Source organism: Eleutherodactylus coqui, chromosome 8, assembly GCF_035609145.1.
Source record: "Eleutherodactylus coqui strain aEleCoq1 chromosome 8, aEleCoq1.hap1, whole genome shotgun sequence".
NCBI lineage: Eukaryota > Metazoa > Chordata > Amphibia > Anura > Eleutherodactylidae > Eleutherodactylus > Eleutherodactylus coqui.
Window position 1 is genome coordinate 8,659,793 of NC_089844.1, and position 72,089 is coordinate 8,731,881.

General features: G+C 48.0%; 1 protein-coding gene across 1 annotated transcript; it reads left to right on the forward strand.

Moving 5' to 3' along the window:
• The first annotated feature begins 19,915 nt into the window (after window positions 1-19,915).
• On the forward strand, window positions 19,916-50,623 carry SPOPL (speckle type BTB/POZ protein like). The gene is made up of 10 exons (XM_066575166.1): window positions 19,916-20,256; window positions 28,625-28,746; window positions 28,825-28,976; window positions 30,090-30,217; window positions 35,176-35,353; window positions 35,431-35,486; window positions 38,812-38,934; window positions 47,025-47,167; window positions 48,384-48,437; window positions 50,024-50,623. The coding sequence occupies exons 1-10, from the start codon at window positions 20,179-20,181 to the stop codon at window positions 50,166-50,168; spliced, it is 1,179 nt and encodes a 392-aa protein (XP_066431263.1). The 5' UTR covers window positions 19,916-20,178; the 3' UTR covers window positions 50,169-50,623.
• The last annotated feature ends 21,466 nt before the right edge of the window (window positions 50,624-72,089 follow it).

Below are 72,089 nucleotides of genomic sequence, written 5' to 3' on the forward strand. Positions count from 1 at the left end.
GTTTACATGAATGCTGTTAACACTTGTGTATTAGCGCTAATTGCCTCTCTTCTTTCAAGTGCAGCCAAGCAAATGTTGGGAAAGCGTAAACGCTAGCGACAGTCTTTAGCGCTTCTCTAATAGCAGCCTGAGAGCACGGTTGTTGAGGTAGAGGTTAATTAAGGCATTAGTAATTATTAGGACATTATAGCCCCAGTATTTCTGGTGGTGCATCACACACAGTAGCTTGATTACCACACAAGACAAACAGCTTGGCTCCTCCCACAGCAGTGACATTACCACAGGTCCTTCAGCCCATTGGATCTCTGTGGTGGAGGTAGGTCAGTGTGTTCTGTCAGGACCGCTGAGTTGTGACTGACATAATAGCAGTTTAGTTGTATTCTCATTTTTTTTCTCCCCTTTTCAAGAGCCTCAACTGTATTGTTTTTCTGTCAGTCAGACTGTGCTTTATATATATTGTAGGTCCTTCGATGACAGCACCACGGGGCAAAGCGATGACATCACCAGAGGTGGAGCATAAGAATCACACACACATACATACTTACAGACAATTGCTCGTTAGTAGTTTGATTAGGCTACTCACACACGGACAATATTTTTGTCTTATCAGACAGACAAATTAGTGTGAAAATCAGACAGGAATAGTGCCCAATAATTTGAGCGGGTGTGTGCACGTGTTTTTTTGAGACGTATGTCATGTTTCTGTCTAATTCTTGGAAGAAAATCACACAAGTACTTGCATGGGGTTCCGTACATCAAACAGCAAACAGAGAGGATGAAAGTATGCTGTCCGATCCAAGTTATGCTCAAGAATCTTGGGCGCAACTTTTTTGACGCACTTGTACAAGTAGCTTTAGGGCTCCTTCAAATGAGCGTATGTGCAAGAACGCTCACCTCAGCTCAATGTGTTTGCACTATGAGGCCTTAGTCACACGGGCGTTTTTTGCTGCGATTTGCGGATCGCATGACGAATGCGCATCCGCAAATCGCGTGACTGGGTCCGAAAAAAATCGCCGGAAAAAACTGCTCCTAGCCGTGTTTCAATAGAAACGGGCCGGAGCTGTCCAATGCATTGAATTCAATGGAGCCGGCAATACAGCCGGCTCTATTGAAAGCAATGCGCTGCGGGCAATCTCACGATGAATTGTTGGGAAGGGCTTAAATATATAAGCCCTTCCCTGCAATTCATCCAGAAATGTGTAAAAATAAAAAATAAAAATATACTCACCTTGTCCCGGCAGACGGAGTTCAGCGCGGCCGGCCGGCAGTGGGTGTGAGTGGGTGTGAGTGAAAGCTGCCCCTGATTGGTCCCTGCGCTGAGCCAATCAGAGGCAGCACTCACTCACACCCATTCATGAATTCATGAATGGGTGTGAGTGAGAGCTGCCCGATTGGTCCCTGCGCTGAGCCAATCAGAGGCAGCTCTCACTCACACCCATTCATGAATTCATGAATAAGTGTGAGTGAGAGCTGCCTCTGATTGGTGAGGCTGTGACCAATCAGAGGCAGCTCATTCAGCAGGCGGGGATTTTAAATCCCCGGCTGCTGAATACTACAGAGAGCAGTTCAGAGACCTGCCGCCGGCCGCGCTGAACTCCGTCTGCTGGGACAAGGTGAGTATATATATTTTTTTATTTTTACACATTTCTGGATGAATTGCAGGGAAGGGCTTATATATTTAAGCCCTTCCCAAAAATTCATCCCGCGATCGCCGGCAGCACATTGCTTTCAATGGAGCGGCTGTATTGCCGGCTCCATTGAATTCAATGGGCTAACATCGTTCTTCTCTGTCACAGCTGTTACAGCTGTGGCAGAGGAGAATGATTTGTCTTCTATATGTTCTCAATGGCGTCGGCGCTGCTGCCGCCGGCCCCATTGAGCGCATATAGAGAAGAGAACAGGAATCGCAGATAGGTGCGATCTGCGATTTCTGTTCTATAATTTATTGGACGAGCGCATAAAAAGCGCTCATGTGTCCGATACCATTGCAAAGCAATGGTTTTATAAAATCGTCGGACGCATGTGCATAGTACTGCACTTTTTGTGCATGCAAGGTAGGGTTATTTTGTGCATGGGACACAACCATGACATGATTTAAAAAGCTATTTAGCCTAATGAGTGTTCTTTTTCACAGAATTTGTGCACCTCCCAAAAATAGAGCGTGCTGCGTTATTTTCCATGCACACGAAATGCACATGCAAAAAGTGAAATGAGAACGAGCCCATTGATATCAATGGGTTCATCCACAGCTGCATATTTTACACTCGTCTTTTGGTTGTTTGAAAAAAACCTGCAGCATATCCTATCTTGGTGCGTGTTATGTACCGAAATGAATGGGCGTGCGTAGGTACAGAGGAAGCCTATATATTCACTACGTATTTGCGTACCAAAGGTCCCTGTAGAAGTTGATTTGGGGTGCGCAAATGCACACACAATACGCAAAGAAATGCGTGAAACACTGTACTGCTGCTGGAAAAAGAATACGTGAAACTAATTCGCCATTTCAATCTATGCGTCTTTTTTGCTGCACCCAAAGGAACATTCCTTGTGGACGCAAAAAGTACAGTAAAATGCACTGATGCACGCGCAAAAAACATTGTTCATTCCTCCGAAACGCCACGTTTAGGCGTGAATAAAAACTCGTACGCTTGTGTGAAGTCGTCCATAATGAAGTAGCAATTTGTGGCACGTGTAAAGCTGAGCTCTTGTATCAGTGAGTGCCGGTGACTCCATCACTATACATCACCTCCGCACTCAGAACACGCTTCATTAGCGCTGCTTGCTGGAAACGAGCGATTCCTTTACTCTTAAGCAAAGATCAATAATGGAATGGTCAATAACCTAATGGGACGTCTTCCACAGCGGAAACTGAACTGATTGCCACACCTAAGGGAGATGAGAGATAGAATGTACAGATATATGAAGAGCTCCGCCGAGCTCCCACTAATAGGAATGATGGAGAAGATGCAGTCACTCCAGGATGCAGAACAGTCCAGCTCTATACCAGAAGAGGAAATGTCTTCTTATAATATTTCCTTCTAGTCTGATAGACCCTGTAAACGGCATTGCTATGGGGACACTGTGGCTGGCCCTGCTATGGGGGCACAGTGGATGGCCCTGCTATGGGGGCACTGTGGCTGGCCCTGCTATGGGGGCACAGTGGCTGGCTGTAATATGCATGGAATGCTGTAGCTGGCCCAGTTTTAGGGACATTGATGATAACTGGGCTATGCGGGCATTATGGCTCAATTATTGAGGTCTTAGCGGGTTGTATATGGAGCCAGCTGTTTTACGGGGGCACTGTAGCTGTGATAATGAGGTTTACAGTGTTATGGAGGTACTAGAGCTGTGATAATGGGGGCTCCTGTGACCCCCTTGTGTGTGCGGCCGAGCATTATCCTGCTGCCTCTTGGAAGCCGCCATGAGAGGAACACATGTGGCTGCAGGATGTCCTGAACGTATCGCTGAGCTGTCATTGTCCATCGTTCCACTACTATGGGTGACTGACTGTCATATGCAATGGCCCCCTAAACCATCACACCAGCAGAGGGTAGGATTGAGGCGTTAACCCCAAGGTCTCCAGACATGAACACAGCCATCGACAGCACTCAAACTTAACCTGAATTCATTGCTGAAGACGACCTGGTTTCACTCCGTAGCGTCCAGTTTCAAATGCCCTTCAGCCAAGCACCTAGAAATGGTTCTGATAGACACAGGGTGTAACAATGGCGCCCCCTGTATCTGGATGATGGACAACGAAAGAGTTGGAGCTGCTGGTGCTTGTTGCACAGTCAGATGGTCCTCTCTACTTGTGGTCTGTCGGAGTGTCCTCAGCCTGGTTGCCTTGTGTGCCCCCACACATCTGCATTGAGCCAGAGGTAGCTCAAGTGGGTGGTGTTAGCTTACACTCTGACAGAACTAGCGACTCACGCAGCAAGCAGTTGGTAAGAGTCTCTGCATAGTTTTTGCATTGACTGCTGATGTTTGTATGTGACACCAATGCCTTTTTATGAGAAAAACCTTACTTATGGTAATGAAATAACAAGACCAGCCTACTTGGATGCCAGTAAACTGAGGGCATACAGTTTACTATGAAATGTCAGGTCATAGAGACAGTTCCACTCTTGTAGATTTAGGAGCAATGATAACAACAACAGTTTCACTTGTATCCACATAGTATCCTTGCTTCTCTCAGGGTGAAGGTTATTTGAATACAATAAAGATTTTTGTTTTTTCTTTTCTTTGAGGCTGTTGGTGACAGGCTGGAAGGGCTCATGCGGGGTATAATATGTCCCACTGTTAGTTAACTGCGCAAGGGGAGATAACACTCACTATTATGATGACTCTCTGGTATTATTGTATCTTGTCCCCACCGGAAGCTAGGGGTTTGACAGGGCTTCCATGGAGGGATGCCCTTGTCACACCTCTAGCTCCTGATTGGGTGAATAGTGGAAGGTCCTTGAAGGTGCTGGGAAGGATTTTTGCGACCCGTATGACGCTTCTCCCGGCTCCGTGTAAGTTGCATGTAGCACTCACTCACTGTCCCCCTGCGCGGTGGGCTCCCTGCTGTCCTCCCCCGCCGCACTGCCATCCCTGCTCTCCTCCTCCTTTAGTCTGCGGCCGACGGCTGTGAATGTGTGTCCCCGGCGCTGTAGCCTCCCTGCCGGCGAGCTCGCTGTACTCTTCGAGGAAGCCGTTTTACGGTGCTCTGGTGTCCCTGCTGCCGACCCTCTCTGCGGTGAAAGACAGAGCGGGGGGTGCCGCCTTCTGCGCCGGGGAATCCCCTTTCTGCTGTGGCCCAAAGGAATGGAGGGGCGAGAAGCCAGGAACAGCTTACAGGCTCTAGGGGACATTAGGTGAGATGGCCAGGAAACTCCTAGCAGCGTGCATTGCCTGTCATACACACGCTGCTAGGACCTTTAATAATTCCACCAATCAGGAGCTAGGGGTGTGACAGGGGTGTTCCTCCATGGAAGCCCTGTCAAACCCCTAGCTTCCGGTGGTGACAAGATACAATAATACTGACCTCTCTTTCTGACTGACTCCGATTTCCTTACTCTGGGTGGAGGAGAAATCCCACTACTCTTCATGCTTCCTTCCTCTATCTCTTCTGATGACACACTCGCTGTTTCACCACACTAGATCTCTCTCCTGCTCTTGTTTTTGCATTTGCCCTCTTCTGCTCTCAAACTCCAACTGACAATGTATGCACACTTATAATTGTTTTCCCATGCGGGCTCTGGTGTTGCTAAGCAACCAAAGCACCAATCACTAAGTTGTTGCTGGGGTAGATATCCCAGCAATAGAAGCATCTATCTCAGGTTGGACACCTGCTATGTCCCAGGAACTTATAACTCTTTTTGACAAATCCACAGGGCCTCCGGGTCACTACACATCCACTGATCCCCACACCTCCTAACAGTCTGGTCAGAATGACCCAAGTGGGGGAAAATTCATCGATATGACCATCCAGCTTCTCAAATCCCAATAATGCACCCCACTCAGACTCTGGTAATTGGATTAAATCTCTTTAATTGCATCACAAAGGCGTCTAGTGACCAGAAGTTGTTACTACATAAAAATGTATAGGGTTTGTAATATGGTAAAGTTTCCCTTTAAGAAAAACTCTAGACCATATTTGGTGATTGGAGAACCAAGAAGTTTAGACTCTCCAGAACCAGATTGTACTCTATGACTTGGCATCCTATGTTCCTGTCTGGCCCCTGAGGAATATGCTCATGGGAGGACCCAGAGTCCATAAATTGCCCCACCCAGTTCTGGAGACCAGAATATGATAGTTGTTGTTAGTCAGTGAAGAGATAGTGAATAGAACACCAAGTAGTGGTACAGCGGTGAAGGAGAGGTGGAGAAAGGAAAGGAACAGATTGTTTTCTCTAACTTCTACTGTTTCCCCTCATCGCGTGGATCAGGAACCACAACCACCATCATCTATAAACTTTGTAGCATGGCCGACTGGGAGTGGTGTAATGAACTATAACCACCATCATCCACCATAACTCTTTTAGGCTGGGTTCACACGAGGCATAAAGCCCGTGAAAATCTTGCAGAATGTCCGCAGCGGGACCGCACGGAATTTCCGTGAGATTTCTGCAGAGGAAAGACAGCTTCAAAGCCTGCACCGTTCGGCATGAGTTTGAAACAGCTTGTCTGCCTATATTCCACTGAATGGCTGGCCCCATTGCCAACAAGGTGAAACCCCTGCATGCTGTCACATCCAGAAGTTTCACATCCAAGGAAAACCCTGCTGCAACTGTCACAGCTGCAGCAGGGGTTAGCGAGCTGCTCCCATTGCTTTCAATGGGGTGGAAGTAGCGCTAGCCCCCTTGAAAGCAATGGAATGGCGTTAAGGTCCTTTACCACAGCTGTGGCAGGGAATTTTTTTTCATTCCCGCAGGAAGTCCCCTCATCACTGAACACTGTGACAGTGCTGTCACAGTGTTCAGTGATGGGGGGGGGGGGGACTCCCTCTGGGGAATCTTTATGCACAGCATGGATCTTCCCGGCGCACGGATGTCCTATCATTTGTAGGTGCGCGTATTTTGTGCCTATAAAATATGGACATGTGAACACATCATAGGAAACCAATGGTTCTATTAGATGTGCTTTCTTATCGCACATAGGCACGCGCCAAAAACGCCTATCTGACTTCGCCCTCAGGTTGTGAATGTACTTCTTGGCTGGGAAGCAGGTGCCACAACTGGACATACATTTAGATTCAATGGATCTACAGCGGGAGCTGTGACTGACAGCCAGCTTCCCACTGTAGCAGTGGAGAATGGTGAGAATGTACATGGTGACCCTGAAATGTAATGGCTTCACAGAGGGAGGACACCCCCTCTGTGACATCATCAGCCCTGCACCATGTAAACACCATGATGGGTTGCTATGGCCAGTGAGTGCTGTGATAAGAGATAATGCATTGCAGTACAGAAGTATTACAGTCCATTATCAAAACAATCAAAGCATCGCACACTTTCCCCTCTTTGTTTAAAAAAGGAAAAAAAAACTCATGCTTGATATTGCTGCACCCCTAATGACCTGTAGAGTAAACTGAACGTGCTTTTTATCCTGCAGGGCAAATGCTATTTGAAAAAAAAAGAAAAAAAAAGCTTTTTTTGTTAACTTTGCCTCCACAAAAACCACAACAATGATAAAAAAGCAGTATGTACCCTAAAATGGTAACAATAAATAGTACCACTTGTCGTGCAAAAAACAAGCCCTCACAGAGCTTCACCCATGAAATACAAAGAAAATATAGAAATCTTGGTATTATTGTAATTGTACAGCTGAAAAAAAAATGTATCATGTCATTTATGCTGCACAATTAAAGGCCCATTTACACGGAGCGATGTTCGCTCAAAAGCGATCTTTTGATCGTTGGTTTCAAGCCTGCTTAAAAATCATTGTGTGGTCTCATTACTGCACGCTGCGTTCTCCGCGGGTAGTGCTGATAGAGTTGTTTCAGCTATTTAACCTGCCGGAGAACAAAGGAGCTGAATGCAGATAAGAGCCCTCCGGCTATTAACTGCATTCAGCTTAAGGCTTCATCTGCACGCTAATAAGCTATTAAGTCGCTGAGTAGCTGCTTAATAGTTTATGCAAAATGATTGTTCAAAATTGTCACTTAAACTGTCATTTGAGCGATCATCGCTCCGTGTAAATGGGCCTTAAGGCTTAAAAAAAAAAAAAAAGGCTGCATTTGTTTTTTTTTTCTCCCTGCTCTACAAATAATATGAATAAACGTTTTACAATACATTACATCTACCCAAAAAAATAAAAGTAATAAAAGCTACAGCTTGCCACAAAAAACAAGCCCTCATACAGACATGTTGATGGGAAAACAAAAAATTATGGCTTCAGAGAAGTGGAGATGAAAATCCCCAAAATATGGTTGTGGCCCCAGGACTAAAATAGGCCGCGTCACTAAGGGGTTACTAAAAACAACACATCCAGGAAAGGCTCATCGTGCTCTTATATAACATGTCGGACAAAGCAAGACGCTCTTACACCCCGGTAACAGTTTATCTTTCAAGTTTAACATTTCAGCAACCAAAATGTAGAAGCGGCGACAGTTGATAAATGATTCCATCTGAGGGGCCGCTCCACCTCCGATTCTGGCCGGCGCTGCACAGAAGTGTAGAAATGGCTTTCTGACAAGGTCAACGCACCGTAGAACTGATGCGGTCAAAAGGAGAAATGAGAAAAGGTTCCCGGGAAAGGTTGTACTCAGAGCTTTTTATAAAGGTGCCGGAAATTTCGGTCAACTGATTTTTCAGTTCACGGTTGCTTCACACACAAAGCGGGTAGCATTTACCCACAGATGTACTTCTACAACCCGCTGCCCATGGTCCTCATAGCCATATAGCTCTCCAATTCAGATTTACACTGAATTACTAATTTACACCCGGAGGTTAAACTACGACTCCTAACTGACCCACTAAACACCAGGGGTATTATTCATTACACCACTAGTCACCAGGGATATTATTCATTATACTAAAACATACAGGGGTATCTATGTCAATAAATACCAGGGATATTACACCACATAAATATCAGGAACATCAGTTATTATGCCACTAGTCACCAGGGATATTATTTAAGGCCCATTTAGACAACAAATCTTGCTGAAAGTCATCTTTGGAGTAATAACCGTTGTGTCTTAATGCACGGACATCGTGCAGTTTTCGTGCCTGAGTCGTTCATCGTTCAATTCTAGTTTTCTAGAATTGAGCGATGAAGTCTTATCAGCGGTGCAGGCTGTTATCACAGTCGGCAGTGCTGATAAAATCCTTTCAGCTCGTGTCCCGCTGGTAGTTCCCAGTGGGACGCGAGCTGTAATCGCGGAGAACAATACAGCTGTTTGCTTATGCTGAACAGCTGTATTGTTCGCCGAGCAATAGCGCCGGTGTTCTGCTGCGCCTGCATCGCTCTTAAGTAGCTACTATAGACTATGCAAAGATGATCGCTCAAAACTGTTACTCAAACTATCGTTTGCGTGACTTTTGAGCAATCATCTGTCAGTGTAAATGGGGTCTAAGGAACCCTCCTTTTGCAGTATAAAAATTCTTGATTAAATTGGGAGCAGTGATATTTTGCAGAGGTGGCCATGATATTTCTTCTGGATCATATATCTTCCAATCCACCAAATAGAACAGTTTATCGCTTATCTTCTTGACTTGTAACATCCCTTTAACTTTGTATTCCTCTTCGGAAACAGCAGAAAGTGCAAAAAAATGAGGGAGATTGCACGTATCTGTTGAGAATCAAGGGCTTAGGGAGCGATATGTTAAACAAATTCAAGATTCTCCAGGAGAAAATCGCCGCGCCAAAGTGCTCCCCGGTGGTGGCTCCCACAGTCGAAATCCGCAGCGGGATATTGTTACGCCCGTGGCCAGGCAGCCTAAATGCGAGCATCGTGCACTTTAACTCTGCCTAAAATCCACCGCTCAGCCACTGAAAGACTGAGCAAATACATTCCATTTGAATGCATTTCACTGATCTTTCAAAAAACTGCAAGATACACAATGTACTCATTGTGTTTTGCTTTGCATACATAGAGAGTACACTGTGTACTCTGCCATGAGGAGAACAATTGAATCTGACGGCTGATGCTTGCTGAGCTGGGTATGTGTTTAAACACACATCCAGCAGAGTAAACAAACTCCAGGAGGAAAAATAAGGTGATTAAGGTTCGTTTACATGCAAATGAAGATGATTAAAGTGTAAATGGCCATTAAAGCCAGTAACACTTTATGCAAATATATAACTACATCTTTCAATCTTTGCAAGATTATTTTTGCATGTAAAAGGACCTCTCATGAAAGGGGAAGATGTATTGAATTGTAGGTTAGGAGAACATTCATCTCCACAGAGATTCAAGCTTCAGAGCTGGGAGTTCTGTAGAAACTGTTTGGGTAAGAATACAAGGAGAGAACAACAGAAAGGACACCATTGTAGGCATTTACTATAGGCCGCCTGGACAAGCAGAAGGTATGGAGGAACTCTTTCTACATCAGATGGCCAAGTTCTCAAGGAAGCCCAACATAGTGATCATGGGAGATTTTACCCATCAGACATTTGTTGGGAATCTCTCAGGTAAAAGTAATGGATCCAACAGATTCTTATCCGCTCTTGGTGACAACTTTATCTTCCAGAAGGTAGAATAGGAAACAAGGGGATCTGCTATCTTGGACCTAATTCTTACCAACTAGGAGGGAATGGTTGAGGAAGTAAGGGTGGCTGGGACCTTAGGAGGCAGGGATCATGATATCCTTGGATGTTGGATAACAAGGGGAGGAAGACCTGAGAAGACTCAGACCTCAAGGTTGGATTTCAGAATGGCCGGATGTTCTTAAAAGGGTTTTATCAGCAAAAAAAATAAAATAAATAAATAAAAAATTCTATACTCACTTGTACCTCACTGGGCCGTTCACCAGTCACCTCCTTGTCTGCCCATGTCCGTCCTGCAGGCTGTATAAGGCAGTGCAGAAGCTGGCAAAGTTCCAGCTTCCGCAACTGCCTCAACTACTGCTGGGCGGCAAGTACTTCCGCCCTGGTCAGTGGTCGGCACAAGATGCTGGGCGCATCACTCCTACGCCAGCCGCGTCTAACCGCCGGAATAGATGGCGAGTGCGTATGCGCGCCAGGAAGGGGGACGCATGTACCCTCACCATCAACTCCAGAGGTTAGACGTCGCAGGCGTGCATATATCTATATTACTCCCCAAATGCACACCATTCGCAACCTGATTGGTTGTTTGGATTTACTCATTCCCGATGATTGGTTATTTGAGTTGTCTGGTTCACGGTGATTGGTTATTTGGTTGTTTAGGTTGGCTCATGTAGAAGTGGGGAGTAAGAGGCTAATATGCGGCCCGACCACTGACCCGGGTGGAAGTACTTGCCGCCCGGCAGTGGCCGAGGCAGTTGCGAAGCTGGAGCTTTGCCAGCTTCTGCACTGCCTTATACAGCCTGCAGGACGGCCATGGGAAGACGAGGAGGTGTCTGGTGAACGGCCCAGTGAGGTACAGAGGAGTATAGAAATTTTTTTTTTTGCTGACAAAACCCCTTTCAGGAAAAAATAAAAATGTTCAAGAAGGTTGGGAAATATTACAAAATGAGAGTGATGTTAAGAAGGATGATCTTTTAAATTCCTATTTTGTATGTTTTCTCTCAGAAAGTAGATGTAACATCAGCTGATCTTCCCTGTGCTATTGGGGGAATAAAAGAATGCAGGCTATCTGTAAGCAGAGAGATGGTGAGGGAACACTTAGCTAACTTACATGAATCCAAGTCTCAAGGTCCAGATGAATTACATTCTAGGATACTAAAGGAAGCAGCGGAGGTAACTGATGAACCACTCGCCATAATTTTTAAAAAGTCCCAGAGAACAGGAGAAGTCCCAGAAGATTGGAGGAGGGCAAATGTCCCCATTTTCAAAAAAAGGAAGAAGGTGGATCTAGGAAACTACAGGCCTGTGAGCCTGACTTAATCAGGGTGAATGGTGAAGGCGGATTATTGTGGAAGTCAAGGTTGAGTACATTAAAGGCCTAATTGTCCTGTGCTGATTGTAATGTAAATGAGCCCGTCATCCTGCTCTGCTATTGTGCAGCCACTCATGTATAGCATCACACTGCCTGCGGGACCCTTCTACATGGAATGAGTAGCACTCCAAAAATTGTTTAAACGAATGAAAGTGAACACTAATCGTTCGGTGTGAACACGGCTGGCGGACATGACTTGCACACATTTCAAAAAGGAAGATAAACATGTTTATCAAATGGAAAGAGGGGAGGAATATCTAAAGAAGAATATAATGTGGTCTTCAGAAACTATAGGGCAAGTGTCAGAAAAGCTAAAGCTAATAATGAATCAATGCTTGCAACAGAGGCCAAAAGCAATAAAAAAAATAAAAGGATTTGGGGGTGGGAGGGGGTATGTCAAAAACAAAAGAAAAGTCCAAGATGCTATATGATGCTTACAGGATGAAGATGGTGAATTGGTTAAGAACGATGTTAAGGATTAACTTTTAAACATCCTTGGATACTAAAGGAAACAGCAGAGGTAATTCCAGAACCATTCGTTCCAATCTTTAAAAAATATCCTGGAGAACAGGAGAAGTCCCAGAAGATTGGATAAAGGCAAATAATGTACCCATCTTCAAAAAAAAGTGAAGATAGATAGATCCAGGAAACTACAGGCCTGTAAGCCTGACTTCTATACCGGGAAAGATCTTTGAACATATTATTAAACAGCATGTATGCAAGTACTTGGATGGGAATGGAGTAATTAACCAGAGCCAGCATGGGTTTGTAACAAACAAGTCATGCCAGACGGATCCATCTTCCTTTTATGACAGAATCAATGACTGGGTTGATCAGGGAAATGCGGTGGATATACTATATCTTGACTTTAGCAAAGCATTTGACAAAGTATCTCATACCATACTTATTGAAAAATAAATGACCAAATATGGGATTGACAAGACAACTGTTAGGTGGATTCACAAGTGGCTGAGTGATCGTACTCCAAGAGTGGTCATAAATGGCTGCACATCCAAGTGGAAGAATGTATCAAGTGGGGAATATTGTGTCCATTTCTAGGCACTTTAAAAAAAAAAAGACATAGAAATAAATGATGCAAGTACAGAGAAGAGCTACAGAGAAGGGCTGTAACAGTGCAGAGGGATCAGCCCTATTCTCATCTGCACAAGAAAAGACCAGAAGCAATGCGATGAAACTGAAAGGGAGGAGACACAGATTAGATATTAGAAGCAGAAACCAAAAATGGCAACAGCACGCAAAATAAATTTACTATCAGAGGTATACATACCTATAATCAATACTCTAACCACATTAAATAATGCAAGGTTCTTGGTATATAAGGGGATCAAATTACATTGGCCCATCTACCAACGTCCAGTTCACCAAGCTTAGATGGGTCCTACCGCTAATACCAGGTGGTAAATCTCAACCTGGGAAAGTTGGGTTCCTACCTCTCAGAATGCTCCTCTCTTGGGACTTAGCCTACAAATAAAACCAGGGAAGGTAGGATACCATTCATATGCTTTCCCAGGTTGCGATTTACCACCTGGCATTAGCGTTAGGACCCATCTGAGCTTGGGGAACTGGACGTTAGTAGATGGGCCAATGTAATTCGATCGAATTATATACCAAGAACCTTGCATTATTTAATGTGGTTAGAGTATTGATTATAGGTATGTATACCTCTGATAGTAATTTTATTTTGCGTGCTCTTGCCATTTTTGGTTTCTGCTTCTACTGTATGTTGCAGCGATGGTTTAATGTGCACCTATATATTTCTTTTGAGATGTATTTCCATTGGCTAATTTATCTTTTTTTGTACAAAATAGATATTAGACAGTGAGGGTGACCAATGAGTGGAACAGGTTGCCATGGGGGGGTGGCCAATTCTCCTTCAATGGAAGTCTTCAGAGGACGGACAGACATCTGTCTGGGATGCATTAGTGAATCTTGTATTGAGCAGGGGGTTAGACCAGATGACCCAGGAGGACCCTTCCAACTCTACCATTCTATGAAATTTAAATGAAGGCATCTTGAGGCATACGTTCCTAGAAGATAACCAGTGGTGACTTGAATTAAAAAATATAATTTTTATTTTGAACTTTTTAAAAATGCACATATAGGGGCACAACACATAAAACAACAAAAACAAAAAAAGTAAGTAAGGGGCGTGGTAAATACCATCCAACCACACCGTCACTAAAGATGGGCATCCAATTGTGCTGTGTGTGTGGGTGTTTGTGTGATCTGGTCACCGGCGACCACGAAGTTTTTTTGTCCTGCTTCAAGCCTGTAATGTATAAGGCAGGGGTATATTGGTACTTGGGGTTTGTAAGATTATCCCCAGTTGTTTTGGTCTTTTTTATTTATAAAGCCCACACACCGTAGATGGATGCAATTTTTAGTGATTTTTTTAATTCAAGTCACCACTGTGAAAGAGCTACTCAAGTTAAATTTGGAGACTTTTTGCTCTGCCTACTCTGTGAAATATAGAAGATAACCAGACTCCATCCCTTGGAGTATTTTTGAGGGGTTTTTTTTATCAGTAGCCTTCTTCATGAGGACAGTGGCATGTGACAAATAGCACTTAGTTTGGTGCCAAATGTTCAAACATTCCTGGTGACAGTGGCTCATAGTAAGAACATCTGTGGAAGAAGAGATGGTCACAGGCATACAGCAATGCTGAGTGCAGACTATGAATAACAGCAAAGACCTGAAGGGCTGGTTAATTACTACAAGAGACGTCGGCCCAAGGGAGAAGAGATGCCCAGTTCAGAAGACACAAGATGATGAAAATACGCTTCTAAAGATTGATTGATTCACTTCACCTGGCCATTAGACTGAGGATGAAAAGCAGAAGAGAAGTCTAACTTGACATCTATTAGTTGACATAACGCTCCCTAGAACTTGGAAATAAACTGTACTCCACAATCAGAGACATTATGGAGGGGAAGCCCATGTAACCGGAATTGCTACAAACAAATGTGCCAGACAAGATGCAGAGGGAAGACCAGGAAGAGTGGTAAAATGAGCCATTTTAGAAAATCTACCTATGACCATGCAGATTACTGAATTATTAGAGGAGTTAGGCAGTAATAAAGCCCATTGCAATGTGTGACCAGGGTGACTGCAGAATGGGCAGAGAGCAGAGTAGACTGGCAGGGCGTAGAAGTGATGGCTTGTTTCTGGTACAGACTTGGCAAGCAGAGACAAATCTCTTTTGTTTCTTTATCCATAGTATGCCACCAATAATGATGAGAAATAAGTTGAAGAGTTATGTTATGAGCTAGATGTTCAGCCAGTTTATAGTCATGCCCCCAGGAAAGAATGTGAGACCTCTGAGCAGCAGGAACAAAGGTTTTTCCTGGAAGAATGTCACGTAGACCTGTGGCATCAACAGAAACAATTTTTCCAGGTTCAATAAATTGAGGCTTAGGACTGTCATCAGATGCATCAAAGACCTGGAAAGGGCATCAGCTTTTGTCTTCTTTTCCACAGGATGGAAATGTAGAAGGAAGTTGAACGTGATGAAAAAACAGTGACCAAAGAGGCCTGACGAGAATTTAGGTACTGAGCAGACTGAATATAGGTCAAATTTTTTTGATCTGCATAGATGTGTAATGGATGAGAGGATCTTTCCAATAGGTGTCTCCAATCTTCTAATTTGATCTTGGTTGCCAGTAACTCCCGACCACCAATGGGGCGATTTTTCTCAGCTGAAGTAAAGAGTTGGGAATTCTTTTTATATGGAAGGGATACTGTCCCCATGGAAGAAGTCTTAACCTCCAGATAGAATGGTTTTGAGGTGTGAGGATGATAAAGAATAGAAGCACTGGCAAACATCTGTTTTAGTTTGGTATAGGCCTCTTCAGCCTCCGATGATTAATTTTTAGGGTTTGCATTGTGCAAATCCCAAAAATCCCTAGATAGCCTTCGGACTCTGAGGTGTAGGCCAATTGAGAAGAGCAGACAGTTTCTCTTTGTCCATAAGGAGGCCTTTGGCTGAAATGATATCCTCGATGAAGGGTAAACTGGACTGTCCAGATAGACGTTTCTCAAGCTTGGTATAAAGATGGTTCCGCTGTAAACTCTGTAAGACTGTTTTTACAAACTTGTGGTGCGAGGTAATATCACAAAAAATATAAAGAGGTCATCTAGTTGGATGATCACAGAGAAATACAGGAGGTCTCTTAAGACATCATTCACAAAATCTTGAAAAACAGCACAGACATTGCACAAACCAAAAGGCATGACAATATGGTTATTATGTCCATCTCTGGTGTTGATTGCGGTTTTCTACTCGTCACTCTCACGTACTCTGATGACAGTGTATGCCCCACGAAATAAAGCTTGGTAAAAATGGTAGCCCCTTCTACACTGTCAAGCAGTTCAGAGATTAAAGGTAATGGACATTTATTCTTTATGGTAACAGCATTTAGACCTCTGTAATCATTGCATTACAAAGAACCATCTTTCCTCTTTACGAAGAACCCTATGCTGGCTGGTGAAGATTTTCGGATTAAACCTCTCTAAAGATTCTCCTTGATGTATGCACACATGGCTTGCGTCTCAGGAAGAGACAATGGATACACTTGACCTCTAGGAGATCAATTGGACAATTATACGGTGTATACGGCTCTTATTGATAACATTTGCATACACAGCGTACTGAGGTAGACCTGGTTTAAGGACTGAAGCAATAGTATGCAGACAATGGGTATAAAAGCGTGTGCTAAAAGTAGAGTAATATGCCAGTCGATGAAGCTAAGGAAGTCCCAACAACACCAAGTTTTTGGCTCTGGGTAGATCCAGCAAATACATTTTCCCTTTGTGAAGAACTCCAATTTGCAAATCCAGTGCAAAAAAAAAAACAAAAGTGACACACCTGATGACATCAGGCACAAGCTCCAGACCAACAGAAGTGACAGATGTGGGCTTCATCAAGGGTAGTGCAGGTATCCTGTGCTTGACCACCAAGGTCTGGTGGATGAAGTTCCAGCAGCACCAGAGGCCAAGTATGTTTCCAAAGAGAACTGGGAATCACCACAAGTCAGGGACGCAGGTAGCAGAAACATTGGAAAGGACTCCGTTTCAGCTAGCGCAGCCAACCCTACTGTCCCTAGGAGGAAGAGTTTCCCAGCTTTACTGGGGAGGAGCTCAATAAATGTCCATCACTGCTGCAGTATATGCATACGTTTTGTGTTTGCCTTCTCACATGAAAGCTTGGTTCTTTCTACCTCAGTAGGTTCATCGGAAGACTGAAAAGGAGAAACATGAAGTATTCTAGAAAAACTGTGAGCCAGACAAACATTCTTTTACTCACAAGAAATTCATGCAGGCATTCTCTGAACCAGATATTAATTCTTGAGGCCAAAGGGATGAGGTTCTCCACAGATGAGGGGAGATCTCTGCCAGTCAACTTCATCTTTTATTCTGCCAGAAGGCCCTTTGCAGAATGCTGCCTGGACAGCCTGGTCATTCCATTCTAGTTCTGTGGCCAGAGTATGAAATTGTATGGCATATTCATGGACCCTTGATGTAGATGCAGGAGAGTGGACAAAATTCGACCAGGTTCCTCAAATACGGTACAAAATGTAGTTAGGAAAGTCTGAAGATCAGAAGTCATGGAACTCTTGTGCTCTCACAATGGTGTAGCCCAGGGTAGGGCATCGCAAGACAGTAAAAAGATAGTAAATTCAATCTTACTAGATCAGCAGAAAACTTTGTAGACTTGAGTTCAAAATGAATCTGGCACTAGATCAAAAATCCTCGGCAGGACTTGGGGGTCTCCATAATAACGTGATGGTAGCTGTGTCTCAATGTCAGGAGCAGAAGCAGCAGGCAGACCTATAGCCTGGCAGCTAGCTAAGTAGACACTTGATTAACAGTTGTGGCTTAAAGGGGTTGTCCCGCGAAACAAAGTGGGGTATACACTTCTGTATGGCCATATTAATGCACTTTGTAATGTACATCGTGCATTAATTATGAGCCATACAGAAGTTATTCACTTACCTGTTCCGTTGCTAGCGTCCTCGTCTCCATGGTGCCGTCTAATTTTCAGCGTCTAATCGCTCGATTAGACGCGCTTGCGCAGTCCGGTCTTCTCCGTGTTGAATGGGGCTGCTCGTGCTGGAGAGCTGCTCCTCGTAGCTCCGCCCCGTCACGTGTGCCGATTCCAGCCAATCAGGAGGCTGGAATCGGCAATGGACCGCACAGAAGACCTGTGGTTCACCGAGGGTGAAGATCCCGGCGGCCATCTTCGCAAGGTAAGTAAGAAGTCACCGGAGCGCGGGGATTCGGGTAAGTACTATCCGGTTTTTTTTTTCAACACATGCATCGGGTTTGTCTCGCGCCAAACGGGGGGGCTATTGAAAAAAAAAAAAAACCGTTTCGGCGCGGGACAACCCCTTTAAGAAGGAGTTGTGCAAACTGTGCTTTTTCCAACAAATCTAGTTGTGTTACAACATTCTGCAGAATCCACGACACTTGACTTTGAAATTCCCCAATCACGCGCAACTGGATATGTGTGGCACGCACTCACACACACGCACGCACTCTCACACACACACACACTCGCACGCACTCACTCACACATCTGTCAAACTATTTCCTTCTCCATCCCTCTTCCTGTAATCTCCACTCTCTAACCTTCTGTATATATGATCCCTGCCCTTATATATTTTAATGCAGTCCCCCATTCTATATTCTTCTCTTCATATAATTCTTCTTTCTGTATCCTTCCTGTAATCCCCAGTCTCTAACCTTCAGTATATATAGTTCTTGCCTCTATAATCCTTCGTCTATATGCTTCTTTAGTTTCTGTTCTCTACACTGAAGCCTTTCTTCTCTTTGTGTCAATCACTCTTCTGTTACATCCAGTCACTCCTGAGTACATTCTGTTATGTCATTCATCCTCATTAATTGGCGGAACTCGGAAGACATCTTGGAAACAACGAGCGGAACCCAAAAACAGACGCAACTTGGAAACGCCGGCCGACATAATACACGCGGCGGATCCGAGCATGGGGTCCTTGGGGGCCACGTGACGGACCCCGCTGTGATATTCCGCTGGTGCAGTCAGTCACGCCCGCGGGCAGGAGGCCCTTCGATCACTTGGATTTTCTGGAGTAAAGTGAACAATATAATGACTTTGGTTGGTTTTTAGGGCTTTCTATGTTTTCTGCGGTATGCTCAGTTTATCGCGCGGCGCCGGCCGCAGGGACAGCAGATGCAGGTTTTTTTAAAGGGAATGTTGCCTAAAGTTTTTTTAGCAGTATTTTCCTCCCTGCTGGGGCCTTGAACCGGCGATGCTATGATCGCTCCGATAAAACACTGCAGTCCTTCAGTACTGCGGTGCATTATCACTGCTGCTAGTGATCACGTCATGGCTGACCTGGACCCCGGGCAGCGTGCTCCCTGTTTATCCTCTACATGCCACGGTGAGCATCGAGTGCAGCATGTTAGGGGTTAACAGCGGGGATCAGAGTTCTGGTGGCCGGGATCGGTTGTGGTGGCCGTCAGTCACACCATGTAAGTTTATGTCCTGTTGTAGCAAGTGCCAGGCAGCCGGGACGTAAACTGGCATCATAGAGCATTAAGGGTTAACCACTAGAGCTGCGCCATTGGACCGCCGCGGGTTTATTCCGGCTGCGTCCAATCTCATCATATGTCAAGAGACGGAAGGATTGGAGCGAGGCGACGGAAGATCTGTGACCTTCCTGCCGAGAGACTTCAAAAACTGTGTGCAAGCGTCCCGAGAAGTCCCGATGGAGGTGAAGGGCGGCGCAGCGGATGCGATGGGTTACGTCCCTCTTGTTTGGTCACTTTGTAGACCGGTAACCATTAACCCTTCTGTCTCCGGTGGCGCGGCACACATACTTACCTCGCGGGTCAGTTACTGCCGACCGCGCCAACGGATCTCTATAGTGTCGTCACAGGAACATGCGCAGACATGAAGCTGCCACGACGCCTCCTGCTGGCGGGTTCCGTCAGTCGCAGCCTCAGAGCAGCTCTGGGAAGGCGGAAGCTTATAATGGCGCTAGATGATGGAAGGCGGTCGGCCGCTGATCGCTCGTGAGCTGCCAGGCTGACATTACTTGGGTACAACAAGCCCCTCACACACTGAACACCCACGCAGACGCCATAAGTCACGGGAGCGCCTCGCACGGCCGCTCTGCCCCTTTCCTTCGCTGACAGCACGCTACACAGAACATAGCAACAGCGCATGCGCTCTTTTATGCTCGCGAATGATCTTCTACGCATGCTCAGCTCTATTTGTGAAGCTGGCCGCTCCGAAGCTCATTGCGCCTGCGTGGATAAATCTCGCGGTATTAGCTGCTGCCGAGATTTGGTTGGGCATGCGCAGTGCGCGCTGTGAGTCCCTGATAGCTGCCAATACCGGCAGAATTGGGAACATCTATTTACATTGATAGAAGTGTGAGACGATGCGCCGGGCGATACCATGTGAGCTCCCGGGGGGCCGCCGCGGCTGAGGCTCTCCCGCCCATGGCGCCATGGAGTGACAGGCCGGCCTCGTCTATGTCTGCGAAAGTGACAAAAAGCCTAAAAGCCAAATCTTCATCTGTGGAGGCTGATTTTCCCCGGGAGGCAGCATGTCAGGAGGGCCGTCGCCCCCTCCCCCTGTAGAGGCGCCCAGTGGACCGGTGGCGGAGAGCTGGTGTTACACGCAGGTAAACAACATCTGGCATCTGTGAGGCTGCTGATACATTGTGACACCTGGTGACAGCAGAGCCGGGGACTACAAGTCCCAGCCAGGCCGAGTGTCCGCTAGGTGATGGTGGAGCGTGGCTGGACGCGCAGCGGCCTCACAACTAGCACAGAGAGCGGCCGCCGGTCTGCCGCTCTTCGTAGGGATGGATAGAGCGTCGGGGGCGGGTGTTCACTGGGGGGGCGCTTACCGGGGGCGGGTGTTCACTGGGGGGGCGCTTACCGGGGGCGGGCGTTTACCGGGGGATGGCGCTTACCGGGGGATGGCGCTTACCGGGGGCGGGCGTTTACCCAGGATGGCGTTGACCTGGGGGCGAGTGTTGGGTGTTTACTGGGATGGCGCTTACCCGCACATCTGCATGTTATCTTGTGAGAGACTTCTACGAACATAGAACAGGCGGCATTGTTTTCCCGTCTCCCAGCGGCGCGGCGTGAGGTCGCCGTATAAATATATTCGTGGCCAATAGCGGCTTGTATCTTCATGTGGCTCGTAACGCACAAAGCGCGGCTCCCCGTGAACGCTCCCGGCTCCCCCGTGAACGCTCCCGGCTCCCCCGTGAACGCTCCCGGCTCCCCCGTGAACGCTCCCGGCTCCCCCGTGAACGCTCCCGGCTCCCCCGTGAACGCTCCCGGCTCCCCCGTGAACGCTCCCGACACACGGATGTCGGTGCAGATGTTTCTGTGTCTTTGGGTGCGTCTTGCAGAAACCTTCCCCATGCACAGTCGGCAGCGCTGACTCCGCCTACAGAGTGACAGCCAGTAGAAGCTGCTCAGCTGACAGGCGAGTTATATATACAGGGGTCCGGTAACCTTCTACACATTGTGTCCCCCTCATTCTGCACTCAGACCCCTTAATGACAAAGTGACAACAAAACTGCAGAAAACTTTGTATTTTTTTTTTTTTTTTTTTTAATGCAAACCTCCCTTTTTGAGGTGACAGAAGTAGTCACACCCTCTGATGACACGTGACCCTCTGGGGTTCCATTTCTGGATCATCTGAGATGTCTCTACACCTTAATTGGAGTCACCTGGAGTAAATTCAGCTGATTGGACACAACCCCCCCCCCCCCCCCTATATAAGGTCTCACCGCTCACAATGCAGATCAGAGCCAAAACCAGTCCATGAGGAGGAGAGAACTGCCTGCAGAGCTCGGAGACTGGATTGTGTGGAGGCGCAGATCTGGGGGAGATAAAAAAAAAACTGCTGCCCTGAAAGTTCCTAAAAGCCCAGCGGCCCCCATAATACTTACATGGAAGAACAACCAGGACTCTTCCTAAAGCCGCCGACCCACCAAACTAAGGGGAGAAGGGTCTCAGTAAGAGAGGAGACCAAGAGCCCAGCGGCCCCTATAATACTTACATGGAAGAACAACCAGGACTCTTCCAGAGCTACCGACCTCCAAACTAAGGCGGAGAAGGGTCTTGTAAGAGAGGTGACCAGGAGCCCAGCGGCCCCCATAATACTTACATCGAAGAACAACCGAGACTCGTCCTAAAGCCGCCGACCCACCAAACTAAGGCGGAGAAGGATCTCAGTAAGAGAGGAGACCAAGAGCCCAGCGGCCCCCATAATACTTACATGGAGGAACAACCGGGACTCTTCCTAGAGCCGCCGACCCCCCCCCCCCCCCCCAAACTAGAAGGGTCTTGAAAGGGAAGTGACTAAGAACCCAATGGTCACTCTGGCTGAGCTCTAAAGATCCTGTGCAGATGGGAGAAACTTCCAGAGGCCGACCATCACTGCAGCCTCCACCAATCTGGGCTTTATGGTGGAGGGACTAGAAAGAAGCCTCCTCAGTAAGACACATGGAAGCCCCCTGGAGTTACCAAAAAGACCCTAAAGGACCCTCAGACTGCGACAAACAAGATTCTCTGCTCGGATGACAGAAAGATGGAATATTCTGGCCTCTAAGCTTTCTGTCTGGAGGAAACCAGGCGCTGCTCATCACCTGCCCAATACCATCCCTACAGTGAAGCCTGATGGTGGAGTATCATGTGGGGGAGGGGAGACCGGTCAGGGTGGATGGAAAGCTAAATGGAGTAAAGTACAGAGATAATGACCACCTGATTCAGAGCACAAGGGACCTCAGACCGGGCAGAAGGGTCATCTTCCAACAAGACAATGACCCTAAGACCCCAGCCAAGACCACCCAGGATTGGGGACAACTCTGTGAATGTCCTTGAGGGGCCGGCCAGAGCCCTGAACCCAATGGGACATCTGTGGGGAGACCTGACAATGGCTGTCCACAGACGGCCCCCAACCAACCTGACAGAAGACCCCTTTCAAATCCAGGGGTGCAAACCTTGTGGCATCATCCCCAAGAGGACTGGATACTGGGATCGCTGCCAAAGGGGCTCCAACTGAGTACAGGGGTGTGAAGACTTATGGCACTGCGGAATGGGGGGGGGGGGGGGGGGGGGTCATTTTTAACAATGTAGAAAGATTTCTCCCGTTTTGTCGTCACAAGGACAGAAAAAACATATAAGAAAGGGTGAGGGTCTGCAGGTGTTCTGGACCCCCTGTGTGTATAATTAAGTAAGTAATCTTTTTTTGTATCTTGTGTGGTTCCAGCATTGGGTGCTGGGGGAGCCTGAGCGCTGGGTGCTGGGGGAGCCTGAGCGCTGGGTGCTGGGGGAGCCTGGGTGCTGGGGGAGCCTGGGTGCTGGGGGAGCCTGGGCGCTGGGCGAGCCCCGGCTGTGTGCCGGTGTAATATGTTCCAATCTGCCAAAGTTATGTTACCCATTTCTGGCCCCTGTGGCGTTGCGCTGCCTGTCAGTTGGCACTCGCTGTTCTTGTTGAGCCCAAGGATCAGGTTGGCGGAGGTGTAATATTCTGATTGGTGGAGGTTGGACTGGATCCACACAAGGCGGAGCGTTCCCGGATCCAGGTGAAGCTGTGCATCAGGTTACCATGGAGTTATTATTTGTACCCCACGGGTCTGTAATCTGGGGGTCTGAGGCTTTGTTCCTGCAGTAGTTGACACATGGACATACAGTTGTCCGCCCGTCCGCCCCCAACCCACCCAACGCTAGTGTGAATGTAGCATGTCGGGTCTATCTGCTACATGTAGGCCGTGTTCTCGCAGGCGGATTGTCTTCTAGTTCCGCCCTTCATTAACTACAATGTAATTAAAAGAAGAAAACCCCAGAATGAAGATGGAAAAGGCAGAAATGGGCTGAAACTGAGGGATTTCCGCTTCAGTGCATTTTTCTTGACAGGAAAACGGAAACCTTTTCTTTGTTTTGCTTTTCCCACAACGGATCAGCAAAATGGAAATGGCGCGGCTGGTGTGAACGCTGCCTGCTGCAGCCTCGGCATCACCCCCTCCGTGACTGGCGTCTTCAGGCCTGTATATGGGGCAGGCTTGGCTTGCAACGTCTGCAGCTAGCGAGCCATAAACACGAGGGCATGGACGTCCAGTGATCTGCATTGTTGCAGGGCGCACTCTGACTTTTGGTGACAGTCGCCGCACCCTGAGGCGGAAGGTCTACAGCAGGTCTGCAATGGAAACGAAGCATCGGAATCGGCAGCGGTGCTACACAGGCGCTCTGACAGCCGTGCGGTACGGTTACATCCGCTGACTCACACGTCACGTCTTTTTGGTTGGAGTCGTCTTACTTTCCCTTTTCTTCTCCTCTGCCAAGATGACTCGTCTTTCCAGAGTTTGCTGCCCAGATGTGTTTGGCTCTTCCAGCAACCTCCTCACAAGCCGCTGTGTCTACGATAGTTCCCTAAGAAATAGCGGGAAACGCTGTAATAATGCCGCTTTCTGTGACTCACGCTGTAATACTGCCTTCTACAGGCGGTCCCTTTGCCCCCCCACATATTAATAGTGCCTGTTGTGCCACACAGACTTTCACAGTGCCCTCTTTGCATGGCATTCAGCAATGGTTCCCCCATAACAAAGATGCCTCCTGGGCCTGTCCACGGGCGAATTTTCATTGCATTCCCTGTGGCGATAATCCGGCCGTGGGGAACGCAGTGAACGCTTTCCGTAGCGTTGCTATGGAAAGCGCAACATCCCTGTCCACGCGATAACATTCGCTCGCGGGCAGCAAATCGCAGCATGCTGTGATTTGCCGCAATTCTCTGCAGCTGGATCTGTCAAATAGGCTCACCGCGGAGATCCGTCAGCTGGCTCCTGCTCCCTGCGGAGATCTGCCGCAGGATATCGCTACGCCCGTGGACAGGCAGCCTAACACTCTCCATACACAGAGAGCATGCTCTCGGTCCCCCCCCCACCCCCACTTGGTCTGATTGCTCCACCACCTTGTTCACCAGTATCTCCGCTTGAAAGTCACTCTCCAATAGATTGGGCAAATCCCACATGTGGTGCTGACTGTGCATCTGTCTGTACGGCAGGCTTCCCAGGACAGTGGGGTGGCCCCGCTGGATCTGGGGTGGTCCCACTGGATCTGGGGCAGTTGGAGTATACAGGAGATATCTGTAGTTGTGACTCGGTGCACCCAGAAGGGCGAAATGAAACCAATACAAATAGGCAAACATGAATTGGGTGGAAACCGCTTACCAGGAGTGTTCTCCTAAAATAGAGGGCGCCAGGGATGTAACGTCTTTGTGGGTGGGCTTATGCAAATATGGGAAGATGTTGGATGACTTCTGCGGGGGGAATGTTTGCTGCGGTCTCCATGTGAGGTGTGATGCTGCCACGTTGGGGTTCTTACTGAAGTAGAAATCTTGTGACCATTCCCGATCTCTTAGAAAGGATCTCCTTAAGCCGGTCACGGATGGCCTGAATTACTACATGCGCCATATTTTTGGTCTGACTCCTGTTTTAAGCGCTGGAGGTTCCTGTGTGACGCTGCTGGCGGCAGCTTGTTCACCCTCCAGTATTTCACAGCAGTTTCATTATAAAAGGCTTGTCTTAGATTGGGGGTTTCTGTCCTCCCATGAGTTATTCTAATGGCTCCTGAAGGTCGACCTTCTTTTTAAGGAGTTTTTCCTTGGATTGTAAAGTCTATAGGTTTCTCTTCGGACCCTCGCTTTTCACTAGTGGGGTCCGCTGAGCTGAATACCCCTCTAATGGGACATCAAGCAATCCCTGGATGCTGACTGATCTCATTGTCTAAGGCCACTCACACGTGCGACCGGAAAAACCACGCAACTTCACTTTCATTTTCAGATGTCCTCTCCTGCCTCCTACAGTGGGATTTAGCGCAACCCATCATTGAGGTGCTAAACACGGTATAATGGAGCAGACCGCGCTCGGACAATGTGTGAGAATGGCCTAATGGTTACAGAATAGTCCATCAAAGATCCCTGAATAAAGCTCATTCTAATTCCTGCTCAAAAAAACAAGTTTGTGCCGACTAGACGCCCCTTTACTGCTGGAGAAACTGTGGTGCATGTGTTACGTAGTGTTGGCTGCTCGCCAATCAGGTCCCAGAGGCTCCTAGAGAAGGTACCCCTCCGGACTCTGGTAGAAGTAGGCTATTCTCTCATACGTGGTCTCCTCGCGCAACAGACTTTCCCTCGCCGTGTCTATATTGCTGACTAGTCAATAACGTGGACAACTAGAGGAGGTGGTTCGGATGTTGAGCTGCATGGCCTGAACCACCACGTGAGGTCAGCCACCTTTTTAGGGTTTGTGCCATAACCGTCCAGGTCTTCTAGGTTCGGAGTAAGAAATAATTACCAAAATGTGTGAGCCGCTGACTGGGTTCCCTGTGGAGCTTTTTTATATTTGGACGTATGGCAGACTTCCTATAGCTACAACCTGAAGGAAAGGAGAGGGCTTCCAAGGTGGTCTGGACGGGAGACGGAGCGCTTCTTGTAAAGATTTATTAGGCAACACGTTTCATGGCTGCAATTACTTCATCCTTGGGCCATATGCACAAGAAATGTACAATTACAGGACCTATAAAGCATCATAATTAAAAAGCAGAGGAGACCATTCAGCATGTAACCTCAAACATTAAAAGATCCTCATGATCTCAAATGGTTATTGTTCTGGTGCAGACCTCGTCCTGCGGTTCCATTTCGGGCAGATCTGTAGATGATGAGAGTTGTGATTAAATGAACAGTTTTGTCACCGGAGGCCTTAAAAGTGGGTCCCCCCTCTGGCCTATAAGAGGCTCCTTGTGTGTAGTGACCTCTTCTTCCGCTTGTGTAGAGCTTGTTGGTCACTAGATGCCTCTACGACACAGAGAAGAGATTTCACCCCGTTACCAGAGAGGGGCGCGTTATTGGGATGTGAGAAGCTGGAGGGTCGTAGCGATGAATTTTCCCCCACCGGCCGTTCTGTCCCGACTGTTAGGAGGTGTTGGGACCAGTGGATGGGGGCACACAAGGTGACCGGGCTCAGGATGCCCCCTACAGACCATTGGTAGAGAGAAGCATCTGACCAGTCTGTTAGGGGGTGTTGGGACCAGTAGTTGGGGGCACACAAGGTGACCGGGCTCAGGACCCCCGACAGACCACCAGTAGAGAGGAGCGTCTGACCAGACTGTTAGGAGGTGTTGGGACCAGTGGATGTGTGAGGGCACACAAGGCGGTTTCTGTCCCCCCCCCCTAGTATTGGTACGAGGGACAATGACAGCTCAGCGATATGTTCAGCACATCCTGCAGCTACATGTGTTCCTCTCATGGCAGCTTTCAAGAGGCAGCAGGATAATACTCGGCCGCACACACAAGGGGATTAAAATAGCCCCCACAACATTGTCACACCTCCGTGACTGGTCTTCAGGTTTATCGCCAATAGAACATATATGGGACCATCTGGGACACCAACTTCCACAGCCTACGAGTTTACATAATCTAGAGGCTCAGTTACAGCAAATGTGGATTGTTATACTGCTGGATACCAGACAGAACCTGTATGTTTCCATGTCCGCTTGTATCACCTCATGTATCCAAGATAGAGATGGTACAACAGGGTACTAGAGCCTCCATGCCCACCATATCACATCTTGTATTCAAGCTCTGGATACAAGTTCTGGACGCTTCATAGACTCGGGGAGGCTCATGTCTTATATAGTGTCTGGTTTTACATGGAGGGTATGACTAAATTTAACCATGACTTTTATATAAGACGGGGGTCAGAAACGCTATTGTTTCTCCTCAGGGAGAGCATCTAGACGGTGAGTGAGGAGACTTATAGGCCTTTCATGCTCCTCTGGGTAATATGCAAATAACGGAGGTGGAACAATACTTCTGCAGTGCCACCTATTGGAAGGCAGCATTCCTGCAAGTCAATGTTAGACTCTTTTTATACAAGCCTTGTAACAATGACCGGGAATTGAAAGTCAAGCCAGACTCCTTGCACAGATAGCTGTTTTGGGGGGCTTGCCCCGTATCAGTGATGTTGCAGGCCTCTCTCTAGCAAAGACAGAATCCTGCTGCACACTAATGAGGGGCAAGCACCCCTAAACACCCTAGCTACACTGTGTGAGGAGAGAAAAAAAAAAAGCAATACTTCCCTAGCAGGTGCCGTCCGGGTCCCTCCTGCTGCTCTCTAGCGCTCCTGCAGGCTTCCTGTACAGTTGTCAGCACCTACAGAGCATCTATTGCTGGTAATGGGGGTCGAAAACCCCACCTCCAGCCAGAGATTGTTCTGATTGGTTCATCGAGCGCTGGCTTTGATTGGCTGAGTCGGCGCTAAAGAACCAATTGGACCCGGACGGCGTCCGCTAGGTGAGGCTGCTTTCTTTTTTTCAACTTCCTTGGCTGCCAAAATGTTGTCAGAGACACATGGCAACGCTGCTGAAACCGCCGTAAACGCAGCGATTCTGCAAACGCCTGTGCGAGGGAGGCCTTAGACTTGTGATGTCATTGATCACATGACCTTTCTGCAGCTATGTAAGGGTGGGCGGGGACTAGGCTGAGGGGACTTTCTACCCCGTCTTTGGTCGGACCCATTTGGCCGGTTTGCTGAGGGCAGGCTAATATGAGTTTGTATCTACATGGTGGGTGAGTGTCGTCCCTCGTGACCCAGACCTGGCAGCAGCAGGGGTGGAGTCAGCAGATGGGCCACTCCTTAGTAATGGCTCCTAGGGGGCCCCCGGTGTCATCGGCATGGGGATGCCTATACTCGGACATCTTTATTAATCAAGCAATAACTAGCCGTTCTGGCTAATGCCTGTGACCCGGGAGATGGAAGTGACTTGGACTGTAGCAACAATAAGGCTGTAATCGGCCGCAGTCCGTGAACCGGTAACCACAGCGAGGACGCTACCTTAGCGCCCGTGGGAGCGAGGCCCTTAGACCTGCTGCTATTATGGGGATCAATCCTTGTAAACTCCTCTGACTGTAAACTTTGTCATTTCTCTCTTCCTGATGTATGAAGCTTCTAACGCTTTGGCGTCTCTTCGCAGGTCAAAGTAGTGAAGTTTTCCTACATGTGGACCATCAGTAACTTCAGCTTTTGCCGAGAAGAAATGGGTGAAGTTTTAAAAAGTTCTACTTTTTCATCGGGGCCAAATGATAAGATGAAATGGTAAGAAGCAGCCATAAGCGGCGCGTGCTGCTGGTCCTGAAGGTCCCACCTCACGGCTGGGTGTCTTCTCTTCACCAGGTGCTTGCGAGTGAACCCAAAAGGACTGGATGACGAGAGCAAAGACTACCTGTCCCTGTATCTCCTGCTGGTCAGCTGTCCGAAAAGTGAAGTTCGAGCAAAGTTTAAGTTCTCTCTTTTAAATGTGAGGCGGGAAGAAACAAAAGCCATGGGTGAGTGTGCCACTTGTCATTGGTCTACTTAAGGATTCGGACTGTTGGGCTGCACCTAATAGGACCCCCTGCCCACCCCTTCCCCTCTTTCTTTTGGCTGTTCACTCACTTCATAGCCACCTACCCTTTCTAGTGACCCTGTTACCTAAACACCCCCAATAACAACCATTGCTAGGACTGTCAGGGTCGGCGCCGCCGGGGCTGTTTGAGGGTTTTGCATGGGGATGACGACCGCAGCCTTGGAGGTGCCAGGAAGTACAGCGTATCGCTGCACTGGAGAGATTGATTCACACCTCACCGACGGCGACCATACTTACCGCTGGCACAGATGGCACTTCTCAGCAGGGCATAGGTGCAGGATACTGGTGTACAGCCACTTATTGGGGTAGCATTATACCTGCACTAGGGTTCATGTTGAGGTTTGTGATAGAATATAGGTAAGTACAGCTGCTGGCGATGACGGAAAGCGCAGCGTCTGCCTGCTGAGGGCGGTGATTGGCTGCAGCGGTAACATGTATGGCACGTCCTCGCACCTGGGGCGGCCCATAATGTGGGGTCTTGTATCCGTTCCACCCACGGAGTCTCTCCTGCTCAGGTGGTCCCGGCCCGTTCATGGATCGCACTGTCGGCTATTCATTTCAATGTTTGGCAGGTAATAATGCCGAGGACGCCGCAACGGCGAGTAAGGCTGAGAAAACCGTCCACGGGCCGCTGCCGCTAGAGAAGCTGTTGTCACTCTTCCATGCATAAAGGGGTTTTACCACTAAGGATGTTTATTGCCTATACACTGGATATACACAGGATGGCGGGGTACATGAGGGATCACTGGGGGTCTCACAGCTGGAACCCCCCCAAGAACTTCACCCCCAGAAGCCCTGTGACTGGAGAGGTGATGCGCTCACTTCTATGGGACAGGCGGAGATCGCCGCGTTCGGCAATCTTCGTCCCATCAAAGTGAATGGGTTGGCGGTCTTGCCTGCGCGCACTGGGCATTCAGGTGTGCCGTTCTTGGGGTCGGAGCAGTCGGGGTCCCGGCGATCAGACCTTTCCCTGTATATCGTGTGTTCAGTCTTCTGTTTCCTGCTCTTACGATGTCATCTTCGTGTCCCGCAGAGAGTCAGCGAGCGTACCGCTTCGTCCAAGGGAAGGACTGGGGCTTCAAGAAATTCATCCGGCGAGACTTCCTACTGGATGAAGCCAACGGCCTCCTCCCGGATGACAAGCTCACGCTGTTCTGCGAGGTGAGTGCCGCCGCCGCTCCTCTTGGGCCCTTTCAATTGATTTGACTTCTTTTTAATTTGTGGAATAAGTTGGCGCCATACAAATAAAGTTTATTCTGATTATTCCTTTCCAGCGCCGGTAACACCGGATGTAGCTGTCCGGCGCTCTACATCATACCGGGGTCCTAGAGGTACCTAACCGTACTGTACTGGAATAGGAAGGCATGGATACACTACCCAGTGGTACGCTGCACGGGCCCCTGGGGGCCCCGGAACATGGCCTTCTATTATGTGTTGGGGCCCTTTAAGAGAGTTTTGAAGTCCAATTACAAAGAGTGCTACTATGACTGATGCAAGGAAGCGCAGATTCTGGCAGGACGACCTGTGTGAAAGCAGACTGAAGGTGGCCGCCTCCTGCTACGACGGGGCAGATCATCCGGGGGGTCGTCTGCAGGAGGTTTAGGTGCTGATCCGTATTTTGCCTCCTTTTAAGTGCGTTTCCGCATGGACCGTCCTTCCAGAACTTGCGTTTTCTTACTTCAGTCATAGCAGCGGGACTCGGAGGCGCAGAAAGCGGATTCCTGCTTCTCATCTAGCGATTGGGTTTTACACTCTCTCTTACAGGGGACACAAAATTAAAATCCATGTTCCGTGGCCCCCAGGGGCCCGTGTGCTGTAGCACCTGACCACCTGCCTAGTCAAGGACGCCCATTGACTCTAGGGAAGCGGTAGTGAGATGTAGCGCTGGGTCAGCATTGTGCTACACCGGTCAGGCAGTGAAGACCACGACGAGCGGCCACATGTTTTGGCAAATCCTAGTATTCCCTACGATGACTCTTCCGCCGTATTTCGCCTCGCGCCTCGTTCACCTGCTGGAATTCCGCTTCAGTTTTGGGCGTGGATTCAGTCTCTGAACCTGCGGCCCTCAGAGGGCGCTCGGGTTTAGGTGGCAGAACCTTCCTTGTGAATTCAGTCTCTAAAAATTGTGTCCAAATCAGCGTCTCGGCTGCATTTTTTTGTGTAGCAGATTCACACGTAGTCCTGGACAAAATCCACATGTGGCGGTCCAGCACGTTTCTGCTTCGAGCAGTGACCAGTCCCTTCTTGACGAGGAAACGTGTTTTTTTTATTTTTTTCCCCACATCGGAATTCCACACGTGGGTTTTGCCCATTGAGAACTGCTAAATCTGTGCGGGGATCCGTGCCAAAAACCTCTGCAGAAAGGTTTTTAGAGGCCGAATTCACATGGAGAACTCCGTGGTTAATTCCGCTGTCGGGACAGACCCTTCTAGTCAGTCGGGAGCCCACAGTCAGAGTGGAAGCAAATGGCTCCCCCTTGTGTAGTGGCCAGCACATTGCAGGCTGGGGTCTCATTGAAATCGAGAGCTGCGCCGGCCGCTACACCGATCGGAGTCATCTGCTTCCACTGTGACGCCTGCCTATTGTGGCGCTGACAGTGGCCCCCGATCACCTGAGGTCCCGGCAGATCAACTACTGATGACCTATTTGTCTGGAAAACCCCCTTTAAGTTGTCAGATTCTAACATGGATCTGCTGAAATGAGGTCTTAGAGCTCTGCAGTCGCATCTTCCTTCTGTTTTTCTACCTGAAAATGTATTGATAAACAGCCAACTGGGTGTGGCTATTGTTGTAGGGCTGACCATATCGATGTGCAGAAATGCGGTCTACTGACAATGGTAACGCCAATTTCACACTTCCAGGAGGAATAATAGAGGAATGACACAAAGCAGAGAAAATGTGCCAGCATTTGTATTTCTTGGGGAATTCTTGGGGTCTTCTTAGACTGATGTGTTACCTTATATACAACGCGCCCCCCGTACCCCGTTAGTAAGTTTATCTTCTGCTTAATTCACCACAGTTGACTTTCTCTTGCAGCCAATGGCTGACGGGTTGGCGTTGGGCATTGGGGTGTCGAGTAATGAAAATGAAAGGGGTGCCGTGATAGGAAGTTGACTTTCAGGTTGCCGGAGGTCCGACTGCTGGGCCGCCACTGATCCCAAGAACGGGGCTCTGATTAAGGTTGCCACCAAAACATGGCATGGCTTATGGCGTCATACGATTTTTAGCTCCGCTGAGACTGACTGCTGGAGTAATTGGGCCCCTGAGACCCGTGGATCATGTGCAAGCTCCTCTGCCCTCACTTCAGGAAGCGCCGAACCCCTGTTCGTGGGATCAATGTGGCTAGCTGACGGACCCTCAGATCTGAAGGCTATCCCCTGCCTGGTGAACGGCACCACCCCTTCCACAATGGGGTGGTTGAGGCCCAGTCCCGGCAGTGAGGGGGTTACGGCTGGATGTGGTTTGGTCGGCTCTCCGTGGGCCGGTGATTACGCGGTTGCGTTCTCGCACTCGGTCTGCGAGGAACATTCTACCCTTTGTCAGCAAAGCAATTTGTGAGCTTCATAAAAGGGGCGAGTGCAGAAGGTCGGAGCAGGAGAGCGGCCGCGGTCACATGGTCTCGGCCGCGGTCACATGGTCTCGGCGCCGACATGCCTTGATTCAGTAGCTTTCCTGGCTTCCGAATGCGTTAACCGCTAATGCGCTTCGTTTGATCTGCGTCTCCTCAAAACGTGTGAAATTAGTGAGATTGCAACTTAATTATGTGATGTGACGGCGTGCGGGAATAATTGATGTGCGGCCGGCGGGACCACATGGCGCAAACATCGCGCATCGCATTTCCATTTAGACAAGTTAAATGAGCCGTAGGAGGAATCTGTTCTCAATACAATTATGTGGCTGACGGAGAGGATGCAGCGACCGTCTGCTCTCCGGGCGAGCACCATCCGCGGCGGCCCAACCAATCGGTAGGATGCAGCGACCGTCTGCTCTCCGGGCGAGCACCATCCGCGGCGGCCCAAGCAATCGGTAGGATGCAGCGACCGTCTGCTCTCCGGGCGAGCACGATCCGCGGCGGCCCAACCCATCGGTAGGATGCAGCGACCGTCTGCTCTCCGGGCGAGCACCACCGTCTGCTCTCTGGGCGAGCCCCATCCGCGGCGGCCCAACCAATCGGTAGGATGCAACGACCGTCTGCTCTCCGGGCGAGCACCATCCGCGGCGGCCCAACCAATCGGTAGGATGCAGCGACCGTCTGCTCTCCGGGCGAGCACCATCCGCGGCGGCCCAACCAATCGGTAGGATGCAGCGACCGTCTGCTCTCCGGGCGAGCACCATCCGCGGCGGCCCAACCAATCGGTGGGATGCAGCGACCGTCTGCTCTCTGGGCGAGCACCATCCGCGGCGGCCCAACCAATCGGTAACCCGGGAATCGCTTGGATGTCATTAAAAAGAGAGACAAACGCGGCGTTGGGGTTATTGGGGGATTATTCCATACGGAGGTAACGCGGCACACGGAACACGCCTTGTATTACAGGTGCAGCAGCCCTCTTCTTCCAATGATTGTTAACCCCTTCATGCCCCAGGACACAGAGTTATATTATGGGGGGCGCGGGGATCGTATGGAGCCGGTCGGGGGCTGAGGCGGCTGGCAGCATGGCCGGTTCTTTCAGCTGGACCATTTTGGAGTAATGACCCTGCTGGCTTTTTATTGCGTTTCTTCTTGGAGACGGCAAAATGGAGCCGCGCGTTCTGCGTGCGAGATAAATAATGCGTCACTTCATGATAGATCGGAATTTTATGGATGCAGCGGTGCCAAATATACTCTCCAGGTGCGGATTGCAGGGGAAAAAAACCGCGGCATGCTCCATTTTAGTGTCGGTCTCCCGCGGGGACGGCTCCCGCAGGCTTCTATTGAAGCCTATGGAAGCCGTCCGGATCGGCGGAACACCCGCAGCTGAATTAAAACTTACCTGTCCGGACGCTGCGGATCTTCCCTCTGTCGCAGCCGGATCTTTTTTTCTTCGGCCTGGCGGACGTGCCCGGCGCATGCGCGCGTTTGTCACTGCCTGTGTGTCGAGCACATCCACCGGGCCGAAGAAAGAAGATCCGGTCATGACGGAGGGCAGATCCGCAGCGTCCGGACAGGTGAGTTTAATCTTTTTTTTAGCCTCATGTCTGCGGGAAAGGAGGGACCCGCTACGGATTCTAGAGAATCCGCGGCGGGCCTGATTTTCCCCATGGACATGAGGCCTAAGTGTGCTCCTTAGGATTTGCCTTTTCCTTGGTGCTGTAGAAGACGTGGTGAAGGTGGTCCCGCAGTCTCGGTCCTGGACGGCATGGACGTTGTGTATTCTAGGTGTGCAGAGTGGGATCTTCAGGCCAAGTCCTTTGGGGATTAAATGTTCCTTCTTGCATCTGGTTAGAAAGAAGTACCACTGTGTTTACACGGGCGCTATCGTATTGGCGATCTCAAACATTATTTTCTATGGGATCTCGCAGAGATGGCGGCTGGCAGATATGATTTTGGCGGCTGGCAGATGTGATTTTGGCGGCTGGCAGATGTGATTTTGGCGGCTGGCAGATATGATTTTGGCGGCTGGCAGATATGATTTTGGCGGCTGGCAGATATGATTTTGGCGGCTGGCAGATATGATTTTGGCGGCTCGCAGATGTGATTTTGGCGGCTGGCAGATGTGATTTTTGGCGGCTGGCAGATGTGATTTTTGGCGGCTGGCAGATGTGATTTTTGGCGGCTGGCAGATGTGATTTTTGGCGGCTGGCAGATGTGATTTTTGGCGGCTGGCAGATGTGATTTTTGGCGGCTGGCAGATGTGATTTTTGGCGGCTGGCAGATGTGATTTTGGCGGCTCGCAGATGTGATTTTTTATGCGACTTGTGATTTAGTATTTGTTACATTTTTCCTATTGAAACACGATGCCATTTTGTGCGTGACAATCCCTCGTGCCGCGATGCCATTCACCCTGTGAGAATATTGGCTGTGAATACGTCCCTAGACGATAAATCTGCCCCTGTAGCCGCAGATCGCCCCCGCACTGGGCTCCGTACATAAATGGAACCGGAATTGTATTCGTAGACAGTAACCGAATTCTGCTCTTCCAGGTGAGTGTCGTCCAGGACTCGGTGAACATATCAGGGCAGTCCAGCACCAACAACCTGAAGGTGCCAGAATGCCACCTGGCGGAGGACATGGGGTACCTCTGGGAGACCACCAGGTTTACAGACTGCAGCCTGTATGTAGGCGGCCAGGAATTTAAAGCTCACAAATCCATCCTTGCAGGTAAGTACCTGAGCCGCCGCCTCGTCTCCTGCTTTCCCGGATGAGCGACTCTGACCGCGTGTCTCCTTGTCTTGCAGCGCGATCTCCAGTGTTCAGCGCGATGTTCGAGCATGAGATGGAAGAGAGCAAGAAGGTACTAATGTTCACAGCTTTGTGCCGGGGAGAGAAGTGCGTCTCCCGGTGGCGTCCGGCGCGGTCCTCTAATACTATATTGTTGAATAGGAAAATCTTGTTTGTTTTTTGCGTAACTTGCTGCCGCGCTTCTGCCGTCATTCCTACCGATCTCTTTAGATGGCGCCAGGCAGGGTTGTCCATCTATAGTTTCATTGCGGTGAGATCTCTGGAGGGACGGCGGAGGTAATTATGTTGTGACGGCCTGCTGTATCAATCAACTTTTCACAAATCTTTTTGTTTTTAACTTTCGATGCCACAATCTAATTTTTTTTTAATAATCTTAAGATGCTGCAGTTCTCTCACCAACCACTAGGCCTAATAGTATTCTGATGTCACAGCTCACCTCCTTCCATCCCTGCACACTGACCACAAGGCCTAATAACACTGTGCAACACAGTTTTTGTAACCAATAAGCAGATTGGCGAATTCTAGTAACGTTCGTGCGCTGAATTCAGATATGATGTCCGTTTTTTTCTGCCACGTAAGGTTTTCCAGTTATGGAGAATGTCATCCAATCGCTGTTGTATTGTGTTTTTTTTTAAATCTGCCGATACAATTCATCCAGTCGGCTCGCCATTAACCTGCTTAATGAAGAGAATAACAAGTGATTGTGCAACTATTTGGCAATCACTGTTACACGCTGCGCTGACTGAACATTATAAGGGTAGGTTTATGTAACATATAGGGGATGTCTCCACGTGGCGGAAACACTGCAGATCATCCACCAGTAAGATGTAATTAGTGAGCCGTGTTTATACAGGCCGTTGGTGGGACTAAAACAATCAAAATCATAAAGCAAAAATACATGTTTAGTATCGCTGAGTCCGTAAAAGTCTGATCTATCGAAGTAACACATTATTTACCGCGCACGGTGAGCGGTGTCCGGGAAAGAAATTAAGAACGCCGGAAATGCACTTTTTTGGTCACCCTGTCTCCAAGAAAAAATGCAACAAAAAGTAATCAAAAAGTGATATGTATTCCAAAATGGTACCAATGGAAGCTGTAGGACGTCCCGCAAGAATGAGCCCCCGCACAACTATGTGGCCGGAAAAATAAAAAGTAATTGCGCGCAGAAGATGGCGGCAGAAAATCATTTTTAAAGAATTAAATGCTTTTGAAAAAAAAAAAAAAGTAGTGCAGCAAAAAAAGCGATACAAGTTTTGTCTGGCAGTAATCGTACCGACCCGCAGAATAACGTCATCAGGCCATTGTTGTTGCAGTGTGTAGACTCATAGAAACAAGACGCACCGAAAGATGTGAAAGAGGGCGCAATTTTCATTTTCTTTTTCATTTTACTCCACTTGGAACTTTTTTTTATAGTTTTTCAGTACATTAGATAGGACCATTGAGAAATACAACCCGTCCGGCAAACAACGAGCCGCGTACAGCGACCTTCATGGAGAAGTAAAGGAGTTCTGATTTTTTTTTTTTTTTTTTTTTTTTAAACCCCCCCCCCCCCCCAAAAAAAAAAAGCTTGGTCACTAAGGGGTGAAATAACTTAAAAATGAGCCGCGCCGCTATTGTTCAGTTTTACCCGTGGAATCGGCAGGTTTTAATTTTACAGAAACAAATCAGTTACTTTCGGTTCTGAAGTTTTTTGTTTTTTTTAAATTTGTTCTGCAGTATAATAGTCTGACTATTCCTGTTCTGTAGAGAAAACATCTCAGCTGTCATCTCATTATCATCACAGGCAGGATTACACTGAGAGGAGAACCCTGTATATAGATAACGCTGGAGCCACCATTCACAATAGTCACAGCTCACCTCCTCCCCTCTCTGTACATACAGGATCACACTGAGAGGAGACACCTGTATATAGATAACACAAGGTCCACCATTCACAATAGTCACAGCCCACCTCCTCCCCTCTCTGTACATACAGGATCACACTGAGAGGAGACACCTGTATATAGATAACACAGGGTCCACCATTCACAATAGTCACAGCTCACCTCCTCCCCTCCCTGTACAGGCAGAATTACACTGAGAGGAGACACCAATATATAGATAACACAGGGTCCACCATTCACAATAGTCACAGCTCACTTCCTCCCCTCCCTGTACAGACAGGATTACACTGAGAGGAGACACCTATATATAGATAACACAGGACCCACCATTCACAATAGTCACAGCTTACCTCCTCCTCTGCATGGTTACAGAACATGACCCCAACACTAGCATAGAAGTCATTAAGCCTTCTCCTATTCACTGCGTCTGTGGCCCCTGACTCTGCTGTAAAGCCTATCTCTAAATATTGCTAAATGGAGCTCGGACACGACGGCGCCCCCTATAGTCAATGTGCAGACAATAGAATGTGAAGATGTTGCTAGGGAAATCCATGTTCATTGCATAGCAGAGGAGGCAGTAGAGGGCGCTCCAGCTGTGCCTGCACTGTATTAATATGTAACTTTTAACTTTGTCCCCCTCTGCTGGTTTTATTCCTCACAGCGGCTCTGTCCCCTGCGGAGGGCTGCTTCCCGCCAGACCCGGAGCATTGTCTTTGCCTCAGTGATTCGGCTGTACAGTACTGTATGTCACAGCCTAATATACAGAGACACAAAGTGCATCGGGTCTGGTGGGCAGCAGGCGCTGCGAGGGGAGAGGCTGTCTGCAGCATAGAACAGCGCCGCCTGGGGCAGAGGCTCTGAGATTGGTGAAGATCCTGGCAGAGAGGATTTACAGGGTTATAATGGCAACAGCTGTGCCTGCAGCCAAACTAGTGAGAACGGTGCCGACGCAGCTGGATGCCATCTACTGCTATGCAGTGAGGTGAAGACGGATTTCCTCTTCCGCTAGCGACAAAGCAGGAGGGGTTTTTAATGAGGACTGTATAGACTGGGCTAATACGGACATTGCCACAACGCTCAGAATCGCCTATTCTGTACACAATGTAAATGTCACAGCTCGTCCACAACAATCCCTCGGAGCCCCGTCCGTATTCTGTTCTCTCTGAATTCATGGAAATCCTTGGTTTCCACTTGGCCAGGCGACGGCCTCCAGTGCAGCTTTAATGGTGACCGAACCGCCTGATCAGCGCCTCTTAGTGATGTGGGAGCAACGGGGGCCATTCAGGGCCGCGGGAAAGTTGACCGGTTACTCTGTTGGATGTCTAATAGTTCCCAGCAAGAGAGGGTTAACAACGACCGCCCACAGCCCGATCTCTGATATCTGCCTCTATAGGGTTGGGCCGCTGCCGGCAGGGCATTATGGGAAATGCTCACCATACAGAATGGCGTCCATCGTGGTTCTGATCCGAATGTATATGTTCTCTTTTGGTACAGAACAGAGTGGACATTCATGACATGGAACCAGAAGTATTTAAGGAGATGATGGGGTACATCTACACAGGAAGAGCAGCCAACCTGGAGAAGATGGCCGATAACTTGTTGGCAGCGGCAGATAAAGTAAGTCAGATGCCAAGGAAGTGCTGGTAGTTCTTCACATCTTCTCTAGTGGGACGGAACGTCTTGCAGTATCCTCTGCTGTGAAGGTCCTCTTCATCCTCCCCTCCAGTGTTTATAGATTTCCCAGCTATCTGGCGTTCATGAAACTCTGCGCAATTTTCTACTCTGCTTTGATAAATGTTTGGATAGCCGCCCGTTTCCGTACGGAGAAGTAGGGTTGGATTTGCCCCTTTCTGCTGCTAGAATGGACTCAAGGATGCAAGACGAGATCTTCCCCGCTGCAGCGCTCCTGTCTGATTGTAGGGGGCAGCCTTCTTGTCAGTTACAGTACACCATTCATCTCTGCACTCCCGGTTTGTGTAAGGGTGGGGGCACAGTTGTTCTTGACGAGTCCTGGAGTTTGGATAACATTTCTCCTTGTGGAGAGCATCGAAGGGGTGTAGTGAGCCTTCCAGGCCATGCAATGCATCCTGGGAGTAAACTATGCAAATGAATGATGGAATAATCCTCCACAGCGCCCCCTACTGGAAGCTAGTTATCCCAGGAGTCTATATAAACAGTGCTGTGCAGGCAATGCTGCACGGTGAGCATGCTTCCTGTAATAGAAAGGTTAAGTTTTGTGTGTTTTTCTGTCGAAAATGCAAAGTGATGGAAGAAAAGAGAAATGTAACATCAATATCCGGTGTGACGCCCTTCACCTTCATCAGGTCTTATAGGTACACTTGCACACAGTTTTTGAAGGCACTCTGCAGGGAGGTTCCAGACCTCTTAGAGGACTAAGCACAGATCTTCGGCTCGCTCCAATCCTTCTGTCTCTTCATGTAATCCCAGACAGACTGGATGATGTGAGATCCGGGCTCTTCAGGGACAGCACCTTGTTCTTAATTACATTGGCGAATGTTGGGGGTTGTTTGTTTGCTGCAGAATAAATTCAAAGCCAATAAGACGCCTCCCTGATGATGCTGCATGATGGAGTGTCTGTCGTGTTTCTCCACATTGGGGACACAATTAATCCTGTCCAAATCCTCAACTCTGTCCCGAAATGCAGCCTTGAACTTGTAAGAAGCCTCTACCTTCCTTCACTGCTCCTTGCAGACACTCATTATTGTACTACTCTCCACCATGCTTCACTGCTGCCTGCAGACACTCATTATTGTACGGAGTCTACACCATGCGCCACTGCTGCCTGCAGACACTCATTACTGTACCGCTCTCCACCATGCTTCACTGCTGCCTGCAGACACTCATTATTGTACTACTCTCCACCATGCTTCACTGCTGCCTACAGACACTCATTATTGTGCTACTCTCTACCATGCTTCACTGCTGTCTGCAAACACTCAATATTATACTGCCCTCCACCATGCTTCACTGCTGCCTGCAGACACTCATTATTGTGCTACTCTCCACCATGCTTCACTGCTGCACTGCTGTCTGCAGACACTCATTATTATATTGCTCTCCACCATGCTTCACTGCTGCCTGCAGACACTCATTATTGTACTACTCTCCACCATGCTTCACTGCTGCACTGCTGTCTGCAGACACTCATTATTATATTGCTCTCCACCATGCTTCACTGCTGCCTGCAGACACTCATTATTGTACTACTCTCCACCATGCTTCACTGCTGCCTGCAGACACTCATTATTGTACCACTCTCCACCATGCTTCACTGCTGCCTGCAGACACTCATTATTGTACCACTCTCCACCATGCTTCACTGCTGCCTGCAGACACTCATTATTGTACCACTCTCCACCATGCTTCACTGCTGCCTGCAGACACTCATTATTGTACCACTCTCCACCATGCTTCACTGCTGCCTGCAGACACTCATTATTGTACTACTCTCCACCATGCTTCACTGCTGCCTGCAGACACTCATTATTGTACTACTCTCCACCATGCTTCACTGCTGCCTGCAGACATTATTGTACTACTCTCCACCATGCTTCACTGCTGCCTGCAGACACTCATTATTGTACCACTCTCCACCATGCTTCACTGCTGCCTGCAGACACTCATTATTATATTACTCTCCACCATGCTCCACTGCTGCCTGCAGACACTCATTATTGTACCACTCTCCACCATGCTCCACTGCTGCCTGCAGACACTCATTATTGTACCACTCTCCACCATGCTCCACTGCTGCCTGCAGACACTCATTATTGTACTGCTCTCCAGCCTTTCACCAAACAAACTGGCTCTTGTTAAAGCTAAATATTCCACATTGTAGCTCCTCAGTCCAGATCACCTGCTGCTATTGTTCTGCACCCCAGTTCCTATGTGTGTGTGCATAGTTGATTCACTTGGCCTTGTTTCTACATGGAAGGTATGGCTGTGTAGCTGAGGTTCTTCCATGAAGACCACTTTTCTCTACCCCAAACAGTAGGTGGGTGTACCTGGGCCCCCCTGGTTTATGACAGTTCTGAGCTGCTTGCACTGTCGGACAGCTTCCAATTTAGACAAGAAATAAGCATAACGTGTTTTTCATCTTCTGTACTAAGTTTCCTTGGCCGACCGCTGTGTCTACGGTCCTCAACGTCGCCCATTTCTTTCTGTTTCCTCAAGAGCTTGAACAGAACATCTTTGAAACCCCAGTCTGCACTGAACTCTTTGCCTGGGAGAGACCTCGCTGATGCAGTGTAGCTACCTTGTATCTTGTTGCTGTGCCCAGTTTTGCCATGGTGAATAATGTGTGACATTGAACTGTCTTCCACAACCTCACCTTTTGTAGCAGAGTTTGGTGGTTCTTCATGCAAGTTTGTGCCTCCTACATGGCTGTCTCTGTTTGTTAATGACTGACTGTATTTCAACCTACATATGATTATCACACACCAGACTGTAATCCTACAAATTCCTGGCGCTACCTTCCCCCCGATATCGCGCTGCCAATGTACGTTGTTCATGCTGATATGAGGTGTTTTTCATTCAAAAAAATGCCTATCAGGTCTGTGATATTGTGATCCTTGGCCGCGTGTTTACCATTGCGCTCAGCGGGAAACCTTGCACTGGCATGCACATCGCACGGCAGGCGAAGGCGACGCAATGTCTTAAGTTCCCATTGGAAGCCCAAAGATAGAATGCGCTCTTTTCCTCGCAGTATCGCTCATGTGAATAACGCAGGCCCCCAGGAGCAGAATGTAATTGTGTATTACACACGCATAATAAGCGGTTAATGGATATGATGAAAGTACACTGATTTTCATGGATCCATGCACCTTTGCATATATATTGCGCACAGAGAATGCAGCATATTCTGTTTTATTGTGTATTGCGCACTATAATCTCGCGTACTCAACGCTGTACATACGCAATTACATACGGCAGAGGGGGAAAACAAAACTGGAAGGCTGCACATAACAGCATGCCCGAGCTACGCTGTCGTGCACAGTCCAGGACCGCTGTCATACGCAGCGAAACGCCTCCTCACACAGCGAGAAAACATTGCGTCGGGCGGGCGCACACCAGCGCATGTGTAAAAGTCCATCCAAAAGAATGCCTCTCACATTCATGCAGGCCTTGGGTGTATCTCAATCCACAAATCTCGCATGAGATTCTCGCCCGTGGGAATAAGCCTGGACTGCATCTGCAAGACCTGATGCTGGTGTGAAGGTAAAGTCACAGCAAGATTGATGGCCTTTTAGGTTCCTCTTTTTATTCCGTCACTTTTTGTTTTTGTCAGAATAGTCACACTTTTATTTTTGAAAACCTTTTTTACTCTGCAGCATTTTTTCACAAATGCCTAAAACCTTCGAGTGTTTTATATACATCCTTGTCTAAACACAATCCGACCCGCAGGAGGAGTCATCGTTCTGCTGCAAAACTCATCCTGCAGATACACAAGTGATGGGAGTTGTGAGGTGATTAGACTGTTGGGAGGTGTTGGAACCAGTGGATGGGGGCACACAAGGTGACCGGGCTCAGGACCCCCTGACAGGCCACCAGTAGAGAGGACCGTCTGACCAGACTGTAAGGAGGTGTTGTGTGTCCCCATCCACTGGTCCCAACACCTCCTTACATTCTGGTCATACGCTCCTCTCTGCTGGTGGTCTGTAGGGGGCGTCCTGAGCCTGGTCACCTTGTGTGTCCTCATCCACTGGTCCCACGGACGCCCCTACATACCACCAGCAGAGGAGCATCTGACCAGGCTGTTAGGAGGTGTTGGGACCAGTGGATGTATGAGGGCACACAAGGTGACCTCTGTCATCCCTAGTGGTGTGGGACAAGGGACAATGACAGTTCAGCAATCTGTTCAGGACATCCTGCAGCCTCATAGAATGGTAGAGTTAGAAGGGCCCTCCAGGGTCATCGGGTCCTCCAGGGTCATCAGCTGCTCCGGGGTCATCTGGTCCAACCGCCTGCTCAGTGCAGGATCACTAAATCATCCCAGACATATATTTGTCCAGCCTTTGTTTGAAGACTTCCATTGAAGGAGAACTCACCACCTCCAATGGTAACCTGTTTCACTCATTGATCCCCCTCACTGTCTAATATCTAATCTGTGTCTCCTCCCTTTCAGTTTCATCCCATTGCTTCTAGTCTTTCCTTGTGCAGATGAGAATAGGGCTGATCCCTCTGCACTGTGACAGCCCTTCAGATATTTGTAGACCGCTATTAAGTCTCCTCTCAGCATTCTCTTCTGCAAGCTAAATATTCCCAGATCCTTTAACCGTTCCTCATAAGACATGATTTGCAGACCGCTCACCATCTTGGTAACTCTTCTTTGAACTTGCTCCAACTTGTCTGTCTTTTTTTAAAGTGGGGTGCCCAGAACTGGACCCAGTATTCCAGATGAGGTCTGACTAAGGAAGAGTAGAGGGGGATAATGACCTCACGTGATCTAGACTCTATGCTTCCCTTAATACATCCCAGAATTGGGTTTGCCTTTTTGGCTGCTGCATCACATTGTGGACTCCTGTTCAGTCTATGATCTATTAGTATACCCAAGTCTTTTTCACATGTGCTGCTGCTTAGCCCAATTCTTCCCCTTCTGTATGTGCTTTTGTCGTTTTTCTTGCCCAGATGTAGGACTTTGCATTTCTGCCTATTAAATACCATTCTGTTAGTCGCCGCCCACTATTCAAGCTTGTCTAGATCTTTTTAAATACTCTCTCTCTCTCTTCCCTAGTGTTAGCTATCCCTCCTAGCTTTCTGTTGTCGGCAAATTTGACCAGTTTCCCATCAGAAACAGGACAGAGCCTTGTGGTACCCCACTTGATACATTCTTCCACTTGGATGAGCAGCCATTTATGACCACTCTTTGTGTACGATCACTCAGCCACTTGTAAATCCACCTAACAGTTGTCTTGTCAATCCCATATTTGGTCATTTTTTTCAATAAGTATGGTATGAGATACTTTGTCAAATGCTTTACTAAAGTCAAGATATACTATATCCACTGTATTTCCCTGATCAGTTGATGATTCTGTCATAGAAGGACATTAGATTCGTCTGGCATGACTTGTTTGTTACAATCCCATGCTGGCTCTGGTTAATTACTCCATTCTCATACAAGTACTTGCATACATGCTGTTTAATAATTTGTTCAGAGATCTTTCCCGGTATAGAAGTCAGGCTCACAGGCCTGTAGTTTCCTGGATCCACCTTTTCCCTTTTTTTTTTTTTTTTGTTTTTTGATAATGGGGGCATTTGCCCTTTTCCAACCTCATGGGACTTCTCCTGCTCTCTGGGACTTTTTTTTAAAGATTATGACAAGTGGTTCAGCAATTACCTCTGCTGCTTCCTTTAGTATCCTAGGATGTAATTCATCTGGACCTTGAGACTTGAATTCATGTAAGTTAGCTAAGTGTTCTCTCACCATCTCTCTGCTTACAGATAGCCTGCATTCTTTTATTCCCCCAATAGCACAGGGAAGATCAGCTGATGTTCCATCTACTTTCTAAGAGAAAACAGATACAAAATAGGAATTTAAAACTTCATCCTTCTCAACATCATTCTTCACCAATTCACCATTTTCATCCTGTAAATATATGATGGCATCTTTGACTTTTCTTTTGCTTTTTTTTATTGCTTTTGGCCTCTCTTACAAGCCTCAATTCATTATCAGCTTTATCTTTTCTGACACTTGCCCTACAGTTTCTGCAGACCCCATTATATTCTTCTTTAGATATCCCCCCTCTTTCCATTTGATAAACATATTTTCTTCCTCTTTAGCATGTGTACAAGTTCTGTGTTCATCCATCCGTGTCTCTTTAAATGCTTCCCATTCTTCCTTCTTTTAGGGATTGGTAACGATTGTGCTTTGGGAATCTCATTTCACAATATTTCCCAACCTTCTTGGACATTTCTGTCCTTAAGAACATCCAGCCATTGGATTCTTCCTCTCCTCTTTCTGAGCTCAGTAAAATCTGCCTTTCTGAAATCCACCCTTGAGGTCTGAGTCTTCTCAGGTCTTCCTCCCCTTGTTATCCAACATCCAAGGATATCATGATCACTGCCTCCTAAGGTCCCAGCCACCCTTACTTCCCCAACCATTCCCTCCCTGTTGGTAAGAATTTGGTCCAAGATAGCAGATCCCCTTGTTTTCTCTTTTACCTTCTGGAAGATAAAGTTGTCAGCAAGAGCGGATAGGAATCTGTTGGATCCATTACTTTAGAAACGTGTTCCTCTCATGGCGGCTTCCAGCAGGATAATGCTCGGCTGCGCACACAAGGGGGTCACAGGAGCCCCCACAAGATTGTCACACTTCCGTGGCTGCCCGGTCTCCAGATTTATCACCAGTAGAACATGTTTGGGACCATCTTTGATGCCATCTTCCACAGCCTGCAAGTTTACAAGATCTAGAGGCTCAGTTACAGCAAATGTGGGGTGATATGCAGCAGAATACCATATAGAACCTGTATGCCTCCATCCCTGCCCGTATCACATTGTGTAACCAAGCTGGAGGCAGTACAACAGGTTACTAGAGCCTCCATCCCTGCCCGTATCACATTGTGTAACCAAGCTAGAGGCTGTACAACAGGGTACTAGAGCCTCCATGCCTCCTGTATCACATCTTCTATCCATGCTAGAGGTGGTACGACAGGGTACTAGAGCCTCCATACCCCCCATATCACAGGCATTGTGGTTTGGCTTGCATCTCATCATGCTGCAAGTCCTGATAGTGACTCATAGAATAGCTGTCTTCCGGTGGTTGGCCCTGTGGCGCATTGTTCCATCACTTCTTTGTATAACTCTTTCTCGTGGAGCTCATATGCTCTGCGGATCTCTTCTGTAAGAGCTGCTGATGGATACAAGGAAGGGCTTAGTAGATTCTGATTAACATTGGATGAAAAATAACTGTCCCTCCAGTTCAGCCCGTTACCCCCAAGAGGAAGGAAAAACCCCAACAAGGTAAAAGCCAATTTTCCTCATTTTAGAGGAAGAAAATTCCTTCCTGACTCATCTGGCAATGGGAATAATCCGGGATCACCGACCCTCCTGAGTAATCGGGGACATAACATGTGATATTGTAACACTCAGGACAGACATCCACAACCTCTTCTACTCTTATATCGTTGCTTCGTTTTGGATTCGAGCGGCAAATGAACAATCCGATTGAGTTCAAAGCGTCCGCAGCTTTAAACAACTTTCATTTCTGTAAAGGAAAACTGCATTTCCTCCTCAGTGGTGACCTGCTGTCATGCAGGACTCGCGCACGCGGGTGTGCGCCTCTTTAGTTGTGGTCATACGCTGAGCATAGACATGACTGAGCTGTCTGCATATATTCATGGAGGTGAAAACACAATCATCACTGCGTATTTACATGTGCAAGAAATCCTGAAAGGAGGTCCCATCGATGCGGATCCTCCTGTACCGTGCATGTTTGCATAGTCCCTATTATTTCAGTCGTCTATTTCGGGCTATAATATGGTCCACAAACGGTCATACTGCGATATGTTTCACGCACGTAAAATATGCATGTGAAAAAACGCATGTTTGATTTGCATTTGGGTATTCAATGTGGTTTATGCACTCCAAATATGCGCCTAATGCGGACCGAAAATATGCTTATGTGAGCCCTTCTAGCCATGTCATGTGATTTACGACTCGTAACAAAGCTTTGTTACTGTTTTCCTCAGTATGCTTTGGAACGGCTAAAAGTCCTATGTGAAGAGGCCCTATGCAATAGTCTGTCCGTGGAGAATGTTGCCGACGTCCTCATCCTCGCAGATTTGCACAGCGCAGAGCAGCTGAAAGCACAAGCAATAGACTTCATTAACAGGCAAGTGATATGCTGATGACCTGGGGCCTCATTTATCAGTTGGTCTCGTTGCCAAAAGCAGCCAATCACAATGCAGCTTTCATATGAAAAGTTGTGCTCCCCTCCCTCTCATTGTCCAAAAGAGCTTGGAGGATGTTATGGTCCATCAGATGTGTCTGTAGGACATGCGTGACGCCTTCACCCTTTGGAGGGCTATTCAAAAAAAAGTCTGCAGGTGATCGGCAATAAGAAACTATCAACCTTACGGAATTGTGCCAAGTTATAAAGTTCTGTCCTACCAATAGGTTAGGGAACAACTTAATGATTGGTGGGGTCTCCAAATGTCCCCATGTGAGGGGAGCAGAGGTCTTGCATGTGCACTGCTGTTCCAATAAATTCAGCGGAGCCATGGAAATTGGTGAGTGCAAGTTCTTGGCAATCTCTACACTCCCATTGTGACCTCCACTCCATTCACAGGAGAGCACTTGTGGACCCCTCTTCTTGGGATCAGTGGGGGCTCAACAGTCAACCCCCCGCTGATCCTAGTTATCCCCTTACCTGTGAATAGGCGATCATTTTATAACTCGGCACAACCCCTTTTACGGTGGTCTTACACTTTAGATGGCTGTTGGCCGACAGCTACCCCCTCCTATACATACGCTGGGCTATATGCAGGGAAATCTGAACTGGATTGGAAAGGGTTAAAAGTCGATTTTTTTTTTTTTTTTTTTTTTTTAATTTTTATATATATATATATATATATATATATATATATATATATATATATATATATATATATATATATATATATATATATATATATATATATATATTTTTTTTTTTTTTTGTGGCGTTCTCACCCCAGCATATGCACAGGATAAGAGAGAACTTGCTGAATGGTGGGGGTTTGACTGCTGACCCTGACCCAAAGAGTGGACCCTGGAGGACACGCATGTATACCTCTGCTTCATTCTCTCCAGTGGGTCCAGCAATGATGGCGGAGCTTGTAAACCTCCAGTGGTCCCATTAAAGTGAATAGAGCATAGATGTGCATGCAAGTCCTCTGCTGCCCACACTTCAGGAAGAGCCAGGCTGATTTCTTGGGATTCGTTACACAGGACTTTTAAACTACATCCTTTTTGGGTTCAGTGGGGTTAATTGAGTCCCCATGAACGCACCTTTTAGGGAATAAAGGCTTGTTTGGGGATTTTTCATTTGTGTTATGTATCTTCTGCAGATGTAGCGTTCTCAGGCAACTGGGTTGCAAGGACGGCAAAAACTGGAATGGCGGGTGAGTGCTGGTTTTTATAAATGTTATAAGTTGGCAAAAACCTTGAATTAGTGAATTTACACTGTGTCTGTGGGTGGTATTCAGACTGTCAGATCTGATTTGCTTGAATGGAATGTGAAAATAACACAAACGGAAGTCCAATTCTGTATGTTCAGCTACTGCAGCCATATCGTTTAAAGGCTTCAGAAACCTTTTGTGCATGAAAAATCAAAGCCCACACATTTATCGGTTTTTGCTTTTTAAGTTTTCCTTGTCGAGTATTTAGAAAGCCTCATACAGGGTTTGCAGGTTCTCTTACATTTAGGTTTCTTGCTGAGAAGTGCTGTCAGCACTAATCAGCTGCTCTCATACGAAGGCACACAAGCTCAGTTCCCCCTAGCCTTGCCTCTCCTCTTTCAGAGGCTGTGTAGCATAACCACGCCCACTCAATACTACACAGCTATCTCATCCTCTGAGTTGCTGCTGGCCCCCTCCCCTCACTGTTAAACGTAGAATATTCACCTGGAGTGAATTCCAGCCCTCTGTAATAGATTCTTCTGCTCTCCCCTACCATACAGCCCTTTGTAATGGCTCAGTGAAAAGGCAGTGAATATACATTCACAACAGGGGAGCAGGCTAGAGGCGGAGCTGTCAGGATTTACTAAGATTTCTGTCCTTTAACAATACAAGCTTAGAAATCAAAAATCTGAAATTTTTAATATAAACAAATTACAAAAAGTCCTAATGACTAAAAACACATTGATTTAAAGAGTGCGATTGTGTTAAGGCCTTAAGACTCTAAATGTAGTTCAGCTCTGCACTATATAAGTAAAGCCTGTAGACGAGAACAGTGTATGCCTGATTCTGCCCTAATCTAAAGAAATAGTAAAGTTAAAAGTAAACAAAAGAAAAGTTCCTACCTGGCGTTCCTTCCTGCTTTCTGTGTGCTCCACCCGATTAACCAGTCTTGTAGACGTCTTTCAAGGAACATAAGATTATCTTTGATCCCTTCTGTCTTCATGCTTCAGCTGAGGGCTGGGACTTGGGTTGCTCTGCCACCTCTTGCTTATGGAGTGGTGGGGAAGGGCTACTGCTGCAGCTAGTTGCCTTACAGCCAGTCAGATCTGAGGATTGTGCGGAGGGAAGCTGTAATGGCCGAGCTTTTGAGATGCATCATCTTTTGTAGATTTCTTGCAGTTTTGACTGTTCTAAGACCGGGGATAAGTTTAAGTGGTTGTCCAGGTAGATGGAATCCTTAACCAGACCTGCGATGTCAAAATCTCCACTTCCAGCCTGTTGCCTTCATTGGGTAATGTGGTATGGACTCCGTGCCAGTCATGTCATCTGAGGGAACTGGCTATACTCCACACTTTAATAATGAAGCCCACCCCCTTCTTTGTCTCTATCCGTACTGTGACTTAATTATGCAAAGAAAAGTGTCCATACTCTGTGACCGGGTCTTGGAAGCGGGCCAGAACTGGAGGTTCCAACACTGCAGGATTCGGTCTCCCTGGAGAACCCCTTTAAGGAAAGAATAGCTGGTATTTGTGGTGTTTTTGGTGCATTTTGTACCATTTGGGTTATTTTAAATTTCTTCAATTTTCCAGTCAATCTATGGACGTTATGGAGACAGACGGCTGGAAATCCATGATTCAATCACATCCACACCTAGTAGCAGAAGCCTTCCGAGCACTCGCATGCGCACAGTGTCTGCCTTTCGGATATCCAAGAAAACGGCTAAAGTTGTCTTAAGTCACCCGCGAAGCATTGTCCCACCCATCAAGGACTTTACAGTCAGTGTTCAGAACTGTTTTACCTTCCACACGAGCTGAAGCTTTTTATTTTGTTTCTTCCCCACTCCAGTTGTGCGCACACCAGCCTGAGGGCCTATCTAACGTTTGCTTTGCAGATGGATCACTTCATCAAATCCACAGCTTTAAACCCAACAGGTTGTTCTCGTATTCACTAAATTGCCTTAAATTATAAAATCTGGTCTCGGTTGTCATGTTTGCCAGTTGTTCCGTTGTATTGCTATCGTTTTATGAGATGTATAATTTTTAACAAACCGTGCCTTGTCATGTGACCAGGCTTTGTGGGATTGCACTAGCGCCGTATTACGACGACGAGAATATTGGCAATTATGTGTTTTGGAAGGGTAGGTCTCGATTCAGCTCTTAGTGTTTATCATTAAACGGCTAAGACCAAAATACCTTTTTCTCTGATTAGATTCTTCCATTAAAGAATATTTGGTCTAAAGACATTGACATATCAACTTGAAAGTACAACAGGTGGCCGTGCCCAACCAATCCCGAGAGCAAGAGGGCTCCTGGCGGAGAAGTGAAGGAGACTCGCTTGGCTCTTTCCATAAGTTGAGTGATCCAACCAAACCACTCTGCCACTTGTTCAAAGGCACTCCCGGCATTGGTCAGGTCCCCCACCAGTTGCACTATGATGACCCATCTTGGTGATTTTATAGGTAAACCTCTTGAATTCTTCTCTACATGTGAGGCAGGACAGTCGGACAGTTCACACTTCTGCTTATCTTGGGGCATAGTCATCCAGTGGTAAAACAAAATAATAAATAATAAATCCTTTTTAATCAGTTGTTTCTCGCCAAGATCCATTGATGGCCAAGAGTTGTCAGATGGTCCCCGTAGAGTTGAGCCCTGACAAAAATACTATCAACTCGTGTCATGTAATTTTTTGATGTGTGTCTATTTTCTCCTAAACTGAATTGGTAACCTGTTCATAAGGTGCGTAGAAGTCCCCTCCCGCCAAGTAGTTTAGTAGTATGTTCAGCCGTGTTCTTCTCGATTAGCCGGTTGACTACCAGTAAGGTTGCCAGCTTTGGAATGGTCATTAAAGGGAACCTCTCATCAACCTTAAACATCATAAACTAAGTTGGGGTGCTTATAGTTTAGGCAATGTCCAGGGGCCCTCTCTTCACACTCGCCCAGTGCACCGTTTCTGCGTTGTCCTTTTTCAAAGTCAATATTTTTTTTACAGCAAGCATGACTTATTGTAGAAGCCTTCTGAAGAGTCACGTCAATGCAGGAACAGGGCACCAGGCGAGTATGAAGAGAGGCTCCCTGGAGGTCACATCACCAAAACTATAGGCACCAGAACAGAGTATAGTTGGCCACCGGTTGTCTTTAATGTCAATTCATTTAGTGTCATGTTCATTCCCAGCTTTCATAGTTACTCTACTCTGGAATGGCAAATCAGTCGGAATATGAGCAGAGTCCAGAAAAGATGGCCGCCACATTGTGAGATCTGTTTTTGGGAAGCTGGATAATCAATATGGCCGCCACCGCTAAGAAAGATCTGAATAGAATATTTAACAGCTTGACAAATGAGGACAACTTATTCCAGCCTGAAGCAATTATCCATTGGATTGGTAACACGTTGTAGATTGGTGGGAACCCCCCACTGTTCGCCAGGATGAGGGTCCCCAGTGCCCCCTCCAGCCACAGGATCACAGCTATGAGAAGGTTTGAATGGCTGTGCTCAGCAAGTTAAAGGGGGTCCATTGGTGTTTGCTACCCTACTAACCGAAGTACAGGAGCAGACCCTTGTAGAACATCTTGTCTCCCGTGTTGTATGCTAATGCAGGTGGGCTGGCCCAGACAGTCTCTCTTGGGCGGAGCTGTTTTTAATAGGCCCACCCACTTTAGCTGCAGAGTACCTACCTCATCCGCGGAGTACTTTGATTTCTCACACATGTGCCTGAAGTTTGTGCACCGGCGTAGACACAGATGTATAGAACAAACTTCTGGCACATGTGTGAGAAATCAAAGCACTCCGCGGATGAGGTAGGTACTCTGCAGCTAAAGTGGGCGGGTGTATTCAACACTCCGCCCAGAAGAGACTGTCTGAGTTTGCCCACCAGACCGGGACCGCTGGTATTAGCATAATGTAAAAGGTTTTACAAAGGTCTGCTTTCCAAAGGAAACAAAGTTATTCAAACTCATCTGTGATGCGGTGTTCTGGCTGGGAGACAAGGATGCCGTAGTCTTCCTAACAGTGGGGGGTCCCAGCCCACCAATCCTAGCTGCCGGGGGTCCCAGCCCACCAATCCTAGCTGCCGGGGGTCCCAGCCCACCAATCCTAGCTGCCGGGGGTCCCAGCCCACCAATCTAGCAGTGGATAGGCCGCTACCAGTCGGTATAGCCCTTTTAAAAAGCTCTGTCCAGAATTAGAAAGAAGTGTTTGCTATTTTACCCAGAAATGGCGCCATCCTTGGCTGTGTGCGTGATTGCAGTGTTCACGTGAACGAGGCTGAGCTGCAATATCGGACGTGTGGCGCTGTTTTGGGGAAAACTGCCGACCCTGAAATGGTAGGCAACTCCTTTATGGACTATTTGTAAAGTAGCCCCTTTCATGCCACACTGCCCATTTTAGCCAACTGTCTGTCTGATTAGCGGCCGGTTTCAATGGCGTTCTGGTCTTTCCACAACAAACTACAGTTTCTCAGCCTGCGTTCATTCAGCGTCCAACGAGCGAAGATGCTTAAATCCATTATCCTAAGGGCAAATGTGTGCAGAATGGCCGGCAGTGGGTTACCGTGGCCTAGTGATGCTTTGGGTTGCACTCGTTCCTCCCCCGCTATTATGTCTTGAAAAGACACAAAGGGATCAGTCCAGTCCGGGTTTTTGCTTTACTTGTTTACAGTCTCTGCTACATTTCAGTGCTTCATTTCTGTACATTTACTTCTGCGCCAAGTGTGACCGTTGACTGCGCCCTCTGGCTGGTGACTACATCATGTATGGTCCATGGACTGCCCCACGTGTGGCCTGGGGTCTGCGCCCTCCGGCCGGGGTCTACCCCACGTGTGGGTGGTGACTGCTCCCTCTGGTAGGGGTGTGCTCCACGTGTGGCCCGGGGACTGCGCCCTCCAACCAGTGACTACCCCACGTGTGGCTGGGGGCTGCACCCTCCAACCAGTGACTACATCATGTGTGGTCCATGGACTGCCCCATGTGTGGCCCAGGGACTGCGCCCTCCAACCCGTGACTACCCCACGTGTGGCCGAGGGCGGTGCCCATGCGCGGGCTCACTCTGATTATGCACTTTAAGACAAAAAGTTTCACAGAAGTTTTTCTCAATCTGAATAGAAGTTTCCTGATTTTATTTTGTGTGCAATATACTTTTGACCGTTTGGGGGATTCGGCGGCCGCTTTCTGTCTGCAGACACGGTAGTTGACGTTAGTTCTGTATATGTTCTCCATGTGGGAAGTATTGAAGTCTTAAGCAGAGCAGATTGTTGTTCCGTTGTGACCATTGTCATTTGTTTTAAGGCCGTTTTCATCATTTAAGAATTCTGTCAATTAAAGGGCTTTTCCACAATTTCTGATTCCGTCTTCACGACGCCACGTGGTGCAACCTCTGCAGCTACATGCATGAAACAATCCATGAGTCCCTTATAAGTTCTGGGCGCAGACCGCTGACGGGTTCCCTTTAATGAAGCCTCAGTTTTTGTCACTGTGAACTATGACCAGCGGTACAATTAGGTGGCGTCATTCTTTCCAGCGCGGTTTTTGCTATGATTGTGGATAAAAGCATTCCTTAGTATCGGGACTTACGTGAACGAGGCGGAACGACCCGGTGGGCGGCCGGCCCTCTCTTCTAGCTGCATGTATAGCCAAAAAGCCTGCCGCTAGCGTCCTGCGACGTGGTTGACATAGTAAGCGTCATCCATGCATCTCTGTGAAATTTCATGCCTGCGCCGTGCGGCCAGATACCGGCGTATGCGCAGATAAACGATCTCTCCTGTATCTGACCTCACGGCACAGCAGGAGATTTTAGAGATGCGTGGATGACTCCTACTATACCGCCCACATCAGAGGAGGCTGTTTGGCTATACATGCACCCAGCAGGGGCAACCCACCGCACCTACCGAACCGCTCTGCCTCATGTACGTGCCGCGCGGGACGTTTTCATAGTTCATATACTTGGGTATGCTTTTAGCAACTGTCATGTCAAAAACCGTGTCAGAAAGCGCGCTGCTACATAGTTGTAGCGCGGTAATAGTTCACATCAACAGAAACTGGTCAGCAGTTTTTATCTATGAATCAGGTAAATTTAAGGTGCCCGTACCCCTTCACACACAAACAATTGGCTGGGCTGAGGATTTGTGTCTTTAGGGAGGCAAGCCGCAGACCGCTCTGGTGATGACTTATCTCCCAGGTAATAAAAGGATCAGGTCTGAAATTTAACATCCCTGATTCCTTTTTTTCCCCATCTGTTGGGTTAAAATGTTGAGTTGCCCCCCATACACATCCGGTCCTCTCTTGTTGGTGGGTTTGCACAACTAAACCCTGTGTGTGGGCCTTTTTATAAGGTTTATTGGCCGTTCCTCTGCACACAGGTGCTCCTGGCCACCTGTCGTGTCGCCGTACCCTTCACATCGAGTGAGCAGACGTTTCACTGTCCAGGGGAACAAGGAGTCCCATTGCCGTAAGGAGTTTTCTCACTGAAGGCCTCTACGGAATAGCTGATAAATGTCTTGTTGCTGGTGGTCCTGCAGCTGGGACCTCCAATAATTACAAGAACAGGGGTCCCTGAATCCCCCTGTTGGAGTGGTAGTATACATGCCTGACCTCAACTCCATTAACTACTTTGGGATAGAAACTCATGTGGTTGTGCCTGGCTATCTTCCTGTGTCACATGAGCGACAGTTGAGCATGCCCACCACTGCGCCATTCCCAAATGCCCCTTGTGAACTCCCACTGTTGTGATTGCTGGGGTCTCAGCTGTTGGACCCCCTGAGTTCGGACATGTATCATCCAATGTCTTTGTGGGGTAAAACCCCTTTAACTACTAGTGCTGTGCTTTCGGCCTAAGGATCAGTGGTGGTTCCTCCAGTTGGACCTCCGCCCATCAGGAAGTGATTGTGCATGCTAGGGATATGCTGCCACCTGCTGAGGTGGGCAGCGCCCTGAACGCCCAGGTCCAGCATTTGCATCATTTTACAGAAAAACAAATCTGTTGGTTCACTTTGTGAATACATCCAATTACACAGAATTACTATTTTACGAATGATCGCAGCCCAGAGCTCCATTCATATTTCTGCAGGCTTCAGAGCTGGAATCTTCCACCATTTCTTCATCACTCATTCGAAGCCTAGATCTTACTGTAACGATCATTTTGGGAATTGTAGTCTTTACACCAGGCACAGATAATCTGGTGTAGGAGAAGCTGCGGCCTGCGGGTCTGACCGCTGGGACCTCCACCGACCCCAAGCAAGTCCAGAGCGTTCAGCAATGAATGCAGCTGCACACCGCCGTTTAATTCATTTCAGTAGGACTATGAAAAATAGCGGTGAGCGGCGGCGAGCATGCGGGGTCCGCCTACCAGCTCACAGCGCTAAAGTGGCCAATTATAGATCCATTTTAAGAACCTTCAGGATTTAAAGGGGTTTTCTGGCTCCAAACTATTATTGACCCCCCCCCCCCCCCCCAGACTCGGACATAAATAGCCTTTAAGGGGTTCTCCAGAACTAAACTATTTTTCCCTAGAGATTCAGCGTTTGGGATATTTCTGATGCAGAGATGGATCATCGCCCAAACATGGCGGCAGCAGCATACTGTGCCGTTGTTGTCTGATGAGAGGCGTGTTCTACCAACACCTCATTCTTCATTGACTCGACTCCAGAAGGAAGGAAGTGTTCTAGTGCCGCCATAAGTAGCTGCCTAGAAGTCTGACTAGAGTGACCGCTCTCCTCCAGAAGGAGGCGCTCTAACTTGCATGCGGTTTCCCAGGGAGCATTGCCTGTAAGACTCCACCGGCTGAGTCTCCACAAGGAGAACCACTTCCTTCCAAGAGCTTCACTGTAATCTCCCTTCCATATGACAGATCATGTAATTACGGGGCACCTTCAGCTACTGTTTGTTCCCATGGACGACCTACCTGCTCCCCGGCCGCTGACGGTTGGTAGTCATAATGCTGCATTCTCTGCAGATTCTAGACTAGGAAAATTCTTAGCACATCTAGAAAGGTTTAAAGGAAGACGACAGACAAAACAACATTGTGATATGTTGGGTAGGGGGGGGGGGGGGGGTGTTAAAGGGGCTCTCCGGGGACTTGAAATACTAACAGGCGATTTATGAAGTTCTGACATGTGGCACGGCGGACGGGTTGGCTGCTTGTAATAATAACTGAGCCCCTCCTTATTTGTCTGCATCTGTGGTGATGGAGGGGCTTACTTATACAATATAGTAACATAGTATGTAAGGCCAAATGAAGACAATGTCCATCTAGTCCAGCCTGTCTATCCTACTGTGTTGATCCAGAGGAAGGCAAAAAACCCCAAGGCCAGAAGCCAATTAGCCCTTTTGGGGGAAAAATTCCTTCCCGACTCCCTAATGGCAATCAGACTGTTCCCTGGATCAACCCCTAATAGTTCCTACCTGCCTGTATACCCGGATTAACAATTAATCTAAGATTTATATCCTATAATGTCCTTCCTCTCCAGAAAGACATCAAGTCCCCTTTTAAACTCCTCTATTGATTTTGCCATCACCACTTCCTCCGGCAGAGAGTTCCACAGTCTAACTGCTCTTACAGTAAAGAACCCCTTTCTGTGTTGGTGATGAAACCTACTTTCCTCTAATCGTAGCGGATGCCCTCTTGTTACCGTCACAGTCCTGGGTGTAAACAGATCCTGGGAGAGATCCTTGTGTTGTCCCCTCATGTACTTATACAGAGTTATTTGGTCGCCTCTTAAGCTTCTTTTTTCTAGAGTAAATAGTCCCAATTTGGACAGCCTCTCTGGGTATTCCAGTCCCGTCATTCCATGTATTAGTTTAGTTGCTCTTCTTTGAACCCCCTCAAGCACTGTGACATCTTTCCTGAGCGCCGGTGACCAGAATTGTACACAGTATTCCATGTGAGGCCTGACTAGTGCCTTATATAGTGGGGGGATAATGTTCTCATCCTTCGCCCCTATACCTCTTTTAATGCACCCCAAGACTTTATTTGCCTTTGCAGCAGCTGACTGGCATTGGTTACTCCAGTTTAGTCTACTATCCACTAATACCCCCAGGTCCTTTTCCATATCACTTTTCCCTAGCAGTACCCCATTAAGTGAATATTGGTGACATCCGTTTTTCCTGCCCATGTGCATAGTCTTACATTTTTCAACATTGAACTTCATTTGCCATTTTTCTGCCCAAGCCCCCAGCTTATCCAGGTCCGTTTGTAGCCGCACATTGTCCTCCGTTGCATTAATTATATTGTATAATTTTGTGTCATCTGCAAACATTGATATTTTGCTGTGCAGCCCTTCTATCAGGTCATTGATAAATATATTGAACAGAGTGGGGCCTAATACTGAACCCTGTGGCACCCCGCTAGCGACTGTGGTCCAATCAGAGTACGAACCATTTATTACCACCCTCTGCTTTCTATCATTGAGCCAATTTTTTACCCATTTACACACGTTTTCGCCCAGTCCGAGCTGCCTCATTTTGTATATTAGCCTATTATGTGGCACAGTGTCAAACGCTTTAGAGAAGTCCAGATATACAAGATCAATAGATTCTCCCTGGTCCAGCTTAGAGCTTACTTCATCATAGAAACTGATCAGATTTGTCTGACATGAGCGACCCTTCATGAATCCATGCTTTTGAGGAGTTATTCCCTTAATCTCCTTGAGGTGCTCATCGATGGCGTCTCTCAGAATCCCCTCGAAAATTTTTCCCGTTACTGAAGTGAGACTTACTGGCCTGTAGTTACCAGGCTCACTTTTGCTCCCTTTTTTGTAAATTGGAACCACGTTGGCAATGCGCCAGTCCAATGGTACTACACCGGTCTTGATAGTGTCTAGAAATATTAGGTATAGCGGCCTAGCTATCTCGTCACTTAGTTCCCTTAGTATCCTTGGGTGTAATCCATCTGGGCCCGGCGATTTATCAATTTTAGTTTTCTTTAGACTCTTCCGCACCTCCTCCTGTGTTAGGTATGAGATATTTTGTGAGGGGTTCGTTTTATTCCCCTGCATCTCGTGTGGCCGACAGCCCATCCCTCACCCATGACATCACGGACAGCGATACCAAGTCATCGCATGTTGGAACTCCGCTAGAAGAACCAGCTAGTTAAACTCTGCTCATGCCCATGAGGTCCCAGATAACCCCTTTGGGACCAAACTGAGAATCTGTCATGTTCTGCCCCTCAAACCCTGACTGAAGAACGCTTGCAGTGCTGGCCCCATGGGTGACTGTAATGGATCCCACCATGTGCTGTATGCTAGCAGCAGGAATCTGCAAAATCTGGAATGCAGCTCTAGATGTAACTGGAGGATTAGACCGGTTATAACTCGAAGTACACTCGTTGTCAAAAAAAAACAATCCCTCCCATAGAAGTTGTCAGAATAGAATGAAACTTTTTAAGTCCGATTGTAACATTGATAGAAGTAAGTTATTATGGAGAACCGACCCATTGAAGGAAAAGGCTCTAGTACCCTGCTGTACTGCCTCTAGCTTGGATACACAATGTGATACGGGTGGGCATAGAGACTCTAGTACCCTGCTGTACCACCTCTAGCTTAGATGCAGGATGTGAAACTGGTGGGCAATGCTGGCTCTAGTACCCAGTTGTACCACCTCTAGAATGGATACAAGATGTGATACTGGTGGACATGGAGGCTCTAGTTTGGATACAAGGTGTGATACAGGCGGGCATGGAGGCTCTAGTACCTTGTTGTGCCGCCTCTAGCTTGGATACAAGATCTGATACGGGCGGGCATGGAGGCTTTAGTACCCTCTTGGGTTGCCTTTAGCTTGGATACAAGATGTAATACGACCAGGCATGGAGGCTCCAGTACCCTGTTGGGTCTGTCAAAAGCGTCCTGAGCCCTGTCACCTTGTGTGTTCCCATCCACTGGTCCCAACACCTCCTAAAAGTCTGGTCAGACGCTCCTCTCTATAGGTGGTCTGTCGGGGGTCCTGAGCCCAGTCACCTTGTGTGCTCTCATCCATTGGTCCCAACACCTCCTAACAGTCTGGTCACGTGCTCCTCTCTACTGGTGGTCTGTAGGGGGCGTCCCGAGCCCTGTCACCTTGTGTGCCCTCATCCACTGGTCCCAACACCTCCTAACAGTCTGCTCAGACGCTCCTCTCTATAGGTGGTCTGTCGAGGGTCCTGAGCCCGGTCACCTTGTCTGCCCTCACACATCCACTGGTCCCAACACCTCCTGTCTGGTCAGAACGGCTGGTGGGGGACAATTCATCGATACGACCATCCAGCTTCTCACGCCCCAATAATGCGCCCCTCTCAGACTCTGGTAACGGGTGAAATCTCTTCTCTGCGTCGTAGAGGCATCTAGTGGTCACCAAGCTCTACAAGTGGAAGAAGAGGTCACTACACACAAGGAGCCTCCGAGAGCCTCTTATAGGCCAAGGGGGGGAACCACTTTTAGGGCCTCCGGTGACAAGACTGTTCATCTAATCACCACAACTCCCATCATTTACAGATCTGCCTGAGATGGAGCCGCATGCCGAGATCTGCAGCAAAACGACAACTTCTTGGGGGCAGATTGATTTTTTTGACAGTGCACATAAATTAGTGTTGCTCAATATATATCCCCTCGTGTGCAGATCTGTCCTTTTGTCACAGATCAAAATATTGCAAGTAATCCTTATAATATCGGACATTTTATAGCAAGGTGCTTGATGATGTTTGTTGTTCCCAGACAGATGTGATCGGGCCCCAAAAAGGGAGATTTCCACAACTGAGTTATCACCAATTCATAGAGCAAGTGATAAAAGTCTGATCAATGGGGGTCAGCCCCCCCCACCCCCCCACCCCCCCACCCCCACACACACACACACACACACCACCACCACCACCACCACTGATCTTGAGATTGGGGACCTGTGGTCCCCTCAGCTCCTCAATGCACCCCACACTGTGAAGAGGGGATTTAAATGAGCGACTGCCACGTATGCAGCGCCGCTCCATTGATCTTTGGTGGGACTACCAGAGGTGGCGGAGCGCTTGTACTCCATTGAAATGAATGGAGAGCCACCGCCCATGTACATCAAGCTCCATGTTACTCTAGGTGCGATGAACCCTCAGGGAAGAGGAGAGGGGTCACGGAACGCCCATTTTAAGGATCAATGGGGGTCTTAGCAGTGAGAAATGTCACTTATCCTATGGGAGAGGAGATGGGTCCGTTTTGGGATAACCCTTAAGGAGATGTTCACATGTTGTGGCGCTGATTTTTCGTGGCAGAATATCCGTACTATTGGTGCAGGTTTTGACGTGGCGTTTAATGCAGATCCGCAGCAGATTCCATACTCTTAGTTGAAGGGTTTTGGTGCGTAAAATCTGCATCACTTCTTGCATGTGTGATCGTACTCTTCTAGGAGGTTTTGTGGGGTTTTTCAAAAAGTTGCTAAGAGCAGGGAATGAAAGAAAAAAATACCTGTTCAATTACCCACCGCTCCAGCGCCGCCTTCTTGGCCCGCATTACCCGGTCGCTCCTGCAGCAGTTAGTCATTAGTGATGTGTGTATGAATGGTATGGGACTGCTGAGGCCGGTGATTGGTTCTAGCGGTCATGTGACTGCTGAGGCAGGTGATTGGTTTTACCGGTCATGTGAATGATGAATGGCATGTGACTACTGAGGCCGGTGATTGGTTGCAGCTGTCATGTGACTGCTGAGGTCGGTGATTGGTTGCAGTGGTCATGTGACTGCTGAGGTCGGTGATGGGTTGCAGCGGTCATGTGACTGTTAAGATCCTGGAACATAGACTTTCTACTTTGTTTCACAGTTTTTGCGGCTTGATAAAGACTGTAACAGGTCGAAACGTTGCCTCTTTTATGATGGAACAATAAAAATGTGAGTTTTTTTAAGAAACCTCTGTGAAAGCACCGTTTATGCTGCCACCTCCTTTCTATATAGTTGACTGCTAAGGTCGGTGATGGGTTGCAGCGGTCATGTGACTGCTGAGGCCTGTGATTGGTTCTAGGGGTCATGTGACTGCTGAGGCCAGTGATTGGTTGCAGCGGTCATGTGACTGCAGAGGCCGGTGATTGGTTGCAGCGGTCATATGACTGCAGAGGCCGATGATTGGTTGCAGCGGTCATGTGACTGCAGAGGCCGATGATTGGTTGCAGCGGTCATGTGACTGCAGAGGCCGATGATTGGTTGCAGCGGTCATGTGACTGCAGAGGCCGATGATTGGTTGCAGCGGTCATGTGACTGCAGAGGCCGATGATTGGTTGCAGCGGTCATGTGAGTGCAGAGGCCGGTGATTGGTTGCAGCGGTCATGTGAATGATGAATGGCATGTGACTACTGAGGCAGGTGATTGGTTTTACCGGCCGTGTGAATGATGAATGGCATGTGACTCCTGAGGCCGGTGATTGGTTGCAGCGGTCATGTGAATGATAAATGGCATGTGACTGCTGAGGCCGGTGATTGGTTGCAGCGGTTATGTGAATGATGAATAGCATGTGACTGCTGAGGCCGGTGATTGGTTGCAGCAGTCATGTGACTGCTGAAGCCGGTGATTGGTGGCGGCAATCATGTGATTGATGCAGGATATTAAATGGCTAACTACTGTTTAGTTTTTCGTGTTTTTTAGTCCATTGCCTCTTCTTACTAACCTTTTGAAAAGTCCCCGAAAGCTCTTGTTTGGTGATGGGTGTGGGGAACGGAGGGATGAATATCCCAACCCGAGAAATAGATGCCTGCAGGCCTAAAGGGGTAAAATGTCCATACGGCTGACTGCTTAGAGAAGCTGTACCTGCAGGGACTTCAGCTATTGTTGATGCGTCTCGGGGGTGTAAGGCGCTACTTATATGTTGCAAAATAGGTAATGGGGAAGACAATATGGCCGTAGCCTGCTGAAGCGCCCCCTACAGGGAAACCAAGGTCCACATTGCACTAAAGTCTGGTAAAAAGAGGAAATTTCTGTACATTTGCTCTAAGTGTTACAAATCTGCCTTTTACGGGAAACCGTGTCCAAGCTGAGATTTTTCCCTTTGCGTTATGTTTTTTCATACATAAGTCTTTGTTGTAGAGTCGCCTATTAACCATGTATCCGATAGTATATAAAACCATATTCTGTATCTGCTTATACTACTTATGGACAACCTACGGATCGCCACGTGTTTGGCTCTTTTCTCAATGCTTTGATGGCCTATCTTTAAGGTAGATCATCAATAGTAGATCAGCAGAGGTCTGCCACCTGGGACACCCACCAATCGTCTGCTTGCCGGGCAAGTTGACTTGTAAAGTGAGCTGATTTCTGCAGGAAGCAGACAGCTCCATTCCCACTGCAGTAGCTAGATTTGGTATTACAGGTGAAACTCCTATTCACTTCAATGGCACCTTTGCCTGTACTACCCAGCCTGGCCTTTGCAGAGAGAATGGAAATGTCTGCTTCCTGCAGAAATCTGCTCAGTTTATAAGCCAACTTGCCCAGCAAACAGCAGACTGGTGGAGGTTCCAGGTGGCAAACCCCTCCCTGATCTACTGTGGATAGGCCATGAATGGCTTACAATTGGGCAACCCTTTTAACAGAGATCAATGGATGCCCAACAGCCGCATCCTGTTTAAAAGAAAACCATCTGATAACTAGATGCCACAATAGCTTATTGGTGACAAATGCCTCTGGGTAGACATCAGTTGAACGTATCCATCACCCATAGTCTATGATGACCTGTTTAATGGATATGTCATGAGAAGCTCCCGACGGGTCAGAGGTCATTCAGAGGCATCACCCATCTACTATTATGCATTTACCAACTGTTTTTTATATTGTCCTCCTCCTACAGGATGCGTCAGCATGGAAGCGTTCAGTCTTCTATACTGTCCCATCCAGAAAAATGTATCCTCAATGAATACTTACAAGGGTCTCCATCCAGTGAATCTGGGGCACATGTCAAAGGGAGCCCTAAAATGCATTGTGAAATAGGACTGCTAGGGCATGTTAGGAATTGTAGCGCCGCGCTGCTCATCCACTTCCTGCCCAGGACAAGATGTCCGAAACAGGAAGTGGATTAGTGGCGCTCCTATTGATTTTAAATGGGAGTGAAGTCGGGGCCCCCTCTTTGCTGATAACAGTACAGCGGGCCAGTTGCTCATCTGATGGACGGGGGTCCTGAGCAACAATCTCCCGTCCACTAACTACTAAAAAGGCGTTCTTCTGTATTGCCCCTCCAAAACCCATCAGGTCTCCTTGGAGATATTCTCTGCATTGGTGGAAAACCCCTTTTAAAGTGAATATATACCTTTTGTGTTCCATTTTATTTTCCCTCTCGGCTTTTTGTTTATGCGCCCCGTTATACTGTATTTATTGAGGCTTCCCAAGCGCTCACATATTCCTCTGCAGTTAGTAGTCGTTTGTTCTGTGTGCTGATTAAAGATGCTTCATATTTAGGACCTCAACCAAACCCGTTCTGTGGAGGGAAGCCGTTTTATTTATGAAGCAAATGGGGATATTTTTTTAGGTTGTAACATGCAACTTTTTGGTGTGGGGGGGGGGGGGGGGGGGAGATGGTGTTTGGTCCTAACCAAATTGAATTAGTAAATGCCTTGTTCTAAAGGTGCTTCTGAAAGCTCCCTTGTCTGGTTTGGCACAGAGCCGGGTGTGATAAATGCATCGAATACAAACATTTCTATTTCAGGTTGCTTTGAAATACTTGAAATACGGATAAATAAAATTCTATTTTCATCGTCTGTTTTCAACTTAAAAGAAAGAAAAACACATTTTGTACCAAAAATGTCAAACACTGTGCTGTATGTAAATGTATAATTGTAGAGGTCGGCTGCATTAAAGTGATGCCTGTGACTTAACATATTATTGACTTGTAAAATAACATTTAAGTCTTCATGTTGGCTGTTTGGAAAATGTAAAATCATTATTGTCCTTTGACGCGTCTGGACTGTTTTCCTTCTTTCATCGAATCGAAACCTTTTTATTTCTCGTGAGCATGATGAAAGTTATAATTAAAAGGCTGGGGGAGGGGTATTCAGTTCTAGCGGGCCGACCTCTAGAAAGGTTTTAGATAAAACTCATTTTATTGTATTTTTGGAAAGTTAAAAACAAGTAACTTCCTATTCAAAAATAAAAATTCCAAAAATCCAACATCTCTGAGAGGAAGAAAAAGGTCCGTTTAGGCAGAACCATCGTGAAGGTATTGAGTAGGAAGCGGTCCAATGACACATCATGCTTTTGTAGGCCAGGTTTCTGGGTGAGAAGAGAGCTGTCTTATGCCAAAATGAATCTACAGTATCAATAAAAAAGGGCGAAATTGGTGTCAGAGTGACAAAACTAAAATAGACGGTGTTGGAAAACAATGCTGGTGTGCTTCAAGGCATCCGTGCTGATGCAGGCATCTACATCCATCACATCCATCAGTAAAATGCACTGTGAAATTAGCCTTACTTATAGTGTTTCGGGTTTAAGTTTGCTAAAAGTTTGGTTCCACACTGACCTGAATGGAGCTTTTACCAAAGGTGTACCGGAAATGGGGTTTTACTGTTCGGTTCGCTCAACACTAGTCCTGAACACTGGTGTATCACACTGTCGAGCCATAAAGGCCCTGTATAACCCAATGAGTGTTCTACAGAGCTTGTATGGCTCTAACAGTGTTATACACCAGTTCTAGGGGGTTTGGTGTACTTCTGATTTGAATCAAACTAATTCGGACCAAACAAGACTTTTTTTTGCAAAAGTTCAGGGAATTGGCTGAACCAAACTTTTCAAAGTTCACTCATTTCTACTTGTTAGGGCATTTTGGGAATTCTAGTATAACAAAAGAGGGAAATCCACCGGTTATCACATTTGCTCTCACTATAAAATCAAGGCTGGCTTCACACTGCAAATTTGATCAGTTTCTCCTCAATTTCCTCCCCCAGATAATTTGTAAAAAAGTTGAATAACACTGGGCCTAGGGCAAAGCCTTGTGGTACCCCACTTAGAAGGAACTTGGATTCATCTGGCATGATTTGTTTGTTAGAGTCATGCTGGCTCTGGTTAATTACTCCATTCTCATCCAAGCTCTTGCATACGTGCTGTTTAATAATTTGTTCAAAGATCTTCCCTGGTCTAGAAGTCGGCTCACAGGCCTGTAGTTTCCTGGATCCAGGTTCTTCCCTTTTTTGAAGATAGGGACAACATTTGCCCTTTTCCAATCTTCTAGGACTTCTCCTGTTCTCTGGTACTTTTCAAAGATTATGGCGAGTGGTTCAGCAATTACCTCTGCTGCTTCCTTTAGTATCCTAGGATGTACGAGGGGCTGCTGCTAAGTCTTTGGCTTTGTGTTCTTTTTTTGTTTCTATGGTAAGGAATGTTACATTATATGAGAGTCTTATGTGTCTGATATAGGTTTTCAAAATTTATTTTTTTGTAGCTTATGGCAATAGTGCCAGGCACGCGGGAAAACAAAATGGCAGAGTCTAAGGCAATATCCACAGCAGAGGAGTGATAAAATTCTTGTTTCTGCAAGGAAAATCTGCGAAGGATATTCATGGTGATATGTCGCAGACATTGGGGGATCATATTCTACAGTTAAGAACTGGGTTGCCAAATTTAAAACTGGCCACTTCAGCACCAATGATGAGGAACATCCTGGACGACCGAGAGAGGTTGTTGTTCTGGAGATCGTCGATGCTGTGCACAACCTCATACTGGAGAATCGGCCAATTTTAGCTAAAGGAATAGCAGACATCCTGGGGATTTCTGGTGAACATGTTTGTGTCATTGTCCATGAACATTTGAATATGAAGAAGTTCTCTGCAAACTGGGTCCCCAAATGTTTGACAACAGATCAGAAAAGCATGCGAGTGAAAACCTCCCGATCCATTTGTCAGCGTTTCCGGACTGATCAGAACTTCCTGGATGGACCGGTCACTATGGATGAGACCTGGATTTATTTGTATGACCTTGAAACCAAGGAGCAGTCAAAAGAGTGGAGGCACAGTGGTTCTGCTCGCCCAAAGAAGTTCAGCCACTAAGGTGATTGCGTCTGTATTCTGGGATAAGGAGGGCATGCTACTAGTGGACTACCTTCAAAATGGTTCCACCGTCAATGCAAGATATTACTTTGAACTTCTGGACCAATTGAAGGCCGCTCTGAAGGCCAAAAGGCGTGGCAAGCTGTCCGAAGGAATCTTGTTCCTGCAAGACAATGCCTCAGCTCACACTGCACAAGCGCCACGGCAAAACTGGTGGAGCTAGGCTTCCAGCTGGTTGGCCACCCACCTTATTCACCAGATCTAGCTCCCTCCGACTATCATCTGTTTCCAGAAGAAACCCTTCAAGGGGACCAAATTTCATACCATTTCTGATGCTGACTGCTATGGATGACTCGTTTAAGGCACAACCAAAATCTTTTGTTTTTGTTTTTTTTTGTTTGTTTGTTTTTTTGCAAGGCTTACAGAACTTGGAATACCGATGTAAGACGTGTGTTGACATCAGTGGAGAGGATGTGGGAGAAATGGAAAGCTTCATCTTCCTATTTCGTTTCTTTCTGGGTAAAGCCAAAGACTTATCAGCAGCCCCTTGTAATTCATCTGAACCTAGAGACTTGAATTCATGTAACGTAGCTATGTATTCCCTCACCATCTATTTGCTTATAGATAGCCTTTAATTTTTTTCCCCCAATAGCACAGGGAAGATGAGGCCAATGTTACATCTACTTTCTGAGAGAAAACAGATACAAAATAGAAATTTAACTGCACGGCCTTCTCAACATCATTTTTAACTAATTAATAGAGATGAGCGAATGCGTTCGTCCGAGCTTGATATTCGTGCGAATATTAGGGTGTTCGGGATGTTCGTTATTCGTAACGAACACCATGCGGTGTTCGGGTTACTTTCACTTCCTTCCCTGAGACGTTAGCGCGCTTTTCTGGCCAATTGAAAGACAGGGAAGGCATTACAACTTCCCCCTGCAACGTTTAAGCCCTATACCACCCCCCTGCTGTGAGTGGCTGGCGAGCTCAGGTGTTCGCCTAATATAAAAGTCGGCCCCTCCCGCGGCTCGCCTCAGATGCCTGGTGAGTTAGATGAGGGACAGTGCTGTTTATACCGGAGCTGCTGTAGGGAAAGAATTGGTAGTTAGTGTAGGCTTCAAGACCCCCCAAAGGTCCTTATTAGGGCCACTGATAGCTGTGTGTTGGCTGCTGTTAGCAGTGGCATTTTTTTTTCTCAAAATCGGCTCTGCAGAGCGTTGCACCTGGCATTAGGGACAGAAGTGCTGCATAGGCAGGGAGAGTGTTAGGAGTGAGTGTAGCCTTCAAGAACCTCAACGGTCCTTTCTAGGGCCATATTTATCCGTGTGCAGTACTGTCCAGGCTGCTGTTAGCTGTGCTGCATTTTTTTTGGGCTTCTCAAAATCGCCTCTGCAGAGCATTCCACCCTCCATTGATACTGCAGGGAAAGAATTGTATAGGCAGGGCGAAAACACAGTTATTATTCATAGAATATACGCAGTGCTGCCTTTTGGTGCCAAAAAACTGAAAACAAATCTATTTGTCCAGCCTCTGTCCGTCCTTACGGGCGGTGGACACGTGTGAGCTGCGTGAAAAACATTGCTAAATCATACGCACCCAGCTACGCTTTACTGCTGGCTTCGCCATTTGCTTTCCTTAATTGGGAAAAAAAATACCTGCTCTGCCAGAGTTATAATAACTCTGCTACCCTCACGTTCTGTGACACATTAGCAGGGACACAGCACAGTTATTAAACTTAGATTATTCATTCACTAGAGGCAGTGGGGCCTTTCGTTTTCCAAAAAGGGAAAAAATTATATTTGGCCTGCAGTCTTGCGCCAATTTATTTCCTGCCTGTGAAATCAAATCACTGGTAATACAGCATGCTGAGGGGTAGGGGTAGGCCTAGAGGACGTGGACGCGGCCGAGGACGCGGAGGGCCAAGTCAGGGTGTGGGCACAGGCCGAGCTCCTGATCCCGGTGTGTCGCAGCCGACTGCTGCGCGATTAGGAGAGAGGCACGTTTCTGGCGTCCCCACATTCATCGCCCAATTAATGGGTCCACGCGGGAGACGGTTATTAGAAAATGAGCAGTGTGAGCAGGTCCTGTCCTGGATGGCAGAAAGTGCTTCGAGCAACCTATCGTCAACACGCAGTTCTGCGCCGTCCACTGCTGCCAATCCGAATCCTCTGTCTGCTGCTCCTCCTTCCTCCCAGCCTCCTCACTCCACTACAATGACACCTGCTCAGGAGCGGGAACACTCCCAGGAACTGTTCTCGGGCCCCTGCTTAGATTGGGCAGCAGCGGTTCCTCTCCCACCAGAGGAGTTTATCGTCACTGATGCCCAACCATTCGAAAGTTCCCGGGGTCCGAGGGAAGAGGCTGGGGACTTCCGCCAACTGTCTCAACAACTTTCTGTGGGTGAGGAGGACGATGACGATCAGACACAGTTGTCTTGCAGTGAGGTAGTAGTAAGGGCAGTAAGTCCAAGGGAGCAGCGCACAGAGGATTCGGAGGAAGAGCAGCAGGACGATGAGGTGACTGACCCCACCTGGTGTGCAACGCTTACTCAGGAGGACAGGTCTTCAGAGGGGGAGTCAAGGGCATCAGCAGGGCAGGTTGCAAGAGGCAGTGCGGTGGCCAGGGCCAGGGGTAGAGGCAGGGCCAGACCGAATAATCCACCAAGTGTTTCCCAAAGCGCCCCCTCGCGCCATGCCACCCTGCAGAGGCCGAGGTGCTCTAAGGTCTGGCAGTTTTTCACAGAGACGCCTGACGACCGACGAACAGTGGTGTGCAACCTTTGTTGCGCAAAGCTCAGCCGGGGAGCCAACACCAACAGCCTCACCACCACCACCATGCGCAGACATATGATGGCCAAGCACCCCACAAGGTGGGACGAAGGCCGTTCACCGCCTCCGGTTTGCACCCCTGCCTCTCCCCCTGTGCCCCAACCTGCCACTGAGATGCAACCCCCCTCTCAGGACACAGGCACTACCGCCTCATGGCCTGCACCCACACCCTCATCTCCGCTGTCCTCGGCCCCATCCAGCAGTGTAGTTCAGCGCACCGTTCAGCCGTCGCTTGCGCAAGTGTTCGAGCGCAAGCGCAAGTACGCCGCCACGCACCCGCACGCTCAAACGTTAACCGTCCGCATAGCAAAATTCATCAGCCTTGAGATGCTGCCGTATAGGGTTGTGGAAACTGAGTCCTTCAAAAGTATCATGGAGGCGGCGGCCCCGCGCTACTCAGTTCCCAGTCGCCACTACTTTTCCCGATGTGCCGTCCCAGCCCTGCACGACCACGTCTCCCGCAACATTGTGCGCGCCCTCACCAACGCGGTTACTGCCACGGTCCACTTAACTACGGACACGTGGACAAGCACAGGCGGGCAGGGCCACTACATCTCCCTGACGGCACATTGGGTGAATTTAGTGGAGGCTGGGACAGAGTCAGAGCCTGGGACCGCTCACGTCCTACCCACCCCCAGAATTGCGGGCCCCAGCTCGGTGCTGGTATCTGCGGAGGTGTATGCTTCCTCCACTAAAGCACCCTCCTCCTCCTCCTCCTCCTCCTCTGTCTCGCAATCAAGATGTGTTAGCAGCAGCATGTCGCCAGCAGTCGGTGTCGCGCGGTGTGGCAGCACAGCGGTGGGCAAGCGTCAGCAGGCCGTGCTGAAACTACTCAGCTTAGGCGATAAGAGGCACACGGCCCACGAACTGCTGCAGGGTCTGACAGAGCAGACCGACCGCTGGCTTGCGCCGCTGAGCCTCCAACCGGGCATGGTCGTGTGTGACAACGGGCGTAACCTGGTGGCGGCTCTGCAGCTTGGCAGCCTCACGCACGTGCCATGCCTGGCCCACGTCTTTAATTTGGTGGTTCAGCGGTTTCTGAAAAGCTACCCACGCTTGTCAGACCTGCTCGTAAAGGCGCGCCGGCTCTGCGCACATTTCCGCAAGTCCCACACGGACGCTGCCACCCTGCGCACCCTGCAACATCACTTTAAGCTGCCAGTGCACCGACTGCTGTGCGACGTGCCCACACGGTGGAACTCTACGCTCCACATGTTGGCCAGGCTCTATGAACAACGTAGAGCTATAGTCGAATACCAACTCCAACATGGGCGGCGCAGTGGGAGTCAGCCTCCTCAATTCCTTTCAGAAGAGTGGGCCTGGTTGGCAGACATCTGCCATGTCCTTGGTAATTTTGAGGAGTCTACCCAGGTGGTGAGCGGCGATGCTACAATCATTAGCGTCACCATTCCTCTGCTATGCATCTTGAGAAATTCCCTGCAAACCATAAAGGCAGCTGCTTTGCGCTCGGAAACGGGGGCGGGGGAAGACAGTATGCCGCTGGATAGTCAGGGCACCCTCCTGTCTATTTCTCAGCGCGTACAGGAGGAGGAGGGGGAAGAGACAGCTTGGGCCGCTGCTGACGGTTCACCGGCTGATTGCCTGTCATCCTTTCAGCGTGTATGGCCTGAGGAGGAGGAGGAGGAGGAGGAGGAGGATCCTGAAAGTGATCTTCCTAGTGAAGACAGCCATGTGTTGCGTACAGGTACCCTGGCACACATGGCTGACTTCATGTTAGGATGCCTTTCTCGTGACCCTCGCGTTGCACGCATTCTGGCCACGACGGATTACTGGGTGTACACACTGCTCGATCCACGGTATAAGGAGAACCTGCCCACTCTGATTCCCGAAGAGGAAAGGGGTTCGAGAGTGTTGCTATACCACAGGACCCTTGCGGACAAGCTGATGGTAAAATTCCCAGCCGACAGCGCTAGTGGCAGAAGGCGCAGTACCGAGGGCAAGGTAGCAGGGGATGTGCGTAGATCGAGCAGCATGTACATCCCAGGCAGTGCAACAGTCTTTAAGGGCCTGGCCAGCTTTATGGCTCCCCACCAAGACTGTGTCACCGCTCCCCAGTCACGGCTGAGTCGGCGGGAGCACTGTAAAAGGATGGTGAGGGAGTACGTAGCGGATCGCACGACCATCCTTGGTGACGCCTCTGCCCCCTACAACTACTGGGTGTCGAAGCTGGACATGTGGCCTGAACTAGCGCTGTATGCCCTGGAGGTGCTTGCTTGTCCTGCGGCTAGCGTGTTGTCGGAGAGGGTGTTTAGTGCGGCTGGGGGAATCATCACAGATAAGCGTAGCCGCTTGTCAACCGACAGTGCCGACAGGCTAACACTCATCAAGATGAACAAAGGCTGGATTTCCCCAGACTTCTGTTCTCCACCAGCGGACAGCAGCGATACGTAAGCAATACGTAGGCTGCACCCGCGGATGGAAGCATCGTTCTCTCTCACCATCCAAAACGGGGACATTTCTGCTTCATCAATCTGTGTCTAATATTCCTCCTCCTCCTCCTCCTGCTCCTCCTGAAACCTCACGTAATCACGCTGAACGGGCAATTTTTCTTAGGGCCACAAGGCTCACTCAAATAATTTTTCAGAACAATTTTTATAAGTTTCAATGCGCTTAAAAGCATTGGAACTTTAACTTGAACCAATTTTTCGTTACACTGGGCTGCCTCCAGGCCTAGTTACCACTTAAGCCACATTAACCAAAGCGATTAATGGGTTTCACCTGCCCTCTTGGCTGGCCATGGCCAATTTTTGGGATGTACATTAGTACTGTTGATACAGCAATTTTTGGGGGCCCTCGCCTACAGTGTAATCAAATTAATTTTTAGCCCACCTGCATTACAGCTGACGTTACCTCAGCT

Excerpts from the sequence above, each read along its gene's own strand:
- SPOPL (XM_066575166.1), top strand. The coding sequence starts at position 20,179 with ATGTCAGGAGGGCCGTCGCCCCCTCCCCCTGTAGAGGCGCCCAGTGGA. Across the intron at positions 47,168-48,383 it reads GCAATAGACTTCATTAACAG|ATGTAGCGTTCTCAGGCAAC; the intron begins GCAAGTGATATG and ends TATCTTCTGCAG. Across the intron at positions 48,438-50,023 it reads GGCAAAAACTGGAATGGCGG|TCAATCTATGGACGTTATGG; the intron begins GTGAGTGCTGGT and ends TCAATTTTCCAG.